The sequence below is a fragment of the Gymnodraco acuticeps genome, unplaced genomic scaffold, assembly GCF_902827175.1.
Source record: "Gymnodraco acuticeps unplaced genomic scaffold, fGymAcu1.1, whole genome shotgun sequence".
Lineage (NCBI taxonomy): Eukaryota > Metazoa > Chordata > Actinopteri > Perciformes > Bathydraconidae > Gymnodraco > Gymnodraco acuticeps.
In genome coordinates this window covers 410,376-482,464 of record NW_022991738.1, presented here as the reverse complement: position 1 = coordinate 482,464, position 72,089 = coordinate 410,376, and the positions used below count along the sequence as shown (strand labels likewise).

At 40.2% G+C, this 72,089-nt stretch overlaps 1 protein-coding gene across 6 annotated transcripts; it reads left to right on the top strand.

Moving 5' to 3' along the window:
* The first annotated feature begins 35,612 nt into the window (after positions 1-35,612).
* Positions 35,613-70,792, top strand: LOC117534842 (solute carrier family 12 member 7-like). 6 transcript variants are annotated; one of them, XM_034199073.1, is made up of 28 exons: positions 35,613-35,696; positions 36,272-36,426; positions 46,983-47,074; positions 47,299-47,430; positions 50,851-50,997; positions 53,177-53,231; positions 53,691-53,821; positions 53,921-54,045; positions 54,221-54,325; positions 55,405-55,616; positions 55,720-55,890; positions 56,474-56,572; positions 56,761-56,818; positions 56,971-57,145; positions 58,011-58,129; positions 58,217-58,315; positions 58,455-58,574; positions 58,764-58,868; positions 59,521-59,689; positions 60,434-60,629; positions 61,299-61,468; positions 61,668-61,799; positions 62,053-62,160; positions 62,321-62,416; positions 65,366-65,535; positions 67,441-67,455; positions 67,757-67,890; positions 68,293-70,792. In XM_034199073.1, exons 2-28 carry the CDS (start codon positions 36,279-36,281, stop codon positions 68,382-68,384), a joined length of 3,375 nt encoding a protein of 1,124 aa, XP_034054964.1. In that variant the 5' UTR covers positions 35,613-35,696; positions 36,272-36,278; the 3' UTR covers positions 68,385-70,792. The 6 variants fall into 6 exon arrangements, with proteins under 6 accessions (XP_034054964.1, XP_034054965.1, XP_034054967.1 ...); XM_034199074.1 differs by having other exon boundaries at positions 35,685-35,703; XM_034199076.1 differs by lacking the exons at positions 35,613-35,696; positions 62,321-62,416 and having other exon boundaries at positions 35,711-36,426.
* The last annotated feature ends 1,297 nt before the right edge of the window (positions 70,793-72,089 follow it).

Here is a 72,089-nt window from a genome sequence, read left to right as displayed (position 1 = left end):
ATTTCAAAATAAAATCACCGGAAACAGACGGAGGCCTATAAGGGACATTTCGAGCATCATTGCGATACACACCCACTGAACTGATTACCCAAGATCCTGAGCTATGGTTGAAGCTCGGCGATTGGATGTTTTAGCATCAATGCTCGTTGGGATATGGTGTTTATGCGATATGAAATCCGAAAAACATTTACAAAAAAGAAAATAATACTTTAATCTGAGTGTGCTTGCTTTTCTCATTGGAAGTCATCACATAACGGCATTGTAATACACGGTTCGGCAGGCTGCATTACATGTTACACATCTGCCGTAGTTCTTTATTTATAGAGCCCTGATTAGAAGACTTCTAGACAAACTGGAAGAACTGCCACAGAAACTGAATATGTGACGTGGATCATAAATATATCAGCAATTAAACAACATATTTAATTTCTCTTCACACAATACGTCTCCTTGCAGAATCAACACTAATTCGGCTGACTTTTACATTTGATCCAATTGGTAAATAGGCTATATTTACACCATAACGGTGCACAGCTGATAGAAAAGGACTTGTAGTTTTTAAAGATATTACTTTTCTTCTTATAAGAATGTAAACACTGAGTTGAGAGAATATTCAGGGGTTTTGGGTGATGGGAGACACATCTATGGATTCAGAATGTCAATAGCTTACCATTAAATGACGGATATACCTTTCTGTCTGTGATATTTTACAAAACAGATATTAATGTGTAGAAGTAAAACTTGTGAAATAATATAGCAGTATCCTGTAAAATTATGTGAAAACATGAATAAAACTACACATCTTCAGATGTTATACATACATAAGTGTCCTACAGTAATAATACAAAGTTATTATGGCATTGTATGCTGTGTGTACCTTATTTCTAACATCTTCAGACCTTTCCAACTCTTCAATAGTTGCCTGTCTTTGACTGTTGCAGGTGTAGGTTCAAATATCAAACAAATATATGTGTGGATAACAACATACATCCGTCATGAACTAAGCTGGAAACTTATACTGGAAAGTATAATTTATTGTGTTAACACTGTAAACTTGACAGTTTTTTTTAACCCGCACCGCCTACTAGTGGTTAAAGCACCTTATTGAATATTTGTGTTGAATATGTTATATTTATATACAAAATAGGGGGAAAGTAGAAGGTCAATGATAGAAATATAGAATATAAAAAATCAAGAAGATACTGTAAGTGATCAATAAAACAGTTTAGTGCCGGATGTACAAAGATATTAATAGGAGGATGTGCAAAACAGAAAAACTAATGAACCTTTATTCAAACATTAAAAAATACTTTAGGTTAAGGTCTTCTTTTATATAAGAAAAAAGCTTTGGGGGTATCTACAGATAAATATTAAGCCTGACAAAGTACTTAACGTCTAATTGCTTTCCTGCAATGTTAACTATGTTGAAGCACTTATTTTAACTGATAGTATACATATGAATTATACTGTTATGTAGATAGTAGAAATGTGCAGAATATGACAGTTTAATGGTGGAGGTACACACATATTGATAGATGTCTTGCACTGTTGAGGAACCTGCGACCCAAGTTTTTCATTGCAAAACTACACCATAGTTGTGTATATGATATGTCAATACACCTTAGAAAATTTAGAAATCTTGAAAGGGATGTGCAAAATAGCCATTATATACAGTTTTTAATAAACGAGTAATGAATATACTTTATAGGGATCTACAGATAAATGGATCAAGCACCAACTATCAAATATCTTGCGTGATTGTTGGCATTTGACAATCACCTTCCCTGAATTTTACTCAGGTGTAACTAAATTCTGATTTAACCTGTTAAACCCTGAGCCTGTTTTCAGGTTTCAGGCTCGAAAATGAAATTCCCAGAACAAATGACCATATCTTCCCTTCTAAAAGGGTCAAATTGATAATCTTTTTTCTCAAAGTAATGATAAACGTGTGAGTTGGATGTAGAAAAGTCAGATTCAATATAGATGTTTTTTATTTTAAATAAAATTCAGATTGAACATGGTAAAAAACTGTAAATTATAGTGTCCGTCCAAAAAACATTTTGTACTTATAATGAAAACTAACCTTGGATGATGGGTTAGTAGACTAAGAGCTTTAAGAATCCAAAGTACAACATATAATAAGTACCCTGTATCAAGATTGATGCAAAACAAGTGATATTTGACCTTTTTAGACAGATTTAGCAAAAATAACCCTCTTCTGGGGCCATTTGGGTGGATTTTTCATATCTCTGGCCCCCCTTGCTGGATTTTGACATGTGACATCTCTTTCTGACCGTCAGAGCCAATGGAACTCCCACGAGTCCTTATTTGGTAATGTGTGTGTGTGTGTGAGACTACCGCATAGCCTAGACCGGAAGCAGCAGCCACTCTGGTAGCTACCATTAGCAGCTAACATTTGTTCTCCGATTTTTACATAAAAATGGAATTATGGATTATAAATTAAATCATTTTTTTATACAGAGACGTTAAAAACCTATGGATTAACCGATTCAGCCGCGTTTTTTTCTGGTTTTAATGCCATTGAACACGTCTTTTGATCAGATTGACAGCTACGGTGAGATGATCTCCCTAGAAGCTCCGTAAAGGTACGTGTTGTGATGTCTGTATTTGCTTCCCCTGTCGCGAGTCCGGATCACTCAGTGATAATACTATATACCTAAATAATCTGTGGAACCTCAGCTTTAATCGTATATCTTGTATGTGCAGCTACGATAAGTAATAAGGGTACTTTTATCTTGAGTTCTGTGCCAATGTCCGTTATCATTTTTCGCTAAGGGGTCATTTAGATGCTTCTTATGAGACTTGTGTTTTGTTATGGTACAAATTGTTTGTATCGTCAGTTAGCTGAGATTATTTCCGTCAATCTGGTATAACACATTAATAGGTTCTTAAATATTAAGATCCCCTGAGACACAGTGTTGTGGAAAAAAAAAACAGGGTCCCCGGGGGTTTAACAGGTTAAGGGTTGTTTATATTTCACATCATTAATCAGAATCTGCAAAGTAACTAAAATAAATGTAGTGGAGTAAAAATACCAGGTTAACCTCTGAATTGTAGTGGAGTAGAATTACAAAGAAACAATGAGCTGTCATGTGGGTATATATTAATGCTGCCCATTATGGACACAAGCAATTTTCACCCATTTATTAATTTTATGTTTTACATTTGATAACACCAATATGTTTCCTATCCCCTAAACCTCCAGGAATGTACACAGTTCAATACTGGCAACTTCTAATTGTGGGAAAAACGTCTTTTAAAACTACAACTCCCAGTAGAGACTTGCCATAGAACATGTTGTGAAACACAATAGCCAGCATGTGTAGTTCTGGGGGGGGGCTGGACCCGTTCAAGTACAGTTTTGGATAGTCTGCCATGGGTTTCATTCCATTTCAAAGAGCTGTCTGACGCTCGGCGCAACCTTGGCGTACTGCCACTCCAACATCCAATCCCAGAGCTTGAAGATTAATCACAGGGTTTGTCAAGCAAAGGGACTGTAGTCCCAAACGATAGCTGAGGATTATGGGTAGTGTAGTGTTTCGGCCATCCTAAACTCCTAAATGTTTTTTGGATTTCATATCGCATTAACACCATATCCCAACGTGCATTGTGGCTAAAACATCAAATCACCGAGCTTCCACCATAGCTGAGGATCTTGGGTAATCAGTTCAGTGACTGTGCATCGCAATGATGCTCGAAATATCCCATATAGGTCTACGTCTGTTTCCGGTGAAAAGAACACACTTATTTAGCTAAATTGTTGATGTTGCCAAAGTTTATCATATTTCAACACATTCAGATGGATAACCTTATTTATTTTTTGTGAAAAGGTCTACAATTTAGCAATACAAATGATGGGGCCCACATTTTCACCCATTCTTACCATTCTCAACACTTGATACTCAAAACTACGGATGGAAATTAGCTCAAAGCTAAAATCCGGCATGTTTACGTTTTAAAGCATTATTTGTTTTAAATGTTCATCAATGTGCATTGTCCCTCTTCAAATAAACAATTAAATGAAATAAAAACAAATGTCTGCTCCTTAATTCCAAAACTTATGATGAATATAAATATACTATCTATTAAGTCATTTGTAAAACTGCATGAGAGCCTAAAGTGATGTTATTTTATGTGTAGGTTTGTGTTCATGATTCACAGATGATTGATTATGTAGGATTTGTTGCATGGTGTCATTATATATTTAGCTATTTTTATTTTACTTACATAAGTGTACTGAGACATCCATTTACTTTAGTTGAATCAGTATCCAAAACACCATGAGTGTTTTCATTTTGCGCCTACATGTCGTACCGCACCAGGAAACAGCATTTCTGCCAATGCTCTGCCCACCCATTCTTTCATGTTTTAGTACATTGGTGTGTGTTTTCTTATAGGAAGAACTGGAGAAAAGTAACCCCTTTTTACTCATACTGTACTCCTCATTCATCATTTTCCACCTACAGACTACATTTGCCTCCATCCTTCATACCCTTTGCCAGCAACCTGTCTTTTCTCCCCTATCCACCGCTTTTACACTTCTCAAGGGACAGTGTTTGATACAAGAGTGTTACATGGCATCTGTTTTATTTCCAGAATCTGTGATAAAGAAGATCATTGACATGATTTCGCCATGATAGCTCAGACGCATTTTAAGGATAGTAAATGTTGCCTTCACCAGAGCGCCACAACTTCTGTCCACCAAACACACTCACACACATATACTCATCCCAAACTCAAATGATGGGCTTGGCAGCTCTCCCTCTCCTTCTGTTTGGTTGGTTTCCCACATGCAGACCTCCAGTGCCAGCAGAGTGTGGCAGAGGGTCACTGTTTCCCACAGTCCCACAACATTTACAGACTTTCTTCAAACCCCCCCGATCCTCTGCTGTTGGTCCCCGGCCACCACCATAGAATGCCCATAGAAATGTTCCACTTGTACCAAAAATAGTTGTCTGACTGCTTGCCACGCTCGCCTGAGGCAGACTGAGTACACACATCGTCGACCAGAATTTGTTCATCTTAATAGTAAAATTCATTAATTTGTTGTATTTTTTTTTTTAATATGACAAAAAGACATCACGTTTTTGTGTAAAAAGGATTGAGAGTTCGAAGAAGAGGGAGATTAAATAAATACAAATACTACTGGGTGTTCTGGGTATATAGAGTGGGCATGTCCCTAAAAAAAGAAGACAAGGTAGGCACTGTATATGATCTTCAATGCTACTATACAGTATACCACTTGGCCAACATACCCAATTTATTATTAAATAAAAGGCCAACGTTTTAGAATTATATGGTTTAAGGATTATATGCCCACAGTGGCGTCTTGCACTCAAGGCACTGTATCCCAAATACACTCTCATGACATTTTTTAATAAGGAACCCCTGGCTTCTAGTCCCTAAAAAAAATCATCTCTTGCCAAAAATATGTCCTATATTAGATTTGTAGACAGCCTTTTGTGTTTTTGTTGCCATCCGTGAGGAAAAGAAATGGGGCACAGAGCCTCAGAATACTGAAATCTGTATTTTTAAAATCTTTTTTTCCTTCTAATTTGTTATTCTTTTCTAAATAACACACTGTTATTTACTCAACAAACAATTACCCTCGTTTTTATTTATTTGTTTAATTCTATAATATCGGGCTTTTTTTTACGTCCGTCAGAAACTGAATTTGAAAATAAAGTCACCGAAAACAGACGTGCGATACACACCCACTGAACTGATTACCCAAGATCCTCAGCTATGGTTGAAGCTCGGTGATTGGATGTTTTAGCCGCAATGCACGTTGGGATATGGTGTTAATGCGATATGAAATAACTATCAACAGAATTGCGTTGCCAGGCAACAGCTTGGGGTGAAAACAATATTTCCGGTCTCAAAGTTTGCATAGTAATCTGCAGTACTCATCAACTAAACACATCAGTTTATCATTATTGATTACACAACATTGATTGGTTTAAATCATGGGTGCCCAATACGTCAATCGCGATCGACCGGTCGATCGCAAAGGTAGTGTGGGTAGATCGCATGGCATTGAAAAAAAAAAATATATATATATGTGTATATTTTTTAAGTTAGCCTATCATCCATCCTTACTGTAGCATTTGCCACTTGATTGACGTACAGGTAAGCCAGTCTGAGTTGCCTCACCTCCTCATCTGAAGCGCAAATGCGGCGCACTATAATGCGCTTATGCGGCGCAATTAGTGCGCCACAGTTTATCCACCGTTTCGTCCACTAGCACCCCCCCCGCTCGCGACACAGATTGGGCAGGGGCGGCCCTGTAGGTAGATAATTTGGGCGTGGTCATTTTAAAAGTAGCTCCCAAGCTGAAAAAGTGTGGGCACCCCTGGTTTAAATTGTGTACAATGCTTTTGTGTTTTCCCCCTTCGATTCGGAGAAACAAATAGTTTTTTCTGAGTTTAGGACGGCCGAAGACACACACTACCCATAATCCTCAACTATTGTTTGGGACTACAGTCCCTTTGCTTGACAAACCCCGTGATTAATCTTCAAGCTCTGTGATTGGATGTTGGAGTGGCAGTGTGCCAAGGTTACGCCGAGCGTCAAACGGCTCTAAATGGAATGAAACCACGGCAGACTATCCAAAACTGGACTCGAACAGGTCCAGCCCCGCCCCAAACCCAATAATATTTATCTGTAGATACCCCCAAAGCTTTTTTTCTTATTTAAAAGAATACCTTAACCTAAAGTATTCTTTAATGTTTAAATAAAGGTAAATTAGTTTGTCTGTTTTGCACATCCTCCGGCTCCTATTAATATATGTCTACATCCTGCACTAAACTGTTTTTTTGTAGAGATCACTTACAGTATCTTCTTGATATTTTATATTCTATATTTCTATCATTGACTTTCTACTTTCCCCTTATTTTGTATGTACTCTTAATATTCTTTTCATCAAATATAACATATTCAACAAAAAAAATGCAATAACGTGCTTTAACCACTAGGCGGTGCGGGTTAAAAAACTGTCAGTTACAGTGTTAACACAACAAATTATACTTTGTATTATTAGTGTAGGACACTTATGTATGTATAACATCTGAAGATGTGTAGTTTTATTCATGTTTTCACATAATTGTAGAGGATATTGCTATATGATTTGACATGTTTTACTTCTACACATTAATATTTGTTTTGTAAAACATCACAGACAGAAAGGTATATCCGTCATTTAATGGTAAGCTATTGAAATTCTGATTCCATAGGTGTGTCTCCCATCACCCAAAACCCTTGACTATTCTCTCAACTCAGTATTTATATTCTTATATTCAAAGAAAATTAATAATATGTTTAACAAGTCCCTGTCTATCAGCTATGCACCGTTATTGTGTAAATATAGCCTATCTACCAATTGGATCAAATATAAAAGTCACCCAAATTAGTATTGATACTGCAAGGAGACGTATTGTGTGAAGAAAAATTGAAGATGTTGTTTAATTGCTGATATATTTATGATCCACGTCACATATTCAGTTTCTGCGGCAGTTCTTACAGTTTGTCCAAAGGTCTTCTAATCAGGGCTCTATAAATAAAGAACTAAGGCAGATGTGTAACATTTAATGCAGCCGAACCGTGTATTAGAATGCCGTTATGCAGAGGTGTGGACTCAAGTCACATGACTTGGACTCGAGTCAGATTCGAGTCACGAATTTGATGACTTGAGACCATAGACTGTATATATCAATGGACGTAGTGTCCGTGACGTCACCCATAGGATTCTGCAGAGTTGCCGTGAAGCCCTTAGTAGGCGGAGTCAGCCACTAACGGCTCGACTGTGACATCAGAGTCTAATCCCGCCTGCTCCAAATAAGGACAAAGAGGCGGAGCCGAGGCGGGACCTGCTGCCTCCGAACTGGAAGTAAACAGAGCTAGCTCAGGCTAAGAAGCTAAGCTAACATAAAATACATGCATACCAAGTTACTGCTAACAGTGTAGTTCCCCTATATAAACGTTACATTCATAATCAAATGAGACAATCTGCAAGATAATTAGCTATATTTTGTTATTCTTAATGCTTGTCATTCACACGTTGAGAAAAGACGGACTCCACCGCCCGGACCTAACGGAGCCGCAGTGGGCTAGCTCCCGGACGCCGGCTGGAGCTAGCCCCCTGCGGGTCCGTTAGCTCCGGCGGCCACCACTGGGATAATTGGGTCCCCTATTAACATTTGCTCCCATTTAGCATTATGGGCGTCATAGCCATAGACTATAAAAGTCTTACCCAAGGCTGAATCATAAACTAAAATGTATATGTATGCATAAAGGGTTACGTCCTTAGCTGGCTAATAAGTAACAAGCTAAGCTACCAAGCACACAAACACCTGCGAACGGGGTTAACATGTATAATATTATCATTTTAAGACTTCTTGGAAGTTCTGTTAGTACATTCAAGCGCACAGCACGACATTTTAATTGTCTGGTATTTGTAACAATATTCCCTAAAAGGCACAATCACCATGAACACGGCTAAAGCTAAAGGGTCAAGTACAGTACTATGACTAACTAACGTTGTAGCCTCTATGGTTGTAGCCTAGCAGAGTGGACAAGTTGCATGTACGTGTCCATCAACGTGACCACGCCCTAATTTATGCAACAACTTTAAGACCTAATATAAATAAAAGGGTCGTGTTAGAAAACAATTCACTCACAGATTCATAATCATAAAGGTGGAATCTAACTATATCGATAATAATATGTATTGAATCCATGGGTAGAAACATGTTTTTTTCTGCTGTAAAGTTGGGCATTTTAACATGGGGGTCTATGGAAATTGCTCCTTTCTGCAGCCAGTCCCTAGCGGCCCATGTATGAACTGCAGTGTGTGGCACTTCCGTATTGGCTTCCCGGCTGTTCCCCAGAGTTTGCCGCTTGCTTGAGACTCGACAACATCACAAAACACTTGCGACTCGACTGGAACACCAATGACTCGGGACTTGACTTGGACTTGAGCCTTCTGACTTGAGGTGACTTGATCATTTAATTCAGGGGTCTCCAACACGCCGATCGCGAGCTGCCGTTAGAAGAACAGACTCCCGTCGGGGAGAGCAGAATCTTCAGCCGCTCCTACTCTTGCTGAGAATCCTTGCAGGCAGGGGCGGGTCTTTATTTAGCTGGGCCACCATGCGGCCAATCATATGCGAGGACACACTAGGATCATACCATTATGTGAAAGAAGGGTGGGGGGCACAGCATGTGTAGTGGTACAGGCCAGCTGCATAGAGCGACGGGGAGACGGATTTAAATGCAAGCGCGTCGGAAAAAGTCAAGAAATTAGCGAAAACCGAAAAAAAGAAGCAGCATCTGGCTACTTGTCAATGATATTGGAGAAAGCAAAGCTGAGTGCAGGATTTGTAAAATGAAAATAACCTTCAGAGCAGGGTTTTTTTTTTTGTAACCACTCAGGATTTATTGTCAGAGGTGGGAGAAGTTCAGACAATTAAAAAAGTTACAATCAGGGTTCCCGCGGGGTCTTAACAAGTCTTACATTTGATAATCTGAATTTAAGGCCTTAAAAAGGTCTTAAATATGATTTAGAAGGTCTTAAAAATTATCGGATTTGAAAGGTACTTCTGTGTTGCGATAGCGTCTAAATGTGTTTTGGGGGAAATGTCCGGGCTGCAAAGTAACCAGTACGGTAATAGCCTTTCAGTTCCCCCCAACAATTTGTATTGAATTAAATCAACATGGAACCAGTAATCACTAACTTTGTTTCCCCCGGCCCCTTATTGGAGAACACCCAGCTAGTAACCTAGCAACCAAGCTTCAGCTCATGTAGCCCAGCGCCATATAGAGAGAATATATTCTATCTATATGGCGCTGATGTAGCCTATCTTCGAATCTACTCCAATAGTATTCTTTCACACACACATACGGGTATTGGGCTGAGGGCGACACCGTACTTCCGGTATCCGCCGTTTTACACGAGGTGCAAGCAGCCGTACACCGTCTAGGTGTTGCTAAGCTTCCTGTACTGAATATCATAGTCTATTGCCTTAATCAATATCTAGTCAACTCTAAAATACCACATATGCAATGGCATGATAATATTATTGTGACAAGTGGGGTATTCACCTGGTGTTTCCAGAAATTAGACGTAGATGCAGCCAAAATCGACGAAGGCCACTGTCGTTTTTCCATACATCTGCAGGCAGTCTGTAAGGGCAATCCGACAACCCACACAGCTCTAGTTTACGCTGGTAACGACCTAGAGCACACCCCTCAAGTCCAGAGATGTAATCCGAAGACATGCAGCGATTTCTTCGGTCGTTAATTCAGAAAAAAAACCTAGTGCGCTCTGCCTGGCTACGTTAGCTAGCTGTTTATATTTGCACTTCCAGGATATTTGCACCTCCAGGAAAATGGCGTATTTATATATATATATGGCGCGTGTTGCATTGTGGGTAGCTCGTGACGTCACTGTGTGTGAAAGAATGAAGCTGCAGCGTCGGAGACAGCAGTTACAGGACCGCACTTGTAGAAACGCACACACAGGTCAAACGGAGCACGTGACGGCGGCACGTGACGGAGTGGTCAACGCACGTTCACATTAATGTTTATATGTATATTAAACAAACAACACTGTTAATTTAGTTTTGGGTAACGAAACAACACTGTTAATTTAGTTGAGAATTTAAAAAAGATAGTCTTTTATATGTATATTAAACAACACTGTTAATTTAGTTTTGGGTATGTTTTTGTTAAGAAAACAACACTGTTAAACACTGTTCCTTCTACAGTATCATAATTCTCGTTTCATTATTATTATTAATAAATCAAAGGTGTCTTCGAAGAGGTGCTAGATTACTGAAAAACAACTGTTAGTGTGTTCATGCACCAGCCTGCAAAAGATAAACAAGCAGTTTGACCGAGAGGCATTTCAGTTCAGAATACATTTTTATTTATTTTAATTTCCACACTGTGGGGGTCTGCTGTCAGGCAGTTTTGGCAGAGCTCATATTATACGTCAGTTGTATATTATTGTTATTGCCTAAATAATCCAGTATCAGTCAGGCTGTTTTACCTTTGTGTAATACCTCTGCTTGTCTAGCTGACATCTCTCAGTGGATGTCTGCTCATCACCTCAAACTCAACCTTGACAAGACTGAGCTGCTCTTCCTTCCGGGAAAAGATTGTCCCACTCTTGACCTAACAATCAACATCGGCACCTCAGTTGTTTCCCCGACTCAGACTGCAAGGAATCTGGGTGTGACCCTAGACAACAACCTGTCCTTCACTGCAAACATCGCTGCTACAACCCGTTGCTGCAGATACACGCTTTACAACATCAGGAAGATACGTCCCCAGCTGACACAGAAAGCGACTCAGGTTCTGGTCCAGGCTCTCATCATCTCACGCCTAGAATACTGCAACTCCCTCCTGACTGGTCTACCTGCATGTGCCATCCGACCTCTGCAGCTCATCCAGAATGCAGCGGCTCGTCTGGTCTTCAACCTTCCTAAATTTTCCCACACTACTCCGCTCCTACGCTCGCTTCACTGGCTTCCGGTAACTGCTAGAATCCACTTCAAGACACTGGTACTTGCTTACCGTGCTGCGAATGGATCTGGCCCTTCGTACATCCAGGACATGGTTAAACCGTACACCCCAGCGTGTGCACTACGCTCTGCATCAGCCAAACGACTCGCTGCGCCCTCGCTGCGAGGGGGACCCAAGTTCCCAACGGCGAAAACACGTGGGTTTGCTATCCTGGCACCAAGATGGTGGAATGAGCTCCCCATTGACATCAGGACGGCAGATAGCTTGCACATCTTCCGGCGCAAACTGAAAACTCATCTCTTTCGACTCCACTTCGAGCGATAGAACTATTAACAAAGCACTTTTATACTAATAAAGGACTGGCTTTTCTAAAGCCAGTTGAGTAGCACTTGAAATGTTTTTGCTCTATGAAACCTGATGTACTTATATGATTCTGTTTTCTTCAAGTTGTATTTTGTTGGACGAACGCACTTATTGTAAGTCGCTTTGGATAAAAGCGTCAGCTAAATGCAATGTAATGTAATGTAATAACAGGAATACAGAGTAAAATGTGATATATTGACGATGCTTTAAATAGCGTTGTAGGTAAATGTGATTTAAACTAATTGTTCCTTGCGTCAATTGTAAGAAGAGCTGTAATTCCCCGCCATTAGGTAGCCTTCGCTAGCACTGATTAAATTAAGTGGATTAGATTCACCTTAATTACCTTAATTAACAAAGTGAAGTTTAGCATCTTAACAGCAGTGCAAAAACAAACATCAATTAGTAGATATAAATAAGATATTATATATATACGGTAAGCAGTAAATATATTCAGCAGGGAAGTATACAGCTGGAAGAATGATACGATTACAGAGTACGCTTTAAATCGGATTGGTCAGTCACTGGGGGTGAGGCAGGGTCTGCTGTTTCTTCACTGGGGGTGAGGCGGGGTCTGCTGTTCCCTCTCCAGGGAGATAACCTGTCGTGGCACTCTGAATATTGGCTGAAGGGTTCCCTCCAGCAAGCTTCTGGCCTCCAGAGTCCAGAATGCAAACCTTTGGCCATGCCTTTGAAACAATAAGAACAAGACGTCATCTAAAGTATTGCATAGGGAAAGGCTAAGGCATTGGTGCACAATTGATATGCATTAATAATCTCAACAGATATTACCATCCAGAGTCTTACAGCTCTTGTTACTGATGGTCTACTGATCTGTACATGGTTAACCTAATATAATAGATCATCTACAAGTGACCCTCAAAATAAAGTGTTACTTAAATCAAAACACACATATTGTTAAGGGCTTTCATACCCTTGTATTTCAAAATGCTCCATGAGAAGAAGACACCACCACTTCCGAATCAAAGGCATGTCCCTCATCTCCCATCTGTTGATGCTGCTGCACTCAGGCCGTCCACCTCCTCTGTGCTTCTGACTTTCCTGAATAGTTCACGGTGTGTCTGAAATAAGTGCCATTTTGCAATGTATTTGTGTGGGCATGAATTCTTTGTCCTTGCACAAGGACAGTGCCACAAGCTCAATAGGGGAGGCATAGGATGAACAGTAGGTTATGGATTTTAAATGTGTACATTGATAGGCTTTAATTCCACTCCTCCATGCCAACTCCAGGTTCACCTGGCACTCATTGTTTTCACAAGACACATGCTGATTTTCTCCCCACACTTTATTCTGAACATGCAGAGGAATACTTGTTCCATGGAAGGCTTTGTGGACAGCATAGACTCCATGTTCAGGATCTATGCATTCACTCGGTAGGTGTGAACTTGTGGTTATGTCCTTTTGTTTGGCAGAGTGCTTTCTTTCCATGTGCCTTTTCACTTTTTTTGTATTCATGAGAACATGGCATATGGGACATTTCTTCTTGAGTACAGGCTCTACACGGACCCTTTGCATCTTCGCCCTGGGATGATGGGGATTGCTGGATCTGGGATGACGGGTGTCGATGGATCTGGGATGATGGGGATTGCTGGATCTGGGATGACGGCATTATGGGCGTTGATGGATCTGGGATGATGGGCGTTGATAGATCTGGGATGATGGGCGTTGATGAATCTGGGATGATGGGGGTTATGGCAGAGTGCTTCGCCTTGCACAAAGCCAGGTGCTTTACAAAGTCTGATTTGCGCGCCAGCATGGATTGGCAGTAGCTGCAGTGGAAATGATATACCGGTCGGCAATTTAATCCACATCTGTGAATGGTATACCCTTAAACATAAGAACATAGAATTGTAGTATTATTATTTTGTGATCATATTATTTAAAAGTGTAAATTATGAATACCAAACATCTGGATCAAGTAACTGGTCACCACAAACAAATCATAGGACTTGTTTTGATTTATTGCTCAAATGGAACTGATCATAACATTCAGGCTACTTTTAATGCAGACACATTGCAACTCCATTTGCATTTCACAAGAGAATGTTTGCTAACTTTACCTTCATGGAGAACTGCACGGTGGAAGTGGCTCTCTAGATGGCTTTTGACCTTACTGTGTTTGGTTGGAGAGAACAAACCAGAGACACAGAACGGGCAGTGAAAGTCGTTGCAACAAGTCGTGCACCGTTGAAGGTCCGGCAAGGATCTCCCCTCTTGGATTGAAATATGCATCTTGAAAAAGAGAGAGCCTAATTGGTCAAACTGAACATTTTGAAACAATTTCACAGACAGACATAAATTAGGCCTAATTGTTAGATTCTGACACGACAGATTCTAACCTACATAATAGGCCGACATAACTGACTAAAACACCTCATGCAATATCACTAGGGATGCACGATATTGGTTTTTTGAAACCGATACCGATAACTTCCTGCTTCTCAAGACCGATACCGATAACCGATAATAATATAATGTATATATATTAAATGTACATGTAGTTTTTGCACACCTGGTGTGCCTGGGGTCGTCTCTGGCAAACTTCTTGCCTTTTTCAAAAGCCTCGTCGATAGGTAAAAGCCCCGGTGCCTTTGCAGCTGGCTTTGGATTCGCCGCTAGTTTAGCAGCGCAGGCGTCTTCGTACGCTTTTAACACACCATCGTAGCGATGGCGATGTTTCAGGTGACTAATCAGGTTGGAAGTATTATAGCTCGTTGCCTTTTTCCCTCCTCGTGGAACTTCTGCATTGCATTTGTTAATACAAATAGCAAGCGAACTATCTAACTCTGAAACTTTTAAATAGTCCCATACTACCGACGACATGTTTGTTTACTGTCCTGGCTTCACGGCCGCACACCATTTCCGTCACAGCTAGGCATGAGTTAGGGAGCGCTGGATTTGTGAAAAACTCCCCTCTTCCTAAACCACTAATACCACAGTACTGGCAAAACGGGAGGAGCCGAGTGAAAAACAAGCGCCCCTCATCCCAATCCACCCACACCGCAGTATTTTTTTTTTTTTTTTACCCAAAAATATATTGTATATTATCGGGGCTATTAATACTTTTATCGGGTTTATCGGGATGACGTCATAATTGCTAATATCGGACCGATAATTATCGGGCCGATAATTATCGTGCACCACTAAATATTACAAAACATGTCAAAATGATGAGACTGTCTGATAAACGGTAAACAGGCAGTCAGCACAGTGAAGATTATTTACAATGAATTCAAATTGTAATACAATGACTATTAAAGAAGCATTTACACTGAAGACAGAACTTAGGCTACTGCTGATTTGATGTAGCGGACGCACAGATCATATTGACATACTTTTGTCACCCGTTGAAGTTTAATTAATTAGCTGACTATAATTAATTATCAGGGTTGGGAAGTTAACTTTTTTAAATGTAGTAGGTTACAGATGAGTAATTACCCTGTTTAAATGTAATAAGTAATGTAACTTGACTATGTAACTATTTGTATTGAAATTCTAGTGTTAATTATGGTTATTTTATGTTTTTTGTGAGTCACTTTGGATAAAAGCCTCTGTCAAATAACATAACCATAACATACGGTTTCATTAAACAAATAAACAAAATGGTTAACAGTTGGTTTTGCAGCGAGTCATCATAGGCTGCTAACAGATGACATTTAGCACTTGTTGCTTGTATGGCTGTCCAATTCAATACAACAGAATAGTTGTTAACTTTAAAAAAAAAACAAAAAAAAACATGATTCACATTACTCACACTCTTACTGTAATTAGTGATTAAATTACTCAACTATGACACCTAGTTGGGCTTGCCAAAATCACGCTAGTTTCATTAAACAAATGATCAAATATGCTAACGAAGCTAATGCTTTTGCCGAAAGAAACGGTTAGAAGCTATCATAAGCAAACAGATGTTTGTTTGTATTGCTTTAACACTATCATAGTTAATGTTAGCTAATCACACTTAATTTCAAGACACCGGAATTGTTATTAATGTTAAACAAATACAACTGTAAAAGCACTTCACATTACTCACATTATCTGCGTTGAGTGAACGTGCTCCGTCACGTACCGCCGGCACGTGCTCCGTCGGACCTGTGTGTGCGGTTCTACAAGTGCGGTCCTGTAACTGCTGTCTCCGACGCTGCAGCTTCATGCTACTCAATCTACTTACAAAAATAAATATGGGGAAGTGTAAGTTCAACCGTATTTGGTTGGAAAACATCTAATTTAGTGCTTGGTTGAAACCAGTGGAGGGGAACGTGTTTGAAGCCCGCTGCACCTTTTGCAAAATAAATTAGCGTTTGTTTTGCTAATGTAGCGTTAGCTAGTGCAGCAGCTCCCGCAACAACACCGGGGGACCTCCGGGCGAAGTTTGGGTCTACGTCAACCCTAAAAGCGGAGGTGCTGTAGACGCTAAATACCGTAGCTAAACACCAATCATACAACAGCAACGATGAAATAGTGTAGCCAAGGCAGCAGAGCTCTGAATATAGCTCTTGTCACTCTCTCTCAGACACACACAAACACTAGGGCTGCTCGATGATGGCAATAATCAAGATTATGTTGGTCAATAGTTAATATCATGATTATTAAATACGATTATTCATTGACTTTGAAAACATCCATTTATTGAACTTTAAAACAAATAATAATTTGAACAGTATCTTTTTAACTGTTGATTACCCTGAACGTATAATTCAACTGAAAAACCAATACAAACATTAATTAAATAAATGATACATTACTAAAAAATGTATTAGATCAAATATGTTGTAGTGCACTGTCACAACCTTAGCAAAGCAAAATAATCGTTTTTTTCGATTATGTTGTTTTCGTAATTGTGGGAGGCCAAAATCGTAATTGCGATTAAAATATGATTAATTGCACAGCCCTAACACACACACACACACACACACACACACACACACACACACTCAAGCACACACACACACATTTTGTCTAACACGCTAACACAGTTCTGTACTGTTATGCTGTTATGTTCAGTCACTGTTCTTATGTTGAACATGAATACATTTACTTTGTAAGTGATTATGGGACGTATTTCTTCTTTCATATCAATTTTCCTTCATACTTTATTGCCGTGAAATAGGTCTTAAATTCTATTCAAAGTGGTCTTAAAAAGGTGTTAAAAAGTCTTAAATTTGAGTTGGCGAAACCTGCAGGAACCCTGTACAATAAAAAGTCATGCATTCAAAATGTTACAAGTAAAAGTACAACAGTATTAGCATCAAAACATAGTTAAAGTACCACCTGCAGAGGGATCTAGATTCAGGTGTTCTTTTCCCCATAGAGACCGCCGCGCTGCACATTATCTCTTGCATAAAGATAGATTGTGGGTCCCTTACAACATGTTGTACACAGTGGAAATAAACATTCTGGTTACCTCAACATCAGGGATCTTATACATTAAACTCCTTCTGAATCAAACCGTCACGGTAGCCTTACCTTACTGATCCCTCTTAAATTAGAAAAACACACGTTACTTTACCAGCAGAGAGAAAATGGATTATTAAATTATTAATGTGACTAATAAAGAGCAGTTTGATAATTAAGTATTATTCTGTTGATCTATGTCATTACATTTGATGAAAAGTACATAATGACTTGTTTAAGACTCGTTTTGTCAAAGTTTAGGACTTGGACTTGACTTGAACTTGCCCATCCTGACTTGAGACTTGGACTCAGGGGCGGATCTAGAAAAATATTCATGGGGTGGCAAGAGGGTGGCAGGAGAATTTCAGGGGTGGCATCCCCTGGCAGAAGTATATGCTGATTTAATCGCAGTCATATCAATCAATGTTAACTTGGAAAGCCACAATATTGATATTTTAACTCAATAACATTAGGTGACATTATTGTGGCACATCAGTAAAGCCTTAAATATAAATATAAGGTGGCACACATCATTTAATGAATTTTAACTGAACAATAACTGAATGAGTTTGTCTCACTCTTAGACCAGCAGGGGTACCAAATATATGCAGACTGCTGCAATAAGTACATTAATTAACTGTCTCATCGATGTTTGTCTGTATGAATATGATAATATTAACAATCATATTATTCCTATCAGCTGTCAATCACTGTTATGATTCACATATTTAGTGTTATTATTTAATAAACTATATTTGCTGGAGGAGTTAATGATGAATGTTCCTCAAGATGCTTGCTCACCCTCCTTCAAATTTGAAAGACAAGTAATTACTATCATATATCAAAAGAATCAAAAGAACAGTTCAGCGCGCCACAACTTTACTGCAAACAGTTACAACCTTGACTTTACATCAGAAAGAACAAACATTAAAGAAGTGACTAACTGCATCAATTAGGGTTAAAAAACGTGTATTCAGCTAAAACATATACATTACATCGCTGCAGTTATTATCCAGTGGAAAGCCCTTACCTACTGGCCTAGTTAAATGAAAGTGGTTACTTTCTTTTGGCTGGGCAGTGAAGTTTTACACACCGTCTTATTTGACTTTCTCAGGACTTGAAACTGTTTTTTGGGGGCAGAACCCCACAAAGAAGAAACATATTATACACACGTAAGGTCATCATCTTAACAGTTTATTATTCTCATCGACTCATCCGTGAGCAGAGCATCAAGTTGGCATGCCTATAACAGCTGAATGTGGCGATTACCATCTTGATCAGCAAAACGCCTCACAACATTATTAAGATTTAAAGCTATGGTGCATTTTGATTCAATGCTGAGTACAGCCAAACTTGACAGGCTCTTCTCTGTCATTGTAGACCGCAAACAGTGGCGGCTCCAGAGTATTTGTGTTGGGTAATCTATGGTAGAGCTAACCCATACAGTGGTGGGGCTCAAGTCAGTATTTGCAATGTAATTACATACACGCTCCCCTTGACAGTGAAACGCCACGCGTGAGGTTTAGATTATTTCCCTGTCTCAATCCAAATGGAACTGTATGAAATAAAAAGGCACATTTGTCTTGTAGTAAATACAAAGGGCGACCTGGAGCTAATCCTGCAATTTCCCCACAGGAGAAAGAGTTGACATGCTGAAAACCCAACCGCTCCAGGAGATTTTATGAAATACTAACAAAATACACATTCTGGTAGCCTATCTCTTGAGAAGAAAAAAAAAAATCTATTACTACACGACATATTTAAAAAAAAATGAATGCCATTTTTTTGTTTTGTTACTTTGTTCTGAAAGCTGAACCTGCTGCTCCTCACAGAGAGAAGAGGGAAGAGGCTGTGTGAATTACTTTACATTGTGGATAAGGGTGGATAGCCCCCATTGTTCTGTGTGTCAAAATGAAAGACAGCCCACACACCTATCAATCATCAAACCGTGGGGTCTTATTTCATTACGTGTTGATTTCTATCAACACATAATGTTGTATCGATGTATCGGGACTTCCTGCAACAACACCACGCCGTTATCGTGATTCTGATTGGCCAGAAGACATTATCAAAGATGTTCTATTGAGGAGACGATCACTACGTGACAAAAGTTTTCAAAACCGTTTCTAGTCTTCGGTATTTCCAGACAAGTGGCTACTGAAATCAATCTTACTAACTGCTGTCTGTGCAATTTTCTCCGCACGAGTTGGCGGACTTTATTTTGCTTACCTTAACATCATTTTTCATGGTGGGGCTAAGCCATTTCTTGGTATAAGGCTACAGCCTGTAGCCTTGGTATGGCTGTAGCCTACCCCAGCCATTTGACCGCAAATACCTAATTTCTTCCGTCTACTTGGATCCGAAATGCTTCTCGTTTTGCGCTGTCCCCCGTTCAAATGAAATTGCCGCCAATCATATTTCCATGCTCGTTCCAGGGCCGGGGGAGGGGTTACAAGGCTTGCGTCTTGTGCTGCATTCACTTGCACTCGGACATTAGACATTTTCTCTCATAAATGTCAGATGAGCCACAACTTTATTTTCAAAACAAAGCTGCCTACTGGGGTGGCAGCTGGGGTGGCAAGGCAGTTTTCTGAGGTGGCAGCTGCCACCCCGTGCCACCCTGTAGAACCGCCACTGCTTGGACTTGAGCGCAAAGACTTGAGACTTGACTCGGATTTGCAAAACAATGACTTGGTCCCACCTCTGCCGTTATGTGATGACTTCCAATGAGAAAAGCAAGCCCATTCGGAATTTCATATCGCATAAACAGCATATCCCAACGTGCATTGCGGCTAAAACATCCAATCACCGAGCTACAACCATAGCTGAGGATCTTGGGTAATCAGTTCAGTTGGTGTGTATTGTCTGTTTCCAGTGACTTTATTTTGAAATTCAGTTCCTGACAGACGTCAAAAAAGCCTGATATTATAGAATTAAACAAATAAATAAAAACAAGGATGATTGTGTGTTATTGTTGAGTAAATAACAGTGTGTTATTTAGAAAAGAATAACAAATTAGAAGGAACAAAATGTTTAAAAAAATACAGATTTCAGTATTCTGAGGCTCTGAGCCCCATTTATTTCCCTCACAGACGGCTAAAAAAGTCCGACATTATACGATTTAAAATAAAAACAATAATCGTGGCTTGATATTGAGTAAGAAAATGTTTTTATGAACCACACAGCTTCCGGTCTTCCAAGACCCGACCGGACAAAAAGACGTGGTGCAGGCCATGGATGTATAATAAGAACTGGATACAGCGTGGGAGGCGGGGCCTCATTATTCCTATGAGAGTTGCTCAATGGCGCATGATGACAAAATGGCCCAACTTTTGAGAGAGCGAAACGTCACAGATTACCCGGCATGCCTGAGAAGTACCCGTATGTGCACTCATAGAGCATGCGCAACTTTAACCACGCCGCCCAAAAGGCTCGTTCACATTAAGCACGTGAATTTGCGTACACGTAACAGCACCGCACGTTCATGACAGCATGGTACTGGATTTATATTAACGAGGCGGCAGTTAGCAGCTAGCGGCTAGCTAGTCAATTATGCTAAATTACACATCAATCGTTATGTACTTTTATATTACGCTGACATCAGGATCTAGTGATATCCAAGCAACAGAGCTTCATTTAGCATGATACTTGTGTGGGTTGTACATGAAACCACTTGGTAATATATACAAATGTATATGTTGAAGCCTGTTATGATCAATTGTGAGTTAAAACTTTATCTAAAAAGTAAAGCTGATGATGGATTACTGTGGTGGAGTTAAAATAATAATAGCCTATTTCTTTTTGAAATGTGATGGAGTAAAAGGATAGTAACTGTGATTATTCATGTTAAGTAGCCCACAAGTAACTAACACAATTGCAAGTGCAATAAGAAGCTACAGGAACGTTAATCTACGTCGGTAATATTAACTTTATTTAATACAACATTTACGGTACAAGATTTACATCATACAGCCCATGTAGTATAATATTTTACAAATGATGAATTACAGCAAACATGTGCAATATATCCATTATTACAGCTCCGTGGGATGGCAGTAAGGCGATATGGTCCGTTGTTATTGTGCATCCATGGATAAAGAGAAACTCATGTAGTGCTGAACACGTAACTTGAACGTGCAGGGCGGCGCGGTCCCGTGGGTTAGATGCGCGTTCATAATGCCGAGGGAAATACCTCTCAGAATAACGTTTTTAGCACATTTTTACAACTTAAGGAACGAATGTTTTTAATAAGGGCTATACAAACGTTCATACTGGGTAGTTTATTTAGTTTAAAAAAAATTATCCAACAAGTTACAGACCACTCTTTCCCAATGTAAGTCAATGGGAAAAAGTGTTTCCGGGCCCAGCAACCAAAAGGAAGTGCAGTACCGCCGTTTGACCAGCACGAATATTCTCATCAGACTCCGGCGCACTTCCTGGGGGCTTGGTGCAGGCACGCAACATATACTACCAATTGGCTAGTTGCACAAGATGGCGTCTATCAACTTCCGGCGGCTGGGTGTGCGGTTGTAAACTTCCGGTCTATAGTAGAGCGGTAGAGGGAAGAGCGATAGATAGCGTGAAAGAGATAGCGTATAGATATTATATAGGCACTATTTTACACTCGATGTCTCCAAGACCTACCGAAGTTTAACATCAGTGATGTACATCGGCTGGTATAAGCGGCAGGCTCAGCCCCGAGGAGCAAAAGAGAAAAGGGGTTCAAGATGTAGCTACATATCCAGCTACGTCGACAATTATGAAGGTAAGTGACAAACAAAGCTGTAGTTACTGGCTAACTTTGACAGTGTTGATACAGTGTAAAGCGTTTTAATGATGTACTATTACGTTTTTTTTGATAACATGAATGATATCCAATTCCCCACAGATTCAAACAAATAACTACCTTCAGGGAGAGTGAGCATCAGGGCTAGCTGTTACAGGTCCATGAGAAAGCATGAAAAGCCTCACGATCTCAGAGTAGGGAGGAAAATAAAAAGTGTTAATCGGTTCAAAGCCTCAATCAGGTTCATGTTCTGGGGTTTTGATGTAGCAAGAGTAGGTAACCTGTGATTTAGGATTCAAATAAACCCAGCTAGCTGACGTGTTGCAACAGATTACATAGTGACAATACATTTGCTCACATCAACTGGTAGCTAGCTATGTGTGTGTAGCATGAAGGGGCTACAGATTTATTTTCGTTTTGTAACCCTTTCGTAGGGCTGTGCAATTAATCATATTTTAATCGCGATTACGATTATGGCTTGTGACGATTATGAAAACAGCATAATTGACGAAATACGATTATTTTGCTGGGTGTGCTTTTGCCCCTCTCTAAAAGCCCACTCGGCCACGTGTGAGTGACATGTGTTCAGCGCAAGCGAAGATGTCAGAACAAGAGCAGCAACTCGTTAAAAAGAAGGGTCGCGGGGAGATTCCCAGTCGATCGCGAGATGTGTCTAAAAATAGAACAACAATATTCAGTTCTCAAGTTCGATGTCTCACTATGGGATGCGCCTCATCGCGGAGCAAACAGAAGCATCAATCTCATTACGCCAATCCTGATTGGCTGGTGATCTTGACGTCAGCGTCAGGGAATTCACCCCCTATAAGTAGCTTGCGCCACGACGCATGCATCATTCAAACACCTCTTCTCGCTTCAGACCACATCTCTATAGTAGCCGGACAAGCTTAACGGTCCACAGACTGAACCCAAATATAACCATTTCGGTCGACGGGCGCTCACCGGCTACTCCTTCTGCTTCGCAAGAAGACGGTAATACTAACGCCAGTTAGTATTAAAATCGACCTCGCCGTTTCTTTCCCCGGAAAGTAAGGTAAGGTTTTGATTTTTTCTCAAGCTAGCTACGCACCTGTTGCTAGCTAGCTTCCCCTTACTACCGACACCACGGTAGCAAGGACGCTTTTCTTTTTCTCTCTCACGGAGGAGAAAAGGATTAGAAGTATATTGACACACCAGTCAATATTCTTTGAGAACAAAGGACCCACACCGTCCCTTTTTCTCCGGATTAAAGACGGGTTGGTAACACTTTTTCTCTCAACGACGTACCTGTTACGAGCGGGTCCTCTCCACGCCACGAGGCGAACAAGATGGAGTCAGGGACTCGGAGGCTCGGTCATGCGGCTGCGGGTTGAAGATAGCAGGCACAGACTCACACCAGGTCTGCTCGTCCTGCCTCGGGCTGGAACACGCCCAGGAGGCTATCGACAACCCCGGCTCGTGCGGGCATTGTGCCCTTTTCACCCGAAAGAGCCTCCACCGACGGCTAGCACACCAAGCTAGCTTGTTGGAACAGGACTCCCTCATGTACACTGATTCGCCGTTTGGCAATCAAGACACGGGGGCGTCCGCCGCAGAGACTGAGCCCCTCACTGTGTCGGTCTGGGGCTCACTAACAGCGGCAGTTGCGGAACCGGGATACCACGCCGTGTCAGGCCGGGACCCGGTGGCGGCAAGAGACGCGGGAACGGAGCCCCACGCCTCACCAGGCGGGAGCTCCCGGCGAGACCTCACCATGGTCTCGCCCGCAGAGGCTCGGCCTGCTCCGCATACCGCCGATGGAACTGCTGGTGGCAGCCCACCTCCTACCGAGGATGGGCCCGTCACCAAGCAGGAACCCCACGCTGCCAGCGAAGGTGGACCGTTTCCAGTCGACCATGACTGAACGGTCCTACAGAGCCGCAGCGTTGTCCGCCAGGGCTCTGAACGTTTCTTCACTGCTAACCGCATACCAAGCGGAGCTCTGTGAGGATATGTTGAGTAATCCTGGACCGGCCGTTCTGGATGAGTTGGCCGCGGTCACAGACATTTGTCTCCGTGTCCAACGTTGCGCCGTCCAGGCCACGGGCAAAAACAATGGGGATCATGGTGGTGCAGGAAAGAGCTAGATGGCTCAACCTCACCAACCTCCCAGACCGGGAAAAGAAGGATGTGCTTGACATGCCCATCGTTCCCGAGGGGATTTTCGGCTCCGCTCTTGCCTCCATGCAGAGGAGATGCGAGTCGAAAAAGAAGGAGGGCGAGGCCCTCCACCTCTGCCTCCCTCGAAGGGCCCAGCCGCTGCCTTCGCAGCGGCAGCCCTTCGTCCAAGCCGCTCCGAACCCTGCTCGGTTCAAAATACCGAAAACGCGGTCGCAGTCCGCCCCGAGTCCCCAGCCCAGGCAGGGGACGAGGGGCGGACCTAGAAAATCTCCGGTTCCGGCTGCAGCCCAGGCGCAGCCAACCCAGAATTTCGGCCAGCAGTCGAGGAAGAAGAAGCGAGCGGCGTGACAGCCCCTCCTTCTCCCCTCTGTGACAGAGCTGGAAGTCTACGGTTCCCCAGCTCTAAATGTGTTCCCTCCGCCTCGAGAGATGCCTCAACACCATCCTCAAGTCCGCGTAAACACATGTCACACACTTATTGATTTTTCTGTCATAAAACATTTTCCGCTGACGCATCCAGGCTTCAAACCAAGGGCGCAGCTCGAAAATGAAAAAAAAAACAATAAAAACAATAAACAGTCCGTCAACTGTTCCCCTTCTGAGAGCAGCTACGGACTCTCTCAAAGGGCGGACAATTGACGGGTCTGTGAAGGCACCACCGTCACGCGCATGCGCAGTGCCGGCTGGGGTCGTGAAGGCACCACCGTCACGCACATGCGCAGTGCCGGCTGGAGCTGTAAAGGCACCACCGTCACGCGCATGCGCAGTGCCGGCTGGAGCTGTGAAGGCACCACCGTCACGCGCATGCGCAGTGCCGGCTGGAGCTGTAAAGGCACCACCGTCACGCGCATGCGCAGTGCCCGCTGGGGTCGTGAAGGCACCACTGTCACGCGCATGCGCAGTGTCGGCTGGAGCTGTAAAGGCACCACCGTCACGCGCAGTGCCGGCTGGTGTTGTGAAGGCACCACCGTCACGCGCATGCGCAGTGCCGGCTGTAGCCGTAAGGGCACCACCGCCACGCGCATGCGCTGTGTCGGTGGGGATTGTCGAAATGGGGCACCACAGTGCTCAGACACTGGAGGGCCCCATAACACAACAAATAGAGACTCAGAGGGGAAGAGACGTGACATCTCAGCTGGCTCTAAGGAGCATACAGCGGGAGATGCTCACGACATCTGCTTGGGTTTCTCAAGACAGTTACACGGAGCTACAGACTCCAAGTCACCGTCACCCCCCCCTCGCTTCTCGTGCATTCTGAGAGTTATGGTTACTGTGAAATGCGTAATGGCACTGCGCCACTGGCTGCACCCGACTTTTCTAGTACGAGGTGTGCCTATGGGTGCTGTCCTTTCACAGAAAGTGGTCACCACGGACGCATGTCTGACAGGTTGGGGAGGTATTTATGAAGGTCGCCCGGTGAGGGGTCTCTGGAGCAGAGACCTCCAGCGGGCGCACATAAATTACCTGGAGCTTTTAGCGGTGTTTCTCACCCTAAAACGCTTTCTGCCTTTCCTCAGGGGACATCACGTCCTCGTGAGGACAGACAATACGACCACAATATCGTATATTAACCGCCAAGGGGGTTTGCGTTCTCTCCAGTTACACACACTGGCGCGCAAACTGATCCTATGGAGCGGTAGACGTCTCCTCTCTCTGAGAGCGACGCACGTATCGGGAGTGATGAACCTCGGGGCAGATCTACTGTCCAGAGGTATACCACTTTATGCAGACTGGACTCTACATCCAAGGATTGTGAGCCAGCTGTGGGTGCGTTACGGCAGAGCCGCGGTGGATCTGTTCGCATCGAAAGACAACGCTCAGTGTCAGCTGTTCTTTTCGATGCGCGATCTAAATGCACCGTTAGGCGTGGATGCACTCGCGCACGATTGGCCCCCGGGCCTTCTGTACGCGTTCCCACCCCTGGCTCTGATACCCCCAACTCTGGCCAGAGTGAGAGAGCAACGCCACACACTTATCCTGATAGCTCCGCACTGGCCAGCTATGTACTGGCCAGCGGGGATATATCAGCTGCTGTGCGGGCAGCCATGGCACATACTGTCCCAAGCGGGGGGGGGGGCGATCTTTCACCCACACCCAGAGCGCTTGGCTCTATGGGCCTGGCCCGTGAGTGGTACAATCTGAATACAGTGTGACATGAAGCTGACCCTGGCAGCTGCCAAGCGAGCCAGTGGCACTCATGCGCTATCTGTACAGTCTTCATGCACTCAGTTCGCCCCAGAGCAAACAGAGTGTGGTTGAAGCCCAACCCTACCTTTATCTTAAGGCGGTTGGTTCAGGTACCACATTTGACATTGAGGCATCCTCCCCGCCACTGTATTCCTCCGGGGAACAGCGGCCGGATTTGCCGTGTCCAGCCCGTGCTTTACGCACGTACAGGGACAGATCAAGGGTGCTTCGTCATAATGACCAACCCCTTGTGTCCTGGGCTAACCCTTATAAGGGCAAGCCTGTTACTAAGCAACGGCTCTCCCACTGGTTTGTGGAAGCAATTGCTTTGGGGCCGATACGAGTCAGAGTTCGCAGGCACCCTTGAGTCCGCGAGCTCTTTCGACTCAGGGTCTGGCTGCATCCTGGGCTCTGTCCAGGATGTCTCCCATCCAAGACATTGGTGCAGCGGCGAGCTGGTCCTCGCCGCTCACTTTTGTCCGCCTCTTAACAGGCTGGACGTTCTGCTCCCAGTGTGACTCAAGCAGTGCTGGGCACCTGGTTGAGTCAGAGCTCTACCTGTTAAGTTCTGGTTGGTTTGGTGATTTTCGAGATAAGCTCGTCTGACAATACGGGAGCTACAATTTCCCATAGTGAGACATCGAACGGAGTGTTATGAATGAGAACTATAGGTTACTTACGTAACCCCAGTTCTCAGAGTAACATGAAGTGAGATGTCTCACCAGACGGCCCTCCTTGCTATGGTGAAGCGAGAAGAGGTGCTTATTTTGAATGATGCATGCGTCGTGGCGCAAGCTACTTATAGGGGGTGAATTCCCTGATGCTGACGTCAAGATCACCAGCCAATCAGGATTGGCGTAATGAGATTGATGCTTCTGTTTGCTCCGCGATGAGGCGCATCCCATAGAGAGACATCTCACTTCATGTTACTCTGAGAACTGGGGTTACGTAAGTAACCTATAGTTTTTATCGTTAATGTAATGTAACATAATCTTCCTGTGCCAGAATAATGCACTTGAACGCATCAAAGCTTTGTGATTGGCTGGTGGGCAGTGCAGTGACAGTCCGCACACACAAAAGACCGCAATTATGGCAGAAGCAAAAAAGCCCAAAATATATAATTTTCACTCCGAGTGGGAGGATGATTATTTTTGTATCTATTCCAATTCAAAGTCCATCTGTCTGATCTGCAATGGGAGCGTGGCTTTATCGAAGAAGGGTAATTTAGGAGCGGCATTTCAAAACAGTGCACAAACGCTACGAGACGGAATTCCCTCCTAATTCTGCCCTACGCTCCCAAAAGGGGAGGGGCCTGAAAGGACAGCTAAATGCACAGCAGTCCATTTTCACCAGGCCCAACAACAAGAGCAAGGCTGCTACCATAGCATCTTATCGTGTCAGTCACGTTCTTGCTAAACACATGAAGTCTTTCAAAGATGGCAAAGTTGTGAAAGAAGCATTCCTGGAGGCTGCTGACGCGCTTTTTGTTGACAGTAAAAATAACAGTAGCATTTCAACAGGTTTTTGATAAAAAAACTCAAGTTAGATACCGTTATTAATCAGCTGTAAGTTTTAGTTTGTTTGAACTTATTCATTATAATTATTGTACAAAATGGTATAAGAATGCAAACATTAAGGTCTGTTCTGTTTAAATTGATTATAGTATATTGTCAATTCAGGTTAAGAAACTATTGTTGCTTGCATCCTATTTTAAAGGCATTTCTTTTTATACTCTAATAAAATGCAACAAAAAAAGGGTTTGATTCTATTAATGTTGTCTTTTTTATTGCACTTTGGCAGCAGATTCCTGTAGCTTCAGATCTGAGTTGTCTTATTAGTAAGCCTAATTTATACTTTTGAAGCAACACTATTTTTATATAATGGCAAAGAAAGGGTTCAGAGTCTTTTCTTTTGTTCCTGTGCCACAAGTTCCTCTTCAGAGAGGGTCTTCAGTACAGGTGGCAATATTGTCACCTGCCTGCGCTCATCTCTGAAACCAGACCATGTCAACAGGCTGGTGTTTATTGCAAAAAATCTTTAAGAGATGACATGAGCAGCCCTACCAGCATTTGCCATGGTGGCCAAAACATTTTTATTTGGTCTTAAATTGTAGTTCAACATTTATTTCCTGTTACTTCTGGACCATGACGGTTGGCCAGCCTTCAACGTTTAACTGAGTGGAATATGTTGAATATTTGATTTAATTTATTTTGGTCTAATTTATTTTTATTTATCATATTAATATATGTTTAGTATGGTTTTGGAAGTGCGCTCCAACATATTTGTTGATCTTGTTTATTGGTAAAATATTATTTGTTTTAAAGTTCAATAAATGGTCAATGAATAATCGTCAAAATAATCGTGATATCAATTATTGACCCAAATAATCGTGATTATGATTTTTGCCATAATCGCACAGCCCTCCCTCTCGTGTAAAATGATAAATACATTAGCTAAACCCAAACTTAGCTTTCATCAAAGATTCTTAACTTTCATGGAAACCCCAGAAACTGTTTGTGACGGCTGCTGTTCTTTACTGTATGGTTAGTATAATCCATGTAGGGTCCAATTATTTGTATTGGCCAGTGTTAGGTAAGTGCTGGTTTTGTACCCTACATCTATGTTAAGCTGTTCAACATTCTACTAACACTATTTGATGTAGTTATAATATAAGATAATACATTGAGAGAGCTGAGACAGGCTATACAAGCGTATCTGTTTGAATGTCCTCAAATTACAGTATTCCAAACAGCAGCACTTCTGTGTATGTGATGTGACTGACAACCTGACATGGTTTAGCCTTTTCCCACACCTATTACTTGCCTGATCAGCCTGCTCTCAGCTTTCTCATTTGTCTGTGTTGTATTGAAGCAGTGTCCTAAATGTAAAATGACTGACATTTTGTTTTAAGAACTACTCACCTGTGGAGATTGCAGTGGCAAAGTGTTCCTGTGTAGCTGGAACAGCACTCTGCAACCACAATGTTGCACTGCTGTTCCAGACTGCACACTACTCCACACTCAACCTGGCTGCTGTACCCCCTGTCCTCAGCTGCACTGAAACAGAGCAGCGATGGCACAAGCCAAGAACCATGGTAAGTACAGTATGTGTTCACTACCAATCCACGGTTTAATGAGTATTTCCTTTGTGCCAAGAGCTGATTTAGTATGTTGCATCAACGACCATTTAAATTAATTTGACAATTATTTTGTGTAATTAATAGGGTGTGAAACCAGGCAGAATGAGTGACATGGTGTTCATTTCCACTAAGCCAAAGCAGTTTACAGTTGCTGACGGTGTAAGGTAATATATATTGTCCTAAGTAATTGTATGTAGCCTGCTACAACTTTGTGATTGTTGTCTGAGTGTAAAATTGTTCTTAAAGTCCTAATTATCATATAAACATGTTCAAAGGAGTACACGTTACAAGGCCGTGCGGGGGGAGCTGCCAGACCCAGATGTCCTCAAAGTCAGCGAGGCATATAAGGACTTCTCAGCAGACATCGCACCACGAAAAAAAAACGAATGGCTCACTACTCAACTCAACGACTAACACTCTTTCAGAGGATATGTTGGAAATGCACACATTATATATATTTTTTGCATCTACTTTCTGGATATTGTACATCTGTTCATCTGTTATATAAACTAGCATTACTTAAATATGCAGACTAATTGAAATGTTTAAATATGTATTTTTCCCCCGATATAACATCAACCTATGTTTTGTAAAAGTTTATTAAATTAATCTGTAAAATGTTATCATATTGTGGATTTATATAGTGCAATATATAGTTTCAGTGATTCCCGCAGAAATGAAATATACTTTGGGGGAACGACTCGGGGTGGGGTGGGGTGGGGGGGGTGCGTGAAAAAAAATCTCCTCAGAAATCTCTCAAAAATTTAGGAGCGGGGCTAGTCCTGGTGGGCTACCCAGGCTGAGTGACAAGGTGGCATCCAGGAAACTGAAATTTGCAGGTCACTGCCATCGACACCAGGAACTTCCAGCTGGCAACTTAGTACTCTGGGAGCCAACACACGGGCACCGACCAAGAGAGGGCGCCCCACGCCAACATACGTGGAGGTGCTGAGGAAGGATGTGGGGGTGGAAAGCTCCACAGAGCTGGCCGGGTGTATGGAGGACCGTGAGGATTGGCGAACCCGTTGGTAAACTCGTCTAAGGATGACCTAGTAGTAGTAGTCCTTGATTGGCTAAAGTTCACACCTTTTTAGGGGCGGGGCTAGTGATGTTGTCCCGGGGATGCTTAGGAGTTGATAAAGGAGATAATCCCACTGACGTCATCATTTGATTCCAAAAGTGGGTCTGGACTCGCGCCCATAGAGGCTGTTTACCAGTATAATGGCTCCCCCCAAAGTATAATTTATGGGTGGCTCCCCCCAAAGTATAATTTTATGTTTTTTTAAGTTTTTTTTACTCACTGAGCACTCATTGCCACCAATGCAAATGCAAATGAGTGCTCACTGAGTAAAAAAAAACAAAAAACACACAAATTATACTTTGGGGGGAGCCATTATACTTTGGGGGCCCCCCAAAGTATTAACATGCTGTGGGAATCACTGAGTTTATATACATATGCCATCTTTAATAACTGTAATATATACCGGGCTGCTAAATCCTAAGAACTGCAGCTACAGGATTTGATTTGTAGATTTGATTTGTTTTTGATCTGTATTTTTGAAAATTATGTAACTTTTTATCTTTTTTTTAGTATATTGTTTATTATATTATAACTTAGTACTTTTTAACGCATGTAAGAAATTCAACACTAAGCTGTCAGTGGCTCTTTCCTGCTTCAACGCTGCAAATGTCCCCTCTGTGGGACTAATAAAGGTATTCTGATTCTGATAAAGGGACGAATTTGTACAAAGGGGCACACAGCAATGTAGTGCCGACTTTCTTACACGCTGGAAGGCCAATCGCTTTTCTTTACACCGAAATCCGCTCATTCTTGCTCTCGGTGTGACATAACAAACTGTCAAGCTGTCAAAACTCTGTACTCAAACCGGAAGTACTCAGCCGCCAGAAGTTGATAGACGCCATCTTGTGCACAGAGCCTATTGAAAGCACGGATAGGTAAGTGAGATTAGCTAGCTTGCTAGCTCTTGTGTTGTTGAATTTGCTTGATATTTGGCTGTGATGCGAGATGGTTGATGACTAGCTAGTATTTTTGATTATAAGTATGTAATCATAACAAATGCTTGTGTACAGTTGTCCATGTTTTAGAGAGAGGTCCATGTCAATTCAATTCAATTCAATTCAAAACCTTTATTTATACAGATAAAACCCATTGAGATCATAGACCTCTTTTACAATGGTGACCTGCTTCAATTAGTTCCAAACATTAATACAAACATGACAGAAAACAAAGGACATTATATGATACTACAGTTTGTATACTAGTAGCATTTACAGACACCAATATTTTCTGATTGTATAGCGTCTATCCTAGCTTTAAAAACATGAAATGGAATCAAACTGCTTAGCTTCCATTCCTTTTGTAGACTGTTCCATGCTAGCGGCGCTGCGCATCTAAAAGCTGTATTTCCTAATACAGTCCTAGCAGTTGGCACATGTAATACAACCACAGCTTTAGATCTCAGGCAGTAGCCATTTACAATACGCTGTGAGATCAGGGAACAGATGTAAGACGGAAGTTTCCCTAACATTGCTTTATAAATAAAAAGATACCAGTGATTTAGCCGCCGTACAGTAAGTGAAAGCAACCCTGCCCTTGTATACAGGGTACAATGATGAGTCAAAGTCTTACAGTCTGTCACAAACCTTAGTGCACTATGATAGGCGGCATCTATCTTCGTGAGGTAATTGGCCGGCGCATTCATATAAAATAGATCACCATAGTCCAGCACAGGTAAAAAGGTCACAGTGGCTAGCCTTTTCCTGGCCTCAAGAGAGAAACAGGACTTGTTTCTATAAAAAAAACCTAGCCTAACCCTCAGTTTTTTAAGCAGGTTATTTACATGCAGTTTAAAAGAAAGACAGTCATCAAGCCAGATACCAAGGTATTTGTAAGAGGTAACCACTTCAAGTTTTTTTCCTTGCATGGTTACAATATCTAAAACAGGCTCTGGTGACTTTTTAGCTTTTGAAAAGAGCATTAACTTAGTTTTATCCACATTTAAAAGAAGCTTAAGCGCTGAGAGCTGAGTCTGAACAGTGTTAAAAACAGTCTGTAATTTAACAACAGCCTCCTTAACTGAGGTACCTGCACAATACATCACAGTATCATCCGCATAAAAATGTAAGGTAGCTTCCTCCACATTATCACCCAAGCTATTAATATAAATGGAGAATAAAAGTGGACCTAGAACAGAACCCTGAGGTACACCATTAGAAATGCTCAACCACTCAGAAGTGAGCCCATCAAAGTGTACACATTGGGACCTTTCAGATATGTAGTTCACAAACCACCCCACTGCAAGGCTGGACAAGCCAATGCTGAGTAGCCTCTATTTTAAAATGCGATGATCAACGGTGTCAAACGCTTTAGAGAGATCAATAAACAGAGCTGCACAACTCTGCTTATTATCTAAAAAACTAGTGATGTCATTTACAACTTTCATTGTGGCAGTGATGGTGCTATGTTTTTTCCTGAAGCCATGTGACTTGCTAAATCGGAAAATTCGCCCACTACACCTGTTTCTTTAGCTAGGAGGGTCACCTGGCAAGATAGTAGGCTCATATAAATGGCTACACAGTTCTCTCTTCATGAAATATATTTTAATTTAAGGAAGTATAGCTTGGCTAACGTGAATGCTACCCAACATTAGCCAAAGTGGTAGGCCAGTTAAACTGAATGTTATTTGGGGTTTCTTTTCTTTTGCTAAGATAGCCTAAAGGGTGTAGCATTACTTAAGTTAGGTAAATGTAGTATTTCATGAATTCGACTGACTTCTGCAATTATATATGGCTAAAGCTTTAAATCAGATGTTGACAAAACTAACATTCAGCCTATAAACAGCAACTAAAATGGTTTGGTGAAGAATCAGTTGTAAAGTATCCAACAAAACATTTAAATATTGCTTTATCTAGAACAAACTACAAGGAATTCACTATCTGTATTACAAATTCAAAGTTGTATTTGAATTCTCATAATTATGAGGTTAGGATACTGAAGCCAATCTTCTGACTGAATAAAAAGTACAGCCAAGCCATGATAAACATGAAGCCTTTTGCTCAGATATTGCGTTTTGCGGCTGCACAGTTCAGGCAGTTGAAATGTATTCCCTGTGTGATGACACAAGAGTTCGTCCAAACCCTCCAGTATGTTTGCACAGCTACCTGGTTTTGGACTGGGGGAGTCAGTAAACAGGTAAAAATGCTACAAATAGAATCTACCCACTTAAGAATATAGTCTTGAGGGAGGGCAACCTGTCCCAGAGTTTGCGTCAGCACTGACCTTTTTGCTGTTTGCTAAAGGGATTTGATTTCAACTCGAGCTCTTTCGCTTACCCTTTTTTTTTCTTCAACATTTCAACATTTACACTTAAGCCATTTGAGGAGTATAAAATGTCAGGTTTGTCCGTGAAGGCAAAGCTGAGGTAGTTCAGTCTTGGGCCAAGTGATAAGCTTATTTCAGCTATGAAATGCATTTTGAAGTTTGGATGTTTAAAGGTCGTGCCAAACACAAAATCAAGCTTGAATACAATTCTGACCTCTTAGATATTTATGTCTTTGATTGGGAGGTCAGGGTCAGTACAAAATACTGATTGAGTGACTTCAACAGTGCTTACCTGTTGTCACAAGTCCTCAAGCCACTAATGGATGTATTTCTACTCTTTACCACCTCTTGCTGTGAACCCTTACTAAAAATCATTTGCGGTCATCTCCCCTTGGTTGCTTACAGACTCAAAATATCCATTCCTGTGAGTTAGACATTGACGAACATCTCTCTACAACATAAATGTTCAGCCCCCATGAACCTGCAGCACCCTCTGCTGGCATTACACTGACACTTGCTGTTGGTATGGGATCGACATGATTGATACTTTCTTTAAAACACTGAAGATTGCAATAAGAGTCAAAGCAAAACCTAGCACAAACGAAATTGTGGTTACAATCAGAATTGAAACTTAATGCAAATGTTTCTATAGCTCAGCTCTTTTAAACTAAAATGAGAAAAGAAAAACAATATTTAAAGCTCCACCATGCATTACTTTCTAAACAAAGCTGAACAAATAGCAGTTTTCCAGTGTGGTTTTTGTGGTTGGGATATCATCTGATATCAGGCCAGCTGTAGAATGGGTGTCTGCAGGTTCAACAAGAGCCATGTTTGCTTTCACTGCTGTTCCAATCCAGTTCTGTTTATTAAGGTCTACATTTCATGGCACACTATATTTCATATTAACTATTACGTGGCTCAGCAGTTTTGAAATAAGCCATAGGGACGAACACTCAGTCTTCAAAGACACACATCTGGTCAAACATCTGGGAAGCCTGTATTTTCAAAATGCATGAGACAGTCAGCTGCATTCCAGTTTTTCAAGATCACTGCATAATGGACTTTAGTGAAGTTTAGTTAGAAAAACGTGAAGAACAGCTTGCTAGACCCTTTTTAAACTGTATCTTCATTACTCTGTCAAACAAATAAGGATATAAACAAAAAATATGAAAATCATGAAAGTCACAACAAAAGAGTGTTTTTTTTAGTTGCCATCACTTTATTGTCATTGGTCATCTTACTGTATTCTAAAGGAATGTCCAACAGAAATGCTAAGGAAAACATATTGTCTGATAAAATACAAAGAAACATACAGTAGACTGCTGCTTACTTTCTACATGTTGCGCTATCATTCTTAAAGAAGTTTTCTGCTAAACTACATCAAGATAAAGGTCCCAACTCCTTAAGTAAAACAAGAGTGTGTAAGAGTGCCAATGAAATGATCATTCCCACAATCTGTAAACAATGCATGTTTATTTGAGCCCATTGTTATTTAAAGCTAAATCCTTTTCCTCTCTGACAGTCCATTGTAATCTGCACCGGAGGAAAGTTAAAGTCCAAGGTTTCCATGGTGTTTCCTTTGCTGGGACAATGTCTGTGTGCGCATGTGGTGCTTTGCTATGCTGTCCAACAGCATTTCACACCAATACCCATAATGCACTGTGGGAAAAGGTAACTCCCATTTTGTGTACCTGAAGGAAACCAGAGACGGAAACTACCAGGGAAGGCAGAAGAGGAAACAAAACCACAGCAAGAAGAACAAGAAAGTAAAGAGTGTGTGTTTGGATTGTCCTTGTTTATAAGGAGCAAGTTGTTTTGTTTTATGGTAAAGTGGATTTTTTAAAGATCATTTCGAGGCTTTTATAGATACTTTTAGAGTTTGTTTCTCTACCTTTCTGGCACTTCAAAGGTGAGAGTGAGAGAAGTGGGACAGTCAGAGCAATGGGAGGAGCTGCAGGGTTCACCATGTATGGAATCCAGCTCTGTTCACATGGTAAATAGAGGGTCACATGGGGCCATAGTCTTGCACAGTGGGGGGAAACGGGAGGGAAAGGAACAAGGAGAGAGTGAAGAGATACTCTGCAGGACTTTGGCCTGCCTCATGTGCAAGAGGCAGCACTTTCAACCTGAGTTTAGAGGACACTAGATCCCACTACAAAGAGGAATGAACAAAAGATTTAAGAGTGCCATGTTGAGGTCAAACTAAAACTTTGCCTCTACTGGGCCTGGATTTGACTTCCTTTGGATACTTTCCTTCTTCCCTGTGGGGGTGAAACAACTAATGCAATTTTGGTTGATGTAACTGAACACCCCTTACACACTTTATTCCATACGATTGAAGAGCCAAAATGCCCATCAACTTTACAATAGTACCAGTCGAGGATGCAGAGGGTGACGGCAATAGTGCGGCTGCAGCTGGAAGCAGCAAACCTGTCAGTTTGGGCAACATGTTTGCGAAGGAAGATGACGAAGACAACTTACAAGGACCTCACTCGGGTAAGAATACATTGTAAACATGCTCATTCAGCTACATTAAGGGAGGACAGCTTTTAGCCGGAACTTATCACACCATACACTGGGTAAAAGAGAGGTGTGTGTATATGCTTGATCAACTGTATGCTTCATTGGATAATGGAACATGTAAAGAACTGATGAACGCTGACACAAGTTTCAGGATACATGTTTTGGCAGGCACATGATGCATACATAGCTGTTAAGTGCTACGTTGTTCAACTAGCAACAACTTGCAGGGCAGCTTGATTGGTAGGAAGAGGGGGGAGTGACTGTTGTTTTTACCTTCTGGTGTTCCTTCTTGTTTATTGGATTTAGCCAAAGTCAATTTAGTTAAGCTTCAGCTAAAGCTAGGGGACGGTTTGAAACATTGTTATAGAAGATGATATATGAAATAAAGACAACAACATTGTACAGATGATGACACAACACACATGTCAAGGTCCCCCACCTGTCATTTATAAGAGTAACATAAACAGACAAAGAGATAGAAAAAGAACGACAAGGCATAACTTAATCTTCTGTATTTGTTTTGCATCTTGATTTGTGTTTCTGTTCAGTTTACATCACTCATCACATTTTTCATACATATTTCTGTTTTGCTGTGGTCATTTGGCATCTCTTGTATTTGTTGTATGCCTTGCTCAGCCTCTTGTTTTGCCACTGTTTCGTCATTCTTTCACTTTGAGATATGTATATATTTTTTTTTATAGATTTGGGACAGTCTCATCCCTTGTCCACTTATTCACTACTTCTTATATTAAAGCTTGTTTTCGAACACAGCTTTAATTTGAAGTATTATTAAAGGAAAGGCACAAAAGCTCTGGCTATAAAACATATCGAACCAAGAACACAACTTTTTATTTGGAGAAGCACTCAACATTTTAATACTCCAACTTTTATTTTGAAATGTTTCTGGAACTGTCAAGAGGAAACCCATGCTCACACAAAAACATTGAACTTGATTCAGCAGCTTAGCCCACTTGTTGGAACCTAATGCTGATAGTCAGTTTGAAGGTCATAGTCCTGGTCTCTCTCAGATTTACTATTTTGGTTGCTATCAATGGCCTTACAGTTGTCTCTGTTCAAAGTTGTCAGTCTTTCTAAGTATTGTGGCACCTGTTGAGTTGCCTAAAATAAAAGGATTCTGTCTGTATAAAAACTGCTGATGTCATAGAAAGTCACATTTCCCAATTATTTCTGAATGGTCACACTCACTTTACATGGACTTTATTACAGGTGGTTATGTATAATCATTTGTTTCAGTAGTATGGTGCATCACTTTGACCATAACTAATCAATAATGACTCACTAACTAACCAAGCACAAACCATAAACAGTCAGAAAACATGATACAACCAGGTACTAATCTTAAAATTATGTTAAATGGGAAAAAAAGGTAATACTGACATTATTTCACAAAATGTGGCTCAAATGCAAAGCCCTGGTTTTTAGCAAAGTATACACTGTGCATTTTTATAAATATTTATTTCAGTGTGATAAATGAAAGGCAAATACTCTATACTGATGTATAATACTATCTAGCTTTGTATAGCCTACAGTCGTGGACATTATGAGGGGGCCCCTGACACAGACATGTAAAAGGCCTGACATCTCAGTCTAATATATATCTGTCTCTCTCTCACACACACACACACACACACACACAAACTGACCCCATTGACCTTCAGTCACTATGCTAATCTAGGCTAATATTGGTGGTAGAAATACCTTCAACGTTCTGCTTGCAGAGACACGCTGTATTTAATGCAACAGATACAAAGGTATCCTGACTAATGCGTTACGCTTCAAAAGCTCTGGGGTCTCATTTATAAAGGGATATACGCTCCAAAAATGGCGATTCTACGCAATGTTTGCGATTTATAAAATACTAACTTGACGGGAAAATGTGCGGTCCTCCACGCAAACTCTAACCCATGCGTACGCACTAAGCACAAACACGGGAGGGACGAGAAACTGCGACACCGTTGGCAGAAGGAAGAATGGAGAGAAATATGGGGAAATAATAGTGGCGAAGTCCCTCCCCTTCCGGTGGACCTCCATGGGACCTTATTTCGAAAAAATTATGTAGAAAGATTATCTTTCGATTCCGTTTGAATTGTGCCACGAATTACACATGTTTGTCAATTTAAAAGATAATTTTGCAAGTTCAAAAAAAGTGTCGTAAAACTGTGAAGTAACACATTTGTTTGTGTGAAACGCTCAATGAACTACATCTCTGGTCTCGCAGAACAACACACGTCACCAAGATGGCCGTCACTACTGTCTTGTCAACAAAACGATTGACTACCCTCACTTTCACCACAATGAAACACGTCCAGAAGAATGTCATGCAAAGCTGCCTGCCTGCCTTCCTTTGATTCTCTCTGAACTGCCTGGTCTTTTTAATGTTTAATGTCAACCATTTGTGCAGATAGCATGAAGTAGAAAAGATCGACGATCGCCGATGCTAGCGTTAGCATTTCTCACCCGGGCTTAAATTGTGTATTATAGAATGATCACACCGGTGACAGTACTCTTCAAAGGGTTCACGAAATATGACTACTACTCTTACTGTTTAACATTTTGGGTTACTTAATGTTACTTCATGTTAAGGCAATACAAATACAAATGACAAGGCTGTAATGCTAACTAACGTGCTAGCTACTAGCTAGGTAGCTAACTTGATCCAGCCACTCCTGGGGCCTCATTTATAACGCCGTGCGTAGGATTCACGTGGGAAGGTTGCTTACGTAGTAGAAATTTAAAAAAAATAGGTACACACATTTTCCGATTCACAAAACATTGCGTACCGGCGAGGAAAGTGCGTATGGCACTTCCTACGCCGGTTTCCCTTTTATAAATCACAATCGAATCGAAATGCGGTGCAGCTTTTGCGGGCTTCACTTAATGCCAATATTTGCCTATAAATAGTCAAAGAAACGCCCATTCATTCATTCATTTTGACTGACTGCATGAAGAAGATCGCAGGAAATGACGACGGAACAGCTAAAAAAGACAACTCACACCGTGTCAGATGTTGGTTATTTTGGGGAGGTCTATAAATCATATTGTTTGGCGGATGCAGTTTGAACCAGAGTAGCAGCATGGAGGTCGGATCGTCACCAAAATAAATAAACAAGTGGTCCGAAAAAGGTTCATGACAAAATAAATACACATAGCCTTCCTCAGGCAGTGTGTTTGTGCCGGGGACAGGAGACACCCCCTTGATGAGTGACTGTAAGAAATGATCGGGGAATCCCTCCGGAGTGGAGTCATGACGACTGGATCTGAATTAATTTTTTTGTATTTGGTGGTTTGTGTCCCATCTCAAATCCCCCCCGCAGCAACTCTATCACCAGTTAAAGGAAATGCAACTAATGTGTTGTTATATTAGCTGTACAATTTACCACATATGGTGTTCTTAGTTTCCATACCGCCTGTGTTTTACGAGCGACTTATCAAGTCTTGGCAAACGGCATAAAACATGATTAAACGTGATGGTAGCCTATTTAAAACCATGCTCTTATCTACAACCTATAGAAATGCAAAACGGCGTCAATTTAGACGTAATTCTGTCCTTCTGCTTCTTTTCAAACATTGATTAAAGCCAATCTTAAAATGATTAAACAAACGCCTGTTTGCGACTACTCAGTGCACACAAAAATGTAACTTGGAGAAATAAATAAATACGGATATGTTATTTAAAACCACCTCGAATATGTTGTGTTAATGTTATGAAATGTTTTCTCATAAATGATGCGGTAAGCAGGAGGAGAGAATTACGTCTAAACTGACGCCGTTTTGCATTTCTATAGGTTGTAGATACGAGCATGATTTTATATACTATCACGTTTAATCGTGTTTTATGCCGTTTGCCAAGACTTGATAAGTCGCTTGTAAAACACAGGAGGTATGGAAACTAAGAACACCATATGTGGTAAATTGTACAGCTGATATAACACAACACATTAGTTGTATTTCCTTTAACTGGGGGGTGGTGTGTCCTGTCCCAGGTGCAAACACACTGCCTGAGGAAGGCTATGTGTATTATTTTTGTCATTAACCTTTTTCGGACCACTTATTTATTTATTTATTTTGGTGACGATCCGACCTCCATGCTGCTACTCTGGTTCAAACTGCATCCGCCAAACAATATGATTTATCTCCACCTCCCCAAAATAACCAAAATCTGACACTGTGTGAGATGTCTTTTTTAGCTGTTCTGTCGTCATTTCCTGCGATCTTCTTCATGCAGTCAGTCAAAATGAATGAATGAATGGGCGTTTCTTTGACTATTTATAGGCAAATATGGGCGTTACGTGAAGCCCGCAAAAGCGGCACCACATTTCGAGTCGATTGTGATTTATAAAGGGAAACGCAATGTTTTGTGAATCGGAAAATGTCGGAACATTTTTGTACCTATTTTTTTAATTTCTACTACGTAAGCAAACTTCCCACGTGAATCCTACGCACGGCGTTATAAATGAGGCCCCTGGGACCTACTTTTCCCATAATGCAACTTATTAGTTATTTTTCTCAAGATATAGTAAACCCCAGATGAATACCACAGCTGGTTTCATAGCCCTGTAATACTATTTTCTTCATAATGACTGAGCTGATAGTAAATCTGTAGGATAAATTGACATTTTTTTTTTCTTCACAAATTCCTTAAATCAACCTTTAATGCGAGCCTTGCACAATAATGCAATCCTTTTATCCGTGGCAGTACAGTGGGTACTTTCACTTTTTATGTGTTTCATTGTAAAGGTCGAAGTCACAGAACGTGCAGTGCTCAAAAGGTCACAAACACCCACGTATGCAGACACAGTGCTGATTAGACAAGATGTCATCAAGTAAACAATAATATCTCAGAACCATTATTTTCCAAAGCAGTGTCGTATGACGGGTGTCATGATTTGGGGCATTCAACTATCTGCCTGAAGTAGGATTCACAACACATTTGTTTCAAGTTCTAAGAAACTGTTTTTTTAAATGCATTTATAGATTTTAATCGAAGTCAAAGATTTGATGTTGGTAAAATATGTTTCCTACAATGTTTCCTACCTCAAGATTGCTGTCTTTGACAATGATAGCTGGTTGACAATAATGGTTCATCTCCATCATCTGAGATCAAATATAGGTAAAAGAAAAAAAGCATACTGACAACTACATAGATGACAAAATGTAACAATCAAAGTTATAGTTAAACCTATTGTGCAAAATCCACTTTGTCATGTATTTTATACATAAACATGTGAAACGATTCTGAAAGTTTCAGGAGAAAAGATTCTCTCACTTTTTGTCCTGATCCATTTATATAAAAACCTGTCTGAAAATGAGCTGATCAGATTTTTGGCCACTTATGTCATAACGTAATCACCTGAATCTCCTCCTAGAGCACCATTGTGTTCTTTTTAACCAAATATCTCTCAGAGGGGCGTGGCTCCTTATTTTCATCTAAAGTAACAGACCGAGAATCAGCACTTTGGAAACGGCTGAAACAGAGGGGATTATGGGTAATGCTACAATGATCTGTTTGGTGTTTGGAGCCAAACACTTCAGAGACATGTTTTGTCTATATCTGAGACATATAATATATTGATGAAAAACAGTATAATAGGAGACCTTTAACAGAGAAGACGGGAGTAAAACGTAGAGTAGTTAATCTCAGTGTTTATTCATTGTTTTTGGAGTATGCTTATCTGCCAGAGAGTGACATGAGCTAACAGTTCTTCATAGATTTAGCCTCTTCATTTTGTCTTCAAAGTGCACTAGATTGTGGCATTTACTTCATATATGATGTTTCCAAAGTCAATAAGTAATTGTCTTGGATAATTGTCATGTAAATATTGACTAAAATAATAATGATTCTGTCGTTACCATGCGTGATCAGCCCCATGTTAAGGGCCACTGGGTATTAAACACAGGACTTTCTGGCAACAATAGCAAACTGAGGAAAAGGATGTTGAATAGCATTGTGTAAACCTGGTAGGGGTGGGCTTACTGCCAAGGGTTGAGTGTCTCGAGTAGAAGTTTACTTTTAGCCAAAACCCTTGTGACGTTTGTTTTGTTTTCAGTTGTGGAGTGCCAATAAAATGGTATGAAACTCACTCACTCTAAGATGTGCATGGTTAGCGTATTGGTTTGGTATAATCTTTGACTTCATTATGAAATCTATAATACCCATTTTGCAGCTTTGACTCTTTGCTTCAACATAGTTTTGACACTACTCTCATAATTCAAAATGGCAGCTAACACATTTTTTCAGACTATTTTAGGCTCATTATGTTGACCAACCCAATCCAACGTCTTTTGTGCTTTATATAAAAGATGCTGAAAAAACTAAAGAATAACTAAATCTTGTATGACTCAGCTTTCACTGGAAGGAAACACCCTCATAGCAAATGTCTAAGATAGTACTGGTAAACTAGATTCATCACTTGGCAAATAAGGTTAATCAGAAGCATCTCAATTGGGCTTAAACATTCAGTGACACGTCGACCAAATTCATTTTAGTAATGTATCAACACATGCCAATCAATTAGCAGCATGTAAAATGATTATTTAGTGTACATGTTGTGATGTGCTTGATTAAACTTAGCATCTTGAACACCCTGCTGTTGGATACAGAGAAAGTTGGACATCTGCTGGTTAACACAATTACTGCATCTGAAGCTTTTCATGATGTTAGATTTTGTGTAAAGCAAATTAAAACAAAACTGTGAGTAAGAGAGAGATACTCACACCTTTTATAGCCTATTGTGAATTAATATAATTGCTGAAAACATTAATAAAGGAAAACCTCTTTCCGGAGCATGAAACGGAAAGATTAGGATGCGACTGAAGTTACAGATTATGTTAGGGTAGGTAGTTAGTTTGGAAGGTTAATGTTAGCCTAGGCAATGAATGTTCAATAGAAGTCCACAGTCCAACAGACAGTTCAGAAATATCATGGCATTGTTACAAGGAACATGACAATGAACCCAGTATACACGTTACTGTTTACTGAAGATTGTTAACTACATTTGTATGTGTTTGAAAGACCTTCAGGCCTAGCATAGTCAGCCTATGATTCACCAGAATGCATTGCATGTAAGCAAGCTTGTATTAACCCATCAAATTACATAGTTTACAACATCTGACTTGACATTAATCAGGTGTTTCTAAATGTTTTTTTCTATTGTATTATCAATATATGTCTCATAGTGTTCAGTCCTATATGTATATGGCCCCAGGAAGCCCCAGCTGACTTTTGAATTATGGAAATAAGATTTTCTCAGAATATGCAGACAAACGTTTCTGCCACTGTGATAATACATGAAGTATCTTGTTCTTTTTGAATAAATACATTGATGAGTGTAACAAACAGTCAGTGACATAGATACAAAATACAACCATTCCCTGTGAGGCAGAGAAGTTGCCATATACTTCCTTTGTTCAACCAAATATATTGTATTCTTTCATGGGTACAGAGTAAGTGCAGAATGACACCAAGCTAGCACTGATTACAAAACTAACACTGACCTGTCCTTAACCTCATACACACTGGGGTTTTAGATTTTGCATAAAGATCCTTTCAGTGTGTTTTTAAAGGACAAACATTTTGGCTTGGAGCCCACCGAGGGACTTCCCAACTAAACATTGCATGCTAGATTTTGTTACAATGCTCACATGTCATGTGCATCCACAGTACACGATTCTTCTTATGAAATGCCTTTCATTGATTTCTTAACCATTGACAGTTGAGGCAATGAAAATGTGCCATCAACAGTGTGATCTAGTGTGATAACATACCAAACTTAATAAAGCATGATGACCAGGGGCAAAATATACCAAATTGAGAAGCAGTTGTCTTTACAAAAGCTGATTGTTATGGAAGCCTGTTTGCGCCACAGGAAAAAAAATAAAATCCTGTAAGTCATTATAATGACTTAGTTATTTCATTATAATGACTTAGCTATCTCATTATAATGACTTAGCTATCTCATTATAATGACTTACTATCTCATTATAATGACTTAGCTATCTCATTATAATGACTTACTATCTCATTATAATGACTTAGCTATCTCATTATAATGACTTAGCTATCTCATTATAATGACTTACTATCTCATTATAATGACTTAGCTATCTCATTATAATGACTTAGCTATCTCATTATAATGACTTAATATCTCATTATATTGACTTAGTTATCTCATTATATTGACTTATAAGTTTTGGTAATATGAGAGGATGAATCAGGCCTTGTTTGGATACTGAATATATACCAAGGTCAAAGCATACACTGTATTATGACTCCTAATCAAACGTATATCTTTACAATCATATATTTATTTGTTTGTGACTAGCTGTACCCACTGGATTGTTTCTGAGTGTTTTCCGGACATAACACACTTAAACACAGCAACATGTATACTGTACTATCACTGAAGCCACAAGAAACTCAGCTTTATTTCAAACATCAGCCAATTATAGATCATTTAAAAAATAATTGTATCATCTGCAGATGAGCGCGTGTGGGCCTATATAGTGTCTATAAATGCCTCTTTAAATAGATTACACATAACATTGACCAGCTTTTGTGTTAGTTTGCTATACCATAGTGCTTCAGGTGTAGATTATACAATATATAACATGTCCAAATATGAGAGAAGGCCTAGGTACAAGCAAACGTAAAAAAAAGAAAGAGTCTGACTGAGAGGCCAAACAAACATCAGGAGAGAGAAAAGAGAGATTTGTCTCAAGTCTTGAGGTAAGCAATGTGTTTCAGTATAATGCCCTACAGACCATCATACAGTTACAATCATTAATTCTCTATATACAAACTTCCTGATTTACATACACTGTACTGCGCCTCAGTTTAAAAATGTCATAAAACTAAATGTGAAATCAAATATATGGTGCAATTTCTTTTTAGAGGGAGGATTCCACGAATTTTAATGAGGTGGGCGATAATGGACATTATGGCTATTGATGATGGCCTGTTTCCTCTTGCATAGTACGTCACACACACTATCAAATATCTACAACAGTGCACATTTTCCTGTTCGATCAAAACACTTGCAAACAATTTCGTGGAGAACGGAGATGGCAAACTATCCGAGTGGACCATAGTGTATCTTTATGTATCCTTTAGGCCTGCATGTTTTAGAGGGTCACATCGACTCTGTTTACTGCGTTACATGAATGGAGGAAGTCTAATGTGGCACGGTGGCTCAAATGAAAGAAAACAAAACAAAAAGGAAGCAAGGACAAACCAGCGCTCTACCCCTCGTGGCTTCACTGGAATAGGCACCGTTTTTACTGTTACCTTCTTAGAAGACAAGGTTGAGCTCAATAACACGTCAAGCCTATCCCACATCTCTCCGAAACATACGCTGTGCCACCTAAATGTGTGTCTACTGAGGGAGGCCTGATTTGAGATATTAAGTCAATATAATGATAACTAAGTCAATATAATGATAACTAAGTCAATATAATGAGATATTAAGTCAATATAATGAGATATTAAGTCAATATAATGAGATATTAAGTCATTATAATAAGATAGCTAAGTCATTATAATGAGATAGCTTTATAATGACTTACAGGATTATTTATTTTTTGTCCTGTGGCGCAAACAGGCTTCCATAGATTGTAGCAAAAGTCTAAACTTTGGGAAGAGGCTTAATTTCTCTGTCTTGACCTTGTAATAAAAATGATTTACAAAAAATAGCTAATATAAAATGGATGATACAGATGTGTAGAGCCAGATGATTAATGGTCATTGGTCCTATATTCCTCATGCTGCTTTTCACAAACAAAAATCGCAGATAAATGGCTAACACGGGCAAGGGATATCTTATGACAGCATCAGAAGAGTTCAAAATAGTAGCCGGATGTATTACACATTTGCATAGCAAAACACTACATTATCAACGGTACTGATGATTTTTCTTTAGGTTGATATTCTGGTAAAGGTAAAACAAAATGAGTCAAAAGTGCTGGTGTCTCCCTCAACACGTTATTGAGAATGGGAAAACAATCTAAAATGTCTGAACTAAAGTTAACTGACATATCTGTACATATACTTTATATCTAATTATTATGTTTTATCTAACGTTAGCTTAATATGTTGTGCTGAGTGACTCACAGCTTTTGTTTCTGGTTTGCTTTGGTTTATTGACAAATTCGCATAGTGTATAAAAGTTTAACATGGAGATTTTGAAACATCTTATTACAGTTTGTATTTATCTGCTGCCAGTTATATGCTTTTGAAATGTTAACACTGCCTTGCTAGTGGAAACTAGCTTTAGCTGTGTGAAAATTAGGTAACATTTCTAGCAAATAGCAGGATATTTTTCAACAACCATCGGCTCAAAGTGCTCTTACCAGACAACAGCAATGACTTTCATTTTGCATGCATGTTTTACCAAACCTCCACAGCTTTTCCAGATACAACACAAGAACTGATGATCCTGCCGCTTTCCTTCGCTGCTCCATCAATAGACCATCAATCTTACAGTATTGATTTTTCCTGTGTTTCCTGCTAGGTGATAACAGTCAAAAAGAGTCCACTCCCTTCATCAACTCAGATGATGACGGAGAACAATATTATGATGGAAAGAACATGGCCCTGTTTGAGGTAAGACAAAAAACATGTTTCTCCATATGTAGTTTCACCGTGTTTAAAAATGTCAAAACATTGGATGTTGTACAACATAGTTTTCATTCCATGCATTGTCCACTAAGCTGCTATTTTTAAAGCAAATTCATGTTGCATTTTTATCTATGGTATAGGCACAGTATGAAACCTGTCCATTTGTGCTTTAATATTTAATTCATACATGTCCCTCTGTCTCTCCGCAGGAGGAAATGGAGAGTAATCCCATGGTATCATCTCTTCTCAGCAGGCTGGCCAACTACACCAACCTGACCCAGGGTGTTCGGGAGCACGAGGAGTACGATAACGAGGATGGGGTCAGGAGGGTCGCGGTCACGGTATGGACCTGACTTTTGTGCTGGGATACATTTGAATATTGAAAATGACAGGTGTAACTTTTTTTAAATCCAGACTAGTCTTCCTGTAGTTATACCTGAAAAACATGTCTGATGTAGTTTACACGAGTGTCCCTGTTGAGAGTTGTTTTTATTTCCATCTCTGGTTTATTGGCTTTACATTGAAATTGGAGTATCTTATGCTTTAGTAAAGCGACATTGGAAAATGTATGGTATTTAACTATTAGTTATCTAATTTTCAGCAATTGTTAAAATTGGCAGTGACTTTAGGTTAAGGAAATAGAATGAGTTTCAGCTAAAATAATTCCTTCTTAGTTTTGCTGACTATCAAGAGTTTGAGAACAGTTAACTGCATACTTTGATCCTGGGGAGGATATCACGAGGAGATGAGGCAGCTCCTTAATATCTTCAAAGAATGGACTTTATTGTGATAAAGTCGTGCAATGTCCCATAAACCTTTCATCATGTAAGATTTGTAGATTTTGTATTGCCTACTAAGTACAAAGGGGGCAGCAGAATATCTAACAGGGTAATCTTTATGGTACTAATGTTTATTTATGTAAAATAAACACAACCTTACAAACTGCTAAAACCATTCAAAAGAGCTTATAGGAGCTTTTTTGAATGAAGGAATGGTTTCTTTTAAAAGTCTAGTTCTTTAATAAGCAACCAAAAATGTTGTTTGCCCTGAACTTTTTGATGATATCAGTAGGCTCCTGCATAAAACCATGTTAATGATTCCTCAAATAGAACAGAAACAATGCTAATAAGGGGCATAACTGTGTTAAATAGCAAGATAAAGGGGAGTTATTTTGAGGCCAATAGCAAGAGATAAGAGATTCTGACCTTTTAAATATATCCTTTTTGAATCACTTGAGGTTCATGTGACACACTCAGGATCTTTCAGAAGGTGAGAGTGGGTTAGCACAACAAAAACAGAATACATTACTAGTTAAACCAAACATACATGAATTAATGTGACACTTTCTGTAGCCTTGTGTACTTTTCATAGTTTCTTCAAACATTCGAATCTTGTTTCTTTGATGGTACCTCGATAAGTGTAGATCAACCTCTAGCGAAGTCACAAGATTAGTTACACCTCCTTTGTCCTGAGACTGCTATGTGGAGCAAATTCCCCCGCTCTGTGTGGGAAAAAAATCCTAGAATTACCAACATTTGACTAGTAATTATGTCAAGGTCATGACCAGGAAGGACACTTTTCTTTTGCTCAAACTTGACCCATCTCAAAGAGAGTGTAACAGAATCTGTCTTCACCTCTAGATTTGTAAAACAGAAGTTCAGACTGGACAGTAAACTTACCCTCAGCTTAGAGAGGCAAACTAAGTTTAAATCTTTGTTCCCATTAGACATAACACCCACTTGCGTCTGTTTTTTTGTCTTCTGTGGGAAATGTTAGAATCTTCCTTTGTTCCACAACAAATACCTACTTCAGTTGTCACGGCTATTTATCTGTTCAAGGAGAACACTCATTTTCACCCATTTTCAACGCAATGCTTTGTGACATTTGTTGTGGATATATAGTAAATAAAATGAAAGAAACGTGGCCAATTATTATCCTTTATTGACATACAAAACATGTGATTTAATATATTCTGCTTAAATCCACCAGGCTTCTTTGACCGTAACAGTAATTTACATTACTGATCAATGTCACTTTCAAACTCCACAGAAACAAAATAGACTAATCCAAAACATCTTCAGAACGAAAGACTGAATAAGTAACCAATATAAAAATTGAGTAACCATTGTTGTTTTATAAGCCTGTTTTCCAGCGTGTTCACAAAAACAAAAGGCATACTCATCTACTGGCCTACTTTAATTAAAACCTGCATATATCCACTTATTTTGGTGGAGAAAGGTTTGTCTGTGGTGTGCAGACAGTTGGGACTTAGAGTCAAGTCACATTCAAGCATTTTGAATATGATCCAATTACAACAATACTTGCCTACTTGGCCTTCTTGCTGCCCTTGAGTGAAACACAGTAGGACCATAGCTCAGAGTGGAAGAACTGATGATGTTTTAGTGAAACCCGCCCCCTGATTAATAGCTGTGACTGAGACCAAAAATAAAAAGACAGACCATGCAGGGGGAGAGAAACAGACACAAGAGGAAGATAGACTATCTCAAGGGAGAAGATGTGGGATATCTGGAGATCTACATCAGGCACTTCACAGTATTTAGGCACACAACTGAGCGCAGTGGAGAAAGCACAGGACAAAGTATTTGTATCTCGGAAAATGGTATGTACTCTTACGTTTTTTTGGGGGGGTCAAGTAGTATAGATGTATGTGTTTGTGCAGTGTAATGCATACTTTATATATTTAAGAATCTAGCGTTAATATTTAAACCGTAGGAGGTTAAACACAGTGACTTTATACTTTGGACAATATTTCTCTGGGAAGCTGTGGCTCAGTAGCTAAGTGTGCTGGTTCAAATCCCGCTGCAGTCAGCATGCCGCTTTGTCCTTGAACAAGACTCTTCAACCCAAATTGCTCTTGTGGGGAGCGCCCACAGTATTGAATGTGTGTATGTCGCTTTGGATGATAACAAGTGACATGTAATGATTATATTTTATTTGTTATTTTATTTTACGGGAAAAAGTAATATTGTGTCTATTTGTGATTAGATTTGATAATTTGCAAGAACATTTCAAAGTAATAGTTTGAATGCTAAAATATCAGGCGGCCAGTGGTAGGGCTGCTCAATTAATCGTATTTTAATCGCAATTACGATTTTGGCTAGCAACAATTATGAAAACAATATAATCGACATAAAAACGATTCTTTTAAAATAAATGTTTTATTGGTTTTTCAGTTGAATTATACTTAAAGTTCAGGGTAATCAACTGTTAAAAACATACCGTTCACATAAATGGATGTTTTCAAAGTAAATAGGATAATCGTTTTTAATAATCGTGATATCAATTATTGACCCAAATAATCGAGATTATGATTTTTGCCATAATCGAGCAGCCCTAGCCAGTGGATACAATTGCAGTAGTAAAGGCATTGCAGCATTGCAATATATTAATTGACAAAAACTGTATCACAATACATACAGTATTGTATTACAAGATTTGTGCCAATGCACAGCCCTAACATGCTTTAATTCAATTACATATTATATAATAATTATTGTGAGAAAATCCCTGTATCGCAAACTCAGTAGGCCAAATACATTTTCTTTTCATGTGTCATGGGAACGGTTTTATCTTTTCTTCTTATCAAGTTTGACTTCCATCTTTTCCCCCCCACTTAGACCCAATATTTAGTTGAGAGAGTTTGTGGAAATGTAATATTTTTGTCCAGCAGATCAACTTTTTAAAGGGTTACATTTATATTATTTATAACATCAGTCTTTTTATTATGTGTCTATCCCCAGGTCCCTCAAATGGGAACCTTCATTGGAGTTTACCTGCCCTGCATGCAGAACATCCTGGGTGTGATTCTCTTTCTGCGTCTCACCTGGATCGTAGGCACCGCAGGAATTCTAGGATCCTTCGCCATCGTCTCCATGTGCTGTATCTGTGTAAGTTATTTATAAATACAATAGCTAAACATGGACTTCCTGCTGAAAGTGTTGCAGGAAGTTGGAAGAAATGTTGTGTCAAACTTGGGAAAGTAATCCCACTTTTGAAATGATATGTAATGCATCACGACAGCTTGGTAAATGACCACAAGCATCAATATGTACACACTTATTTTAACCCAAAACCACCATCATCTCTTGCTTTCACTAAGAAAGAAGAGCTGCTTATGGAAATAATCATTGCCATACAATGAACAGTTCACCCTGGTTGACAGCTGACCCGGGAGCAACCCCGCCCCCCCCCCCTTCACGGAGAACACAGCAAGCACTAAGAAGCCTTACGAGCTGTGAGAAGGGCTGCAGAGTGCCACTTTCATGTGGCGCAGCATATTGTTTAGGTCTATTATCGATGGAAACCAAAATCGGAATCAATTCAGATTTTGTTGCACTAACTACAAAGATGTTTGTTTCATTTCATTTCAAACCTTTATTTATCCAGGTGTTTCCCATTGAGACCATTGATCTCTTTTTCAAGGGAGACCTGCTCAAGTAGGTTCCACATGAAACATTCAAAACATAAACAGAACAACAAAAAGGACATCATACAGCATCATTACAGGGATTTACAATTTACATAACTATCCACATGAACAGGTACCAACAGCTTCCGATTGAGTAGCATCCAACCGAGCTTTAAAAACATTTAGTGGCACCAGATTGCTCAGTTTCCATTTCATTTGCAGACTATTCCAAGACCGTGGAGCTGCGCATCTAAATGCCATCTTCCCTAAGACAGTCCTAGCAGTTGGCACATTTAATTGTGCTGTACTGTAACATACAGTACTCAAGTTGAGTTATTAATACTTAATAGCGTACTTATTTTAACCATTGCAAATATCATCTTTTCTTAAACGTCAAAAAGGAACGTTACCACGGTCATGTACGTAACTCACAGCTGATCTTGTGTGAAGTCTATTTCACTTCCATGCACATTGACATTTTAAGATATGTAAACAGTGATGCCAAAGGTTTCTGATGAGCCATCCCTATATGATGGATATGAGAATGTGCTTTCATTTCACAGTTTTTCCTCAAAATGTGGCTAGTGGCATTACTGTGAATGAAGGAAAGACAAACAAGCAGAGGCTCTCTTGGCCATAATTCTAAGTGCCTGAACCGGGTAGCGATATATGTCGGAGTTTAAGTCTGAAATTGACGAATGGCTCACCAACTGAAAGCCAATCAATACCCCCTCCTCTGAATTTATGGTGTTGATTTATGACGGCTTTACAGTAATCTGTATGCTTAAACTCAAACGAGGGTCCTCATACAAGCAGGAAATGTGTGTCTTATTTACAACCGAGGTTCGTACGTCAGTAGCTCCACTACCAAACAGAGAGTTGACTGTTTGCAAAGTTTGAACTTCAAATGCTCAGCACTCATGTGATGTGAACAGTCTGCACTTAACACACTCCTACAATATATAGCCACTCTGACTGGCTCTGATGACTTAGACCAGAGACACTGACGGAGGCTATGTGATGTTGGTGCCGCTGTTAGATTTGGCTTCTGGTTAAGGCTGGTTATTTAACAGCAATATTTAGACATATAATGCCTAAAATGTGTTTATTGCACTGGGTTTTCAAAATCCGTCAAATTCCAACTATCATTTTGTTCTTGTTCCGGAAAAAATGTGTGCTTTTTAAAATTTAAATAGCATAATGTAACCCTGATTTTGAATATAGACATTCAAATAAACTTTAATTTAATTACTTTGATCAAATAATGCTGTTATAAACCATAGTTGTATATAGCATTTTATTCAAACAAAGGTCTCGAACAGTAATATTAACTTTTGAAAAGTCCTTCTGTCTCTCCTCTACCTCAGTCATTTATAAAATGACTCAAAGTTAGGTCACCAAACCAAAAAAACATAAAATGGCACCCAAAACTATGCTGTAATCAGTGATAAAAATATACTTTAAAGTGTGAATTTTTTTTAATTTTGTTTGTAGCAAGTTTAAATAAAGTTATGGCAGTATAAGATCATAATATTCAATGTAAAAACCCAGTTTTTTAAAAGCATTTTCTTCTTGCACAATTAGTACAGTGCATTCTGTACACTTATCTCTTTTGCTTCATCCATTACTTAACGTCGCTTGTGTTTCTTTCCACACAGACCTTGCTTACGGCCATATCAATGAGCGCCATAGCAACCAATGGAGTTGTCCCAGGTACATTTTGAATTCTTGCTATCATGATCCTTTACTATTCCACTGCAATTTTTAAAATGCAATAGCTTGCAACTGCAGATGCATACAACGATGCCCTATTTTCCTGTACTGTAATTTATTTGAAGAATGCAAACTCCATAAAAATCTCTTGCATTGCATTCTGCCCCGAGTAATTTTTGCCATCAGCCTCTGTAGGCATCATAGAGCTCCAACAACCTTTATCAGTAAGATAACATAACGTGTCGGTTGCGTGAGAGACAAACACAGGACAAAAAGTCTGTCATTCACTCCTGCTTCTGTCACGCTGAATGTATCTGAGAATAAGGTATGACTGATGTTGAATCAGATCAGAAGTCAAAGCTTTTCTCAAAATAATTTGTTACTAAACTTTTATAAAATAAAATAAAACTATCAAGGAAAATCTTTTGTAGTAACTAACCAGGATTTATTTTTCCAAAGCCGGTGGCTCGTACTATATGATCTCCAGATCGTTGGGTCCGGAGTTTGGAGGGGCTGTGGGTCTCTGTTTCTATCTGGGAACCACCTTCGCTGGATCTATGTACATACTGGGCACCATAGAGATTCTGCTGGTATGATCAACACTCCACTTCCACACGCTTCCACATATAAAAATCAGTCACATCAGTTATATTGAAATTACATCTCTTTCTTCTGTCTTCTGCTGCCAGACATACATTATTCCAACAGCAACGGTGTTTAAAGAGGGCGAAAGTGCAGCGATGTCCAACAACATGCGTGTCTACGGCACGTGCTGCCTGCTCCTCATGGCTCTGGTAGTGTTTGTCGGAGTGAAGTAAGTATTCACTTACACAAATTACGTAGGTTTTATTTCAGTTGACAATTCAATTCAAAGAGATGTAATGGCATATGCCGTAAGACTCTCATGCATTCTTTATTCATTTCAATTATTTATGTTCCTATAATATGGCCTTAAAACACAGACTGATGTATTTCCCTTCTTTTTGCAGGTATGTGAACAAACTGGCCCTGGTGTTTCTGGCCTGTGTCGTTCTTTCCATCATGGCCACTTATGCAGGAGTCATCAAGACATTAATCGAACCACCAGAGTTCAAGTGAGTTCCTGAAATCTAAATAAAAATGTCTCATTAAACACTGACATGTTTTCATGGTGCTGTTTTAATGTCTTTGAAGAGAACAAAGATAAGTGGTGAAGATATCCTGAAAATCAGTAGATTACATTTGTTTAGGTAGGCGTTTAGTTTGGTTTCTATATTATGCATTTTGCTGCACATTGCCTAGATCGTATACTATAACTCCAGCCTGTTTCTCCGAAATGGAATCGTGCCGCCGGTAAGAATGGAGAAACCAGCTCGAGTGCGCTAGAATTTGAAAGTACACAACCGAAAAAAATCTGCCCCTTCCTTCAGAGTTCCTTACAGAGTCCCTCCTCCAACACACACGAACGCGCACATGACCAATGAGGGCACGAGATAAGTTTGTGCACAGATGGAAGGCTGACAGGCAGGTAGGCCATCCAGTTACTTTAGCCGGGCCGGCTCAGATAATTGGTCGTGCTTTTTACAGTGCTACGGCTTCCACAGATGAAATATTTTTATATATTTATTGTCAACGCATTTAATTTATTCATTGCTATCGGGATGTTAAGAGCATTCCATGGAATATAACAAAGTGTTTCTGAAGTGAATTACCTACCCCACCTTTTAACAATAGATTCATGCCTAATACAACCCCTTTTCAAGACATCTAACATTTCCCTATAACGCTTACGGTCTAATATATCTTTCATATCATTGCCAAAACAAACCAAAGTATGTGAGGTGCTCTAGAAAAAATATATGTATTAAGTATTCCACATCATTTCAATGTAGGTCAATTTGTTATTTAATAGGATTTGTTTTACTCTCTGGAAAAGAAAAAATAACGATCTGAGATTTTGGATCATGGTTCTTTTTTATCCAATCAAATGTTCTAAATAGCAGCGTTTCATTATCTGTCCATACTAGGTTCATAGGTACATCAACCTTTTTAAAACCACTCTCAAATGAAAAAATCCACTTTATCTATTTACACTTCTCAGTAGTTCTAAAGCATATATGTCCCAGTCAGAAATGTACCTCAATATATACAGCTGCTTTTATCTAACTCCACTACACTGTCCTCTCTTCATCAGCGTCTGTCTGCTTGGAAACCGATCTCTGAAGAACGAAATGATTGAAACATGCGCCAAGACAGAGGTTATTAAAAACATCACGGTGATCACTGAGGTGTGGAGCCTCTTCTGTGACAGTGAATATTCAAACGCGACCTGTGACGAATACTTCACCTTAAACAACCTGACGGAGCTACGGGCCATACCCGGGCTCCTGAGCGGAGTCATTAAAGGTGAGGAGGTGGAGAGGAAGGAGCCTCAAGATAGTTATTGCCCCTAGAGAAAAAAAGGAACTCTGATGTTCATACGGCTAAAGATATGTTTTTTTTCTATCAGACAACCTGTGGGGCGACTATGGGCCAGCTGGTACGTACATAGAGAAGAAAAGCCAGCCTTCCATAGAGGAAACCCAGGACACCACCGATGATGTGTATAAGCCCTACGTCTTCAATGACATCAGCACCTACTTCACTCTGCTGGTGGGAATATACTTCCCCTCTGTGACAGGTACATCAAAAAACGTTTTATCAATAAGAAATGATTGTGATACAACATTCTATAATATGAGCATACTCTGAAATAAGAAGTAAAGCATGATGAGCATTTCTATGACATGTATTATATTTTTCTTTTAGTACTCAAGTACATTAACACCTTTCCTTACGTTAATTAAAAAACGTTAACGCCTAGGTGCCATGCATGCACATATGCTGTGTACTCCATCCTCAGTACTCCTTTTGGTAATTGTCTCAGTTCAAAAGAAACATAGATTTCATCATGTACAAAACACACAACTTGATTTTTATCTAATGTATTCTGCTTAATTTCATACCTTTTGCTGTTGAGCCATTCAAAAACAATGTGCTTTTATTGCCGCACACAAAGGGAGGCATGCATCTGCATTAACAGGTTCTAGTAACAACATAAGTTGTATTCATATGCCAAAACAAATTAAAATCCCATTTCTTAAGTTTTAGGATGATGACAGAGATTTGAAGCTTAACATGTAAAAAACTTGTAACCATCAGTGAAGCTCTGTTTGATTGATGCCACTGCTTTTTTCCCCTTCCTACTGTGTATTGATTTGTAGGTATAATGGCTGGTTCTAACCGGTCTGGTGATCTCAGAGATGCTCAGAGGTCCATCCCAATCGGAACCATTATGGCTATTCTCACCACCTCTTTCATCTGTATCCTCTTTCTGCACGTGTGCAGCTGATGCAGTTTATACAAACTAGTGTCAGTTGATGATAGAGAGCAGCCACACGTGTATTTGTCAGCTTTATTTGTGTGAATGTGTATTGTAATGTCACAGGTCAGGTTTGATACTGCAAAATGAATTTAAAAAATAGTATTTCCATCTTAACTTCATGCTCAGACATCTCCTGTGTGGTCTTGTTTGGAGCCTGTATTGAAGGAGTGGTGCTGAGAGACAAGTATGATTTATGTGTTGTTTTTGTATGAACTTCTACTTCTATAGTGAAACAAATGATGGCTAGTTTTTTGTACACTTTGAATCAAATTCAGTCCAAACCTGTCGTCCAAAATGTGCTCTGTAAATACATTTGATTGATTTTGGGTGATTCAGGTTTGGTTACTCCGTAAAGAAGAACCCAGTGATTGGCATTCTGGCCTGGCCGTCACCCTGGGTGATTGTGATTGGCTCGTTTTTCTCCTGCTGTGGGGCGGGGCTTCAGAGCCTCACCGGCGCCCCCCGTCTGCTGCAGGCCATCGCTCGGGACGGCATCATCCCGTTCTTACAGGTCAGTGTTTGAAAGTACTTTGTTTTTCACATGGTGCTGTCCTGTGGGCTTTCAAAATTAAGCATCACCCAGACACAAAGAGGGTTTGTTTGACTATTTAAAATTTTAAGCCGTTTACACACTTTCAAATACAGATTTAGACCGATTTCTAACCTCAATTAAAACCTTAAAAAGCTGAAAGAAAGAGGGTGTTGTATGCCGTTCAGATTCAAGTCCCCTGAAGCAATATGTGATATTGAGCTATAAAACGACTTGACTTTATGTGACTCTCTCCAGTTCAAATGTTACATTTGACCTTAAAGTGCAACGTTGAGTTTTCTTGTAAACAGTGTTTCTCAGCAACACACATTGGGCTTCATTCATGAACCGCTCGTACAAACAGCTGCAGTTGGTAATGTTAAAAGTTCCCTCACTTTTTGTCATGTTTGCTGAACCATTCTATCCTGACAGTATTGCATTACACAAATGATCTGTAAAATGTAATGTTCCTCTGAGTATTTAAAGGAACCCTAATATACTCATTTTCAGATTTCATAATTGTATTTCGTGCCTCTACTGTGACATGTTTACATGCTTTAATGTTCAAAAAGTGCTTTATTTTCTGTTATGGCCGTGCTGATTGGTTAGCTGGCCGGCTCTGTTGTGATTGGTCAAGCGCTTAAAGATGCCACGCACAATGCATTGGAGCGCTAGCCAATAAAAGCGCGAGTGTCGCGTAGTGATAAGACAATGTCGCTGAAGTAAATCCGTATTTAGCTTCAATAATGACGCATTTTATATATTTGATCAAATTTAAACTGCAGCTACTATACTGTTTGACTACGACTTTTTGTTTAGACCATTCTACTTTCTCTGTCTTCCTCAGGTCTTTGGTCATGGGAAGGCTAATGGGGAGCCCACCTGGGCTCTGCTGCTGACCGTTGGGATCTGTGAGATAGGAATCCTCATCGCCTCTCTGGATGCTGTGGCCCCCATCCTCTCCATGTATGTTGTGTAATAATGTAAAACACACTGATCTTCTTTCAATGCATTTAGTTACAGACCTATCTCTCTTTCTGTGTGTCTGCTCAGGTTCTTCCTAATGTGCTACCTGTTTGTGAACCTGGCCTGTGCTGTTCAGACTTTGCTCCGGACCCCCAACTGGAGACCTCGCTTCAAGTTCTATCACTGGTAAAAGCAGCCTCCAACAAAAACCTAATCTAATATTAATCCTGCGCTTTTTATGAAAGATTTAAGCTCTCTAAAGCTTTGATTAAAAACACAGATGTTGGTCCTTATACTTGTACCAATATGTACTGTTTGTGTTCAGGAGCCTGTCATTCTTAGGGATGAGTCTGTGTCTCTCCCTCATGTTCATCTCCTCCTGGTACTACGCCCTGGTTGCCATGGTGATAGCCGGCTGTATCTATAAGTACATTGAGTACAGAGGGTGAGTTACATAAAGACTGATTTAAACACTCCATTGAAGGCAGTCTTCAAGAAGAACTGTGTATTTGTTGTTGTGTGAAATATAATATAGCTTCATATCTCGCATGCTACTGAGACTGTATGATTAAATATTTAAATGTTACTTTTTTAAATGTCTGTAAAGAGGTATAACTTTTATATTTGGTTGCAGGGCGGTGAAGGAATGGGGGGACGGGATCAGAGGTCTGTCCTTGAATGCAGCGCGATACGCTCTCATCCGTCTAGAGGAAGTACCACTACACACCAAAAATTGGAGGTGTGTGTGTGTGTGTGTGTGTGTGTGTGTGTGTGTGTGTGTGTGTGTGTGTGTGTGTGTGTGTGTGTGTGTGTGTGTGTGTGTGTGTGTGTGTGTGTGTGTGTGTGTGTGTGTGTGTGTGTGTGTGTGTGTGTGTGTGTGTGTGTGTGTGTGTGTGTGTGTGTGTGTGTGTGTGTGTGTGTGTGTGTGTGTGTGTGTGTGTGTGTGTGTGTGTGTGATTCGCTACGGTGAAGGGTTAGTGGATAGTTCTGAAGACATATAATTCAAATTTAAAATGCACCTCGTGGGAAATAGGGAGAATATAAATCTAAAACAAATTTGAATTACATTTTTCATTGACGAACAACGCCAGAAAAAAGGATCAAAATAGTTGCAGCTGAAGAAAAGCAGCTGTTTATTTGACATATGCTTCTTCCTTGACGAAACCTGGCACCTACATTACCCACAATGCAGCTCCAACGCATTTAAGTCTGAGATTAAGGTGTGTTTTGGTAGTAATGAATGATGTAATCAGATCTGTTAGGCTCTTAAATCTCATTTAATAAATCGTTTTATTCCAACTTGTTTAGTCATATTTTTACAAACAACATACTTTAATTGTTTATATGTCATTCTTAATGTGTCTCTTAAATGTAATTTTCTCTCTCTTCAGGCCCCAGCTGTTGGTGTTGTGTAAGTTGGATTCCGACCTGACGGTGAAGCACCCTCGTCTTATGTCCTTCACCACGCAGCTCAAAGCTGGAAAAGGACTGACCATCGTGTGCTCGGTGCTGAAGGGAACCTTCATGACCCGGGGGAACGATGCCAAGACTGGAGAGCAGGTCTGTCCTGTCTATTTCTCAGGTCTACTGTGTGTTAAGTATTAATGGCTACAACACCCATTTAGAAGTGCCAAAAATAGCTGCACCTATTCACATGGTAAACAAATATGCCTGTTCAATCATTATCAATCAGACATTAATGTATTGTAAAAAGAACATTACAAATTATTCAAGTTTGTTGTGCAATACTCACATGGCTAAAGCTTATGACTCTTCAACACAATTCTTTAAATTGCTCTTTCTTTTTAATCTGATATAATCCAGCTGTGTAGATGTATCATTTGTTTTCTCATCTTTTTTTTACCATAAACTCTAAATAAGTATATATATTTATTTTTTTTAAATCTGCATTAATGTATATTTTTTGGACACTTGGGGTAAAGCAGAACATGCTGTAAACATAAATTGTATTAGCATATCATCAATTTATAAAGGTGTCAACACTCAGCTTGAAGTTAGGATGGTTTGTTATGTGTCATCATTGGTCATGCTTGAGTTTGTTTATATATTGCTAAGTTTAAGATAAATGATATATAAGTGACGTTGAAACCAGTATCAGTTTTAACCAGAGTGCTGCTTTTGCTCTCCTTACATTTGCCAGGATTACTTGTATACAGGAAGTTCATTACACAAGTAGAACAATGGCTGCCAGCATGTGATTCAAGCAATGACTCACTCGCAGTATTGCGTACAATTCTACATTTAAAGCCAGTTTTACATTCCTCTCCTTTGCACCTCTCACAGAACCTGAAAGCAACGATGGCTGTGGAGAAGATGAAGGGTTTCTCCCATGTGGTGGTGTCGTCCAACCTGAGAGACGGTTTCTCCCTTCTCATCCAGTCAGCCGGCCTGGGAGGAATGAAACACAACGCTGTGCTGATGGCCTGGCCCACAGGCTGGACACAAGCCCGGGACCCCTCTGCAAGGAGGAACTTCATAGGTAAACTACACAGGAGCGTGTGCCAGGATAAAGTCAAAGGGGAGAATTCTACAGTATTCAGAAAATGACACTAAGTTGATATGTATACATGTTTAATATTTCCTTCCTTAGGTTCACTTACATTTTATTGAATCTAACTAAAAAACATAATTATGCGCACAATGTAAAATGTAAGTATTTCTATGAAATGTATCTTGCATCTTATTTTATTACATAAGTTACATTTATAGTGTCTCATCAAATGTTTGTCTATCATGTCAGTGTGAATGACAGTGTCCATAAGGTATTAAGTAAGTGACATGTTTTACATTCAGTTTATACTAAGCATATCCACTTAATCTTTATTATTTAATTTATTTAACATTTTCCTAATGATTTTAAATGAGGGCCAAGAATAGCTTTTATGGTCGAATTTTTCGAATGAACAATTTTTTTCAGATATTAAAAACTTTACCGATCTGGGTTATTTTAAAAAACGATTTAAGCTGTTTAAAGACACACAAAAGCCTTTTTGAGCAACAAGTACAGGGACCTTTTATCTTTTCAAGAGAAAAAAAATAAAGCTGAATCGGGGAGATACACAACTTATGTGGCTGATTCCCACAACCGTGAAAATAAAAGATATGAAATGCAATTTCTCTCACTATATTTCTCTCTCTCTCTGAATAGAAACTGTAAGAGAGACCACGTCAGCTCATCTGGCTCTGATGGTTGCCAAGAACATCGACCATTTCCCTAACAACCAGGAGCGTCTGGAGGAGGGAACCATTGATGTGTGGTGGATCGTTCATGACGGAGGACTCCTCATGCTGCTGCCATTTTTACTCAGTCAACACAAGGTGCCCCATCCAAATTATATTTCCTTCTTTTAATCATCTATTGTGTTTTTATGAACTGCATTAGTCACATTTTGACACATAGCTGACTAATTGCTGAGTTTCCTGCTCACATTTCCCTCTTAGATCCAAGATAGACGTAAGTGCTCTTACATTGACATCCTTATTCCTGCTGATACTGATTCATCTCCTTCCTCTGCAGGTATGGAGGAAGTGTAAAATGCGTATTTTCACAGTGGCCCAGATGGACGACAACTCCATCCAGATGAAAAAAGACCTCCAGATGTTTCTCTACCACCTACGCCTGGATGCAGAGGTGGAGGTGGTGGAATTGGTGAGACTCAGTCGATTCGATTGTGTATCAAATGATGATACCTGCCCTTGAGCAGGATACCGAAAGGCTGAATACTTTAAACTGCTTTAAATTGTAACAAACCCTACATCAAATGCCTCAAATGTGCTGGTGGCCGAAGACACTTCACAGAGATAAAGAAATAGAATATGTCACATTTTAGAATCAAGCTAATAAAACAACTTTGTGTTTGAATGAAAATCTGTGGTTGCAAATGTTCTTTGTGTCCCCCTAGCATGACAGTGACATCTCCGCTTTCACCTATGAGAAGACGCTGGTGATGGAGCAGCGGTCTCAGATGCTGAAACAGATGCAGCTGTCCCGCACTGAGAGGGAGAGGGAGGTACTGTGACACTCATTATAAATATCAATATTTGTTGTATCTTACCTCTATTAATCTTTTGGTGTGAGTATGTTAGAGATATCGGCCATAGAAACACCCTGCTTATGTTGACCTTTAAACTCTCCCCCAACCGGGTTTTATGATTGGACAACGGCTCCAGATTCAGAGCATCACAGATGTATCACGCGGCTCCATAAAGAGGAAGAAGTCTCCAGGTGTGCCTTCCCTCATCACCCAGTGCATACCTGAGGATGAGGTAGCCACAGGACCCAAACGGCTTGTTATAGCCAACCATTACGCCATTGTTCCAACCATTCATCACGCCATCCTTTATCATATAATAATCCATTCATAACAACTGCAATGCTCGAGGCAGTGCTATCATCAGGAGCTCAACTCAGGGATTCATCGTTTTCGCTCCTCCCTTTTTTCACTGTCCTGTAAATGCTGACTGGGTAAAGACACAGGCACCACAAGTGGCCACTAGAGGAAGACAAACTGCTCACTGAGAGCCACACTCACAGTACTTGAAGTTGACATGTTTGTAGTTTTTAGAAACAGTTGTGGTTCCTTCAGGATCCCTGTCCTGTTGTTACTAGCCAATAGTTATTGAGATAAGGGGAACTAAACCCCTGTACAAAATCTTTACATGTTATTCCCATGGATGAAGACAGTTCAACATGTATTAATAAACATGAACGTCTCTCTCCTTAATCCAAAAACTCTAATTTGGCACTTAGAGCACCCAGAGGATTATTTTCACTATATGGCAGTGGTTCTCAAACTTTTTCTGTCAGGCCCCCCCTTTGGAGAAAAAAAAAAGTCGGGCCCCCCCAACGCAAGTCAGGCTCAGTGGCGGCGCCAGAGATTTCTTTTGGGGGTGCTGTGGGGTAGCTTGACGTTTCATAGAGGGTGCTCAAACATTTAGGGTTTCCCATTAATGTACCGGTCGCTACAGTGGAATTTTCTACTGCAACACTCCCCACACACACACACAGTGTACCCGCGACTGTTACAATGAAGGCTCGATAATCAGCTCACGGCATATAGGTGTAAGCAGGGGTCAAGTGCTATTTTTATAGGTGGTGTGTGGACCTCACATAGGGGGGTCCGGGGGCAAGCTCCCCCGGGAAGATTTATTTTTAAATATTGAAGTTAAAAGCATCAATCTGGTGCACTTTGAGAGCAAAATGAAGAGATCTATGGATACATCTCTCAACACCCATTTGAAACAGAACTGTAAACAGATTTACTTTTTCTTTATGGATATTTTACAAATCACCCTTTTAAACTTTATTCTTGTTTTACTGTCATATAGTAATTCATAGCTGTTCTCATTTATTCTCTTATTTTTTTATAACTATAATGATCATATACATGTGTGCCTCGGAAATAATTGTTTACATTAATGGTGACCAAAACGTTTGAGACCCACTGAGATAACACTGAGAGTCCTTTAGCTCACTGAGTCTCTCAGTCTGACAGGAGAGGACTCTCTTCCACCTTGTTGTTGAAAAAACTCCTTATATCTGTTAGCGTAGCTCGCTAGCACCAGAAGCTAACAACAACGATCTCCGGTACCGGTGCGCTCTCTCTCTCTCGCTCGGGCACACAAAATGGCTCGTTCCACACACACACACAGAGCCAAGCTTTAATGAAACACAGAGACCCAGACGTAATAGTACTGTACTGCATCATATTATTATAATTTTTCAAATTATGATTTTTTTTTTTTTTAATCTTTAAAAAAAAAAAATGTTATAACCATTTTTCCTCCTGGTCTCTCGTGCCCCCCCCTGGTATGCCTCTGCGCCCCCCAGGGGGGGCGCGCCCCCCTCTTTGAGAACCACTGGTATATGGGAACATTAGGTTATGTTCCACTTTCAGTATGATTTGGATTGCATTCCCTCTTACAGGTATTCATAGAGCCAAATAGACGTCTGTGTAGGAGTTCCGGACAAATGCCACATTTATCTCCCTCGATGTCATTGTGGTCAATATTGACCAATGGAAGGCGTGGTCAAATGAGGTGCTAGATTTCAGTAATATGGTTAGCTGGTTATCGTTACTCATAGCAACGTCAGGCACGACCTACCTCAGCACCGTAGAAAGTTGGCGACCCGGTGCCCTACTCATCGCTTGACTGCAACAACATATAACATCACTGACAACCGATGGAGATCACGTACACAGAGCAGGAGGTTTACTAAGAAAAGACACTCAGTTTGTGTTTCTGTGGTATTTCCTGCATGTACTCTCATCACTATAATCCTGTCTACCTCACTGCCTTTAAAGTAACATCTAAATCATTACTTTTTTTTAACCTCTTCTGATCATAATTTTATATCCCTAACAACTTTAAGCAATTACATATTTGCCAAGTTATGTTGCTTTGTGATTTGGCTAGAGAGAGTTTGATCATTTTCATTTAGGTCTTTAATAGAAAGGATTTATTTGGAAATCCAATGTTTTATTAAAGGTCCCATGTCATGCTTTTCCGGTTATTACCCGTCCCCTTGTGTGTTATGAAGGTTTTGCTGCATGTAAACGGTCTGCAAAGTCACAACCCCTCAAAGTACACCCTGTAGCGAGTAAAACTCTAACACAGAAAAGACCTGTCTGTCTATGCTGCCCCAGAACGCCTCGTTGTAGATTTCTCTTTTTCCATTGTTTTCTTCCTGGGTACAGCGACGTGCCCATACCCAAATGGACCCATTGGTCCAAATGGACCAATCCGTGGAGCCGTTACGTTACTTCCTCACAAACGCACACTCAATCTTTTCTCAGCTGCAGCTCTGCCGATTTCTCCTCCCTGAGACGGCGGGACGCGGCGAGGCTGTGATTCGGTGTTTGAGCACACACACAAACTCCCAGCCAGGGTGTGTGTGTGTTTGTGTGTCCGGGCTGGTTTCGGGCTGGGTTTTGCTGTGTCTCGCTGTCTCGCAGACGACTACTGGGCTCATCAGGAGGGGGGGGGCAGGAGCTCCAACAAGCCGTTTAGGACAGAGTGAATACACATACTGTATGAGAAACCAATGTGATTTTGGAAAATTGAACAGTATAAATCTGTTCTAGTAGACCTCAACAATGGAATTATGATCAGTAGAAATGGCCATGACATGGGACCTTTAAAATAAATGACAAAATAAATATGTTTGTTACATTGCTGAATGAAAAAAGATTTTGTATGATCTGACATGTTTAGGCCCAGTTGATCCACGACCGCAACACAGCGTCTCATGCTGCAATGAACGACAAACCTGCAGGTGCCCCCCCAGATCGGGTCCACATGACCTGGACCAAAGACAAACTGATCAACGAGAGGAACAGACAACGAGAGACCATGGGAGTTAAGGACATGTTCAACATGAAACCGTAAGTAGATTTTAAAGAAAATAAAAATAAATGCTGTTATAGCGCCCAACACGTCAAACCAGTGTTGTAGTTAAGTCACCAATTCACGAGTCCAAGTCACTCTCGAGTCACCACTCTTCGAGTCCGAGTCACCAAGGGAGAGTCGTAGTCGAGTCCAAGTCCGAGTTACCCAAGGAGTGTCCGAGTCGAGTCCGAGTCATCATTACCTGTGTTCGAGTCCGAGTCCAAGTCCGAGTCACCCAAGGAGTGTCCAAGTCGAGTCCGAGTCATCATTACCTGTGTTCGAGTCCAAGTCAAGTCCGAGTCATCATTACCTGTGTTCGAGTCCAAGTCAAGTCCGAGTCACAAGTCTTCATGTATTAATCTTCGTGGATATATGTGTTGAAATGTAGCTGCTCCTCTACATTGCTTTTATCCTGTCATGTTATACTAATCTGTCTATTGAACTGTTGTGAAGCGAGTTTGGCTACAATTCTTGTAATAGGTGCTATACAAATATAAAGCTTAATACTAATATTAATATTATTATTGTAAATGACCTTTTAATATGTCCAACTATATTTAAAATGAGTCAACTTTTAGAGAAGTGATTATATTTGTATGCCAATATTTTCCTATGGTAAAGTTTTCGTTTTGCTCTTTTATTTTGATAGTAATAAGATCGGAATTCTTATTTTGAAGGAACATTTACCGGTTAAATCAGTTTACTAATAAAGATTAAGCCCCAGAAAGCACATGGCTACTTAGCATGCAAAATGACATCATTCTGCATGTTAAGTAGCCATGTGCTTTCGTGTTATGGCTGAATCTTTATTTATTGATTAGATCAAGTTACTCTGATGATAGTGTTCAACACAGCCTATATGTCTGAACTCGATCCTTAGAGTAATGTGTTACGGAGCCTTCTCTTCAATCTTGTTTCCACATAACATAACAAGCATTTTGCACTGCTCTTTTCCAATGTTGAAGCAGAATGTGTGAAAGCATACAGCACATGCGGAGTGTGTCTCTAGACATGTTTAGACTGGAACAGCGGGGGCCAGTACCTGAACTCGCCTCACAGGTGCACAAGCCAGGATAGAGGACATCAGACTCCAGAGAAAACTTGCTCGAGTCCGAGTCCAAGTGCGTCAATGTACGAGTCGAGTCCGAGTCATCGTGGGGGGGGGGGGGGAATTCACGAGTCCGAGTCCAAGTCGGAGCGTCAATGTACAAGTTGAGTCCGAGTCATTGTGGGGGCGGAATTCACGAGTCCAAGTCATTGTGCGCGAGAATTCACGAGTCCAAGTCCGAGTCGCGTCAATCAGTGCGCGAGTCCGAGTCGAGTGAGTCACGAGTCCCGAAAAGCGGCACTCGAGTACTCCATCTCTGCGTCAAAAATTCTGTTTTTATTCAGCTAAGGACAAACATAATACATTTTTGAGTCGTATGATTTGACTTATTGTTTTAATATATCGAACTCGTTGTTTGTTGTTGAAATCCTAAATAAATTCACATGCTGCTAGTGTGCAACACAGGACCTTCACTTAAAGACATCTGTTTGTGTCCTGTAGTGATATCAAAATCAATAATTACTTATTTTAATTAACATATATATATAGGCAGACTTGCATAACAGTCTTAACATAACCTGACAAAGTAGTTTTGTTTAAAACTGTGATCATTTCTCAATGTGGATTGGTGTAATTCGCTCATTTCACACTTTTTTTTTTTTTAAATGTCTGCTCTTCATCATATTGCCTTTTGTCTCATTCAAGGTTTGCCTTCGATAATGTTGATCCTTTTTTGTATGTTTATACTGCATCAGGACAAACAAGCCCTATTTAATCCATATCTCAAGGTTTAGCCCTTATTATTATGCATTGATGTTGGACATGTTTTGTTTTTTTGTACCTTTTTTTCTAGAGAGTGGGAAACCCTGTAAGTCACTTCTTCAACTTTCGATTCTTTTTTATAAACGTGCATGAGCTATCTGTGAATGTGCAGTGTGATGATAAATTGCGTATTGGCATGCTTGTGTGTCATTAGACCTTTAGTCCACTTTGCATGAGAGTCAGAGTGCATGATCACAACTACGGAGGCTGCATGTGACTGAGTAATGTATTTGCCTTCATGATCACCAGATTTTCAATCATTCTTACTGCTGATTGAGAAAATCATACTCCCTTAGCTGTGAAAGATGTTATCCAATGCTGTTATTAATATCTCTGCTCCGATGTAGCAACCAGTCCAACGTACGGAGGATGCACACAGCTGTGAAGCTGAACGGCGTGGTGCTCAAGAAATCCAAAGATTCCCAGCTGGTGTTGCTAAACATGCCGGGCCCCCCGAAGAACAAGAAAGGGGACGAGAACTGTATCCTTTTGGGCAAAATCAGTACATTTTTTAATTAGCAATGCCATTATTTGGACAGTAAATTGGTCAAAGGATAATGATATTGTTAAGATATTGAAGGAATAGTTCAAGGCTAGCCGTTTATCCCTGCTTTCAGTCCTAATGCTAAGCTAACTGGCTGCTGACTGTAGCTGTTACCATACTAAAAAGTGCAATTAATTTTCTTGTCTAACTCTCAGCAAGAATGCAAAGAAGGGTATTACTTAAATTAGTAAAACTTTTTAGGATTTGCAAGTTGCAAATACTGTATTCACCACTAATCAGAGTACTTTCCAGATGAAGAAATTAAGAGTATGCAAATCTGAAAATGGCAGCTTGTGTTGCTGTAATGTACAGTTTGTCTTTAACCAAACTGACTCTCAGATATGGAGTTTCTGGAGGTCCTGATGGACGGCCTAGACCGTGTCCTGTTGGTTCGTGGAGGCGGTCGGGAAGTCATTACCATCTACTCCTAGCACCCAGCTGTTCCTCATTGTTTGAAAGGAATGTATGGACAGTAAGGTCCCAGAAGGATCAATGGGAAATGGACAAAGATGTCGGACAAAGGAAGGACAGTCCATTCCTTCACAGGGCAGAAAAGGAGGACCATGGTCGGTGGGAAGAACAGGGGAGTGCACAGCCTGATCTCAGTTAATCGTCCGGGGGCACAGCCGGCTTGCTACTCCCCCTTCTCTTGGGGCTACAACATATTATACACTCTAAAAGTGACAACTGTGGGGTGGACCTTCCTTCTCTGAAAAACTGTTTTGTGGACGAGCTGTCATTTTTCATAATCTTTTTGCATTTCTCTGATTGTGGTAGCTGGTTAGAACGAATGATGCTAACGTAGCTAACATACAGTAGTGCCTTTATTTCAATGCTGTCGATGAAACCTTTTAGTGATCCCTGACATTTTTTTAAGCCATTTTTACCGGATACAATGTTTGCCTCAAATCACTGTTTCAGAAGTGTAAGCCCTTGATTACTATCAGGACAGTTTAAGGGCAAATGTGGCGTTTTGATTGTAATCCAGGGATTGTCTTGTCAACTGTTTGTGTTGTCACAGAAAACATTAGTGTGTAAAAGGATGAGATAGTTTAGATAGCATTTAAGTTGAGTTAATGTGTATTTTATTGACTTGTTGTATTGGAGCAACATTTTTAGGTCCATATGTAGGTTCATGACAATATAGGATGCATTGATGAGGGAGTTTTATTAGGTTTTATTATTCTTTTTAAATATAAGTCTGGAAGTCTCATTTTGCAGCTTTGTGCAGTTTGCTCTTTTTGTGTCTGATACACTTACAGCCAGTCATGGAATGCCTGTGAGAGAAACCGTACATTATGGTATAATATCTCCGTCTGTCTCTGCTGTTGGTGTTTTGGTTAAAACATACACCTTCAGATTGTAAAAGAATATGGCAGGAGGAAGTCTAGCTGAGAATAAAATGTCAAATGTCTGGCTGTGAAAACCCTGAAGACAGCAATTTCCCTGTAACAGCATGAGGCAACTGAGCTTTGCATATTGGGCTGTATTTGCAATGAACAAAAAATAGCATAGCAAAAACATTACAAAGAAAGAGGGCAATTTTGCGCCAAATGCATATTATCACATTTAAATAAGTGCCAATAGCACAGGACATAAATTGGCCTCAGTCTTTTGTCTGCATAAAACAGGGGCACCAATGTGATTTGTTGTTTCCTGTAAAAAATATCAAAAAAAGTTGTTGATTTGTACTCAACACGCAGTCCGCTGTCTTTAATGACATTTTATGTAGGCCTATAGTCATATTTATTTCATTCCAGATTTAAAATAACAAGTCAAGTTCTTAAAGTTTCTGTGTGTTGTAAAGTTTTTATTTTCAAGTATAGGGTCACCACTATGATAAGGTTGGATTTCATTCAGAGCTTAAACAAGTGCACAGTTGTCTTTGTGATTAAAGGCCGAGATAAATAAGAATATTTCTTCATTAATACAAGGTCACTGTATTCTCAGAAGTCAACAATTACTTTTATTGTGGGTGTTGTGAAAAGTATTTTCTGCATGTCTTAATGTGAGTAATACTTTTAGTTTTTTCTAGTTGAGTTAATTTCTGTATGTGTAGAAATAACTCTTTGAATCATACCCCTGGTCATTTTACCAGATATGAGATTCTGGATTCTTCCATTGATTATTTAGCAAATTAACAGCATCAACAATAAACTAAAATGTACATATTTAACATAGTTGTAATGTCCTCTATGGACAGATTTTTCCATACTGAGAGTTTTGGTCCAAACTTAGGAACAATTTGAGTCTATAAAAAATGTCCCACATAATGGGCTGGCCCACAGTCAGAAGTGTTTCTCCAGACTTGGATGGAAACTCCCATAACATGAAATGAAACATCTATGGACATACAAAAGGCAGGAAACATCAAAGCAGGAAGTCCGTATTCAAGGAAAATAAAAAAGGAAATGAAGCTGACTTGTTACTCAGATGTTGATCGCTGTGATATCTCTGATTGCCCTCATCTCATGAGGGCAATCAGAGGCACTTCAGGCACACACTTTCTTATTTTTGAGTGTCGGCTATTTTGCTTCCATAACATGTAGACTAGCAGAAAGAAAACACATAAAATACTTATCAAAGTGTTTATTTTATCATACTTTTTCTATTTGTGGATGGAATTTTTCCAAAATTTACCAAAACAAGCACATATTCAATGTGGCCGCTCATTTGCATATTTGAACATTACATCAGCAAACTTTTTTTTTAAATGTAAAGGTGACATTTAGAGATCTCTTTTAACCCAATTCACCTGTAGTGTTTTGTCTAAACATTGTATCGGTTTCATTAACTTAACTTTGGTTAAATGTGTAATTAAATCTCATTAAACACCATTGATATTCTATTGTTATATAATATATACACAAGAAGCTGATACATCCTGTCCCACATTAGAGCTGAGCCGGATTGTCGTCATTTCTTACATAACTGGACCGGGCTCAGTATCCAAACATCAAATTAATCCTGGAACATCATTGTCGCTTGGCTCATAAAAGAACAAAGGCAATTTTGGAGCTTCAGAAGGAAGCTTTCGGAAAAACTTGGCCCTGGATAAATGGTTTCCTGTTTGTTCAGTTGTCCAGTTTTCAGATTGGTTAGCTGGGTCAGCATGCACAAAACAACAACAACGATCTCGGTCAGATGCTCAGATCACTGTCTGAACTACAACTCTGACTCATTCTGTGCTGTCTGTAATCCCTACTTTCCCTCACATTAAACATGCTGTATTTGTCCATGATTCAGGACAGTAAACCTTATCTGAAACGTTATTGTTTCCCCAATGAGAATCTTATATGGTGGACAATGACCACAAGTGACACTCTATAAAACAATTCGGAGAACTTTTTTTTAAAGTGAAAATGATGGGTTCACAATTCGCTTTCTGAAAATGTAAGGGGTTTTATTATCCAATTGTTTGCCATGTTAGAGCCAAATTGCCTTTGTTGTGTAAATTCAGTCAAAGTTGCATAAAAGTACAGCATGCATTTATAATCCTGCATGAGACGTATTTTACATTGGCTCATATACAGTCTATCTATAAATATCTATATATATATATGCAGTGTAAATAGTATGGTTGTATTAAAGGCACAAGCAATTGTATGCACATGTTGATACATTATTGTGTTCTAGTGTTTTCGCTCTAAAACATGTAGCAACACAAGCAAATATGTATTCAGTTTTGTATGGCATCTTTAAACAATACCAAGGACCATGCATGCATGCGGGGTAACATTTCGAAACAAGCATTTAAACAGCCAAAAGCTACCAATGGCACTACATATTAAACAAAACAGGACATTTAATTTAGCAATTAACATAAGCACCACCAAACCTCCCAACTATAAATCCCCAATGCCCCCCATTATTGGGCATGCACTTGGTACAATCCGTTTTGCCAATTCCTGTGTTTACAAGCTCTGGCATCTTTTGCTTCTGCCTGCCAAGATGTCCCTCCAGTCAACCCAGTCTCACGGCATTTCGTGTTCACTAACACGATTTTTAATCTATTGATTCGTGTTCACCAACACGATTTGCCCCTTTTTTTCGTGTTGCACAGCACGATTTTAAAAGCAATGTATTTCTACTGCCTGCAGCACGTCTTTTTCTCCGGTCGGGTCGTGGGAGACCGG

Coding starts and splice junctions, on each gene's coding strand:
- LOC117534842 (XM_034199073.1), top strand. CDS start 36,279: ATGCCCATCAACTTTACAATAGTACCAGTCGAGGATGCAGAGGGTGAC. Junction 61,469..61,667: donor TTTTACTCAGTCAACACAAG/GTGCCCCATCCA, acceptor CTTCCTCTGCAG/GTATGGAGGAAGTGTAAAAT. Junction 62,161..62,320: donor GCACTGAGAGGGAGAGGGAG/GTACTGTGACAC, acceptor CAACGGCTCCAG/ATTCAGAGCATCACAGATGT.